Source organism: Pungitius pungitius, chromosome 16 (genome assembly GCF_949316345.1).
Source record: "Pungitius pungitius chromosome 16, fPunPun2.1, whole genome shotgun sequence".
Lineage (NCBI taxonomy): Eukaryota > Metazoa > Chordata > Actinopteri > Perciformes > Gasterosteidae > Pungitius > Pungitius pungitius.
This window is the reverse complement of record NC_084915.1, coordinates 2,046,957-2,119,045: the sequence shown is the minus strand read 5'-3', so window position 1 is coordinate 2,119,045 and position 72,089 is coordinate 2,046,957. Positions and strand designations below refer to the sequence as shown.

The following is a 72,089-nucleotide window of genomic DNA, read 5'->3' as shown; positions in this document are numbered from 1 at the left end:
TATTGAACTGTCCGTGTTATTTTTCTAGGTTAGATGTGTCAAACTCGCGACACGCTGGCGAACGGCTGCACCGTCCAGACCGTACCGGGCTGCAACGCCAGCTCCACACATACGGCAGCTGTGCCCAGCAGCCGTATGTGGCTGAAACGAGTGTGACACAGCTGCTCTAACGTGTACAGTTATTTAATAACCTCAGCAAGGAGAGTAAACTGAATCATTTTGTCCGTTAGATCAGCCGGACACACGTTTAAAAAAAGAAGAAAAAAAAAAAAAGTATGATCTCGTCGGGAGTCGATCTCACGACCATTGCATCGGGGGGCCAACACCTTACTCACTGAGCTATTCTTCCAGATGGATGTGAGAATTCGAAAAGTCACTGAAATAGGATTGGTCACTCTCCGCCAAAAATTGAGGTAATATTCACACTAAAAAAATTATAACTGCCTTCCTGTTTGTTTTAGAGAAAATTCCTCAGAGACTTTTTTAAGTCTCCCTTTAATACATTTGGTAAAAAATCAGCGGACTTGTCGGTCAAACAGGGTGCGGGCGGGGCTTCGTCAAAATCTTCCAGGGGGCGCAATGGAGGCAATTTTTCACTTTTGATCCAAAACTGCACATCAGGTCTGTAAAGGTCATCACGTAGAATACTCACAGAGGTTTTCAAGAGTTTTGGAGTGTGCCGAGGCTCAGAAGATGTGCTTGAACTTTCATGCGGAGATAGCGTCGTCACAGCCACAAAGTTGGTCCAAAACTCCCAATTCTCACTGTGAGCCATCGTCACAGTCTTACGTCTTATATTCCCAGATTTGAAGTTGATCAGATTAAAGGGCTAGGAAATGGACATGTAAATGTACAAACTTTGCATTGACCTAAGCCAATAGGTGGCGCTATACTTTTTCGAAAATCACTGCATGGCATTACTTAAAGGCCTACACAAGCATCATGAATATACATTTATAGCCAGAAATATCAATGTTCCTTGGAGTTATACCATTTTACATTTTGGAAAAAAATCTTCCAAAATTGTCCAAACTGCACGCAAGCTCACGCCCAGGTAGTTTTATGAAAACTCTTGATTTTAATAACTTTTGACCCCAAGGGGGTCAGGATCAACTGGCCCGATTTTGAAATCGATCGGATTTAAACTCTCGGAGGAGTTCGTTCGTTTGTAAAACCAAAATACGGTGGAAATTGCGAAAAAAAGGCCAAAATACAGTAAATCACCATAGCGCCCCCTAATGTTCGATTTTTTTTTAATTCTCAGGGGAAGTTCTACAACCCAATGTGAACATGTCCTAAAGATTTGGTGGCGACAGGCCTTTTACTTTTTAAGTTATTGGTCTTTCCTTTTTAGGCCACACCCCCGACAACTTGATTGGTCCATCAATTAAAAACTAAATGAGATATCAACAAGCTTTTGATAACTTTTGATGGCATTGAGCCAATGATCATTTTGGTGAAGATTTCGTCAAAATCGGACCAAGCGTCTGGGAGGAGTTCGCAAAAACGTGTTTTTCACAAAATTCAAAATGGCGGCCATAAAACGGTAGGCGCATTTGCATACCATGATTGACTTTTTTGTAGAGCACATCCAAGAGCACCTGTGTGCAAAATTTCAAGTCAATCCGTAAAAGTGGACAAAAATGTCCCCAGAGGCAGCACTTTAGGGGGCGCTAGAGAGCACTTTTTTTCATCGCCAAATTGCGCGACCCCAAGAATATATAAATTTTTCGCACTTCTGAAGCGCACGCAAAAATTCAAGAGTTTTTGAACATGGCAAAGGCCCCAAAAGTGCGATTGAAGTGGTGAAATAATAATAATAATAATAATAATAATAAGAAGAATTCTTGCAATTTCAATAGGGCTTTCGCCCGACTTTCAGTCGGCTCAGGCCCTAATAAGAAGAATTCTTGCAATTTCAATAGGGCTTTCGCCCGACTTTCAGTCGGCTCAGGCCCTAATTAAAGCTGCAAGCAGCGATGAACGGGCCTTCGCCTATTCTCGCACGTCGGGGTGGGGCGGCGGTCGGCCGGGCTCGCGGGTCAAAAAAGACTAAAGAGACTAAACAAATCATTCTCGGGGCTGCCATTCAAACCCGAATCTGCGGCCTCGCGAACGGAATCCACCGACGCCGGGCTGTTGCCCCGCTGCAAAAGACCTGCAGAGTAATCATTACGGGTCTCGGGCACGATGACCACGATAACAAAAAGATGCATTCCTGTAAAATAAAGGTAGAGTCTGAAGCGCAAGAATCACAGCAAACGCTCGTCTCGTTCTCCAGTTTGCGTCCGTATAATTGATTCAACACACGTACAGTTTACATCCAGTGCATTTTTCTTGTCCTGTATATCTTATAGACGCAGTCTCAATCAAGGTTAATTCACACCTTGGTTTAGTCGAGGTAGAAGGACGACAGCTAACCCCACCTCTTTTGCTCCATCAAGATATGTTAACTTTTTAACCAAACCCGCTGGATGACGAAGTGGCTGTCTTCCTGAAGAGAGCTTTGCTGAATGAAATAATTAATAATACATTGACTAAGATACACTCTTCCTCCAGGGCTTAATATATCGGTAAGTTCAGTTTGAATCAGTTAAGCCATGTAGAAACTTTGCATTGACCCAAGTCATTAAAATTAAAAAAGTTCCAAGCCATCCAGGCCTATATGTCGTCAAGACAATTGAGTAGTTGTCCAACAGAGTTATCCTTTTTTGTTTTAAGATAAAAACCATAGCTGTTATTACTGCCTAATATAGTTCCAATTGACCAACTACATGAGACATTTCCACACCATATTGACCGTGCAATCTCTTCTTCAAACTCCGTTTGAAAGAAGACCACTGGCTGAAAAACAAAAAATAAAAGAAATGGGACCGGACCAGCCACAAATTAACATCAGACAGCAGGTGAAAGACAAGGAAGCGTCGTACACTAGAGGCTTTTCGCGGACATGGTACACTAGGAAGCCGTGGCTAACCGGCTGTGGAGTAACTAACTCGCTGTTTTGCTTCCCTTGTTTGCTTTTTAAAACCGCAGCGACCGATCGAGTCTGGTGTGAAAACGGTGTTCAGGACATGAAACATTTCATCTCATCTGCTACTCCAAGCACTCACCATCTCATCTGCTCCTCCAAGCACTCAGCATCTTATCTGCTCCTCCAAGCACTCAGCATCTCCTCTGCTCCTCCAGGCACTCAGCATCTCCTCTGCTCCTCCAGAGATGCTGTTGTGTCCCTGGAGGAGCAGAGGAGATGCTGTTGTGTCTCTGGAGGAGCAGAGGAGATGCTGTTGTGTCCCTGGAGGTGCAGAGGAGATGCTGTTGTGTCCCTGGAGGAGCAGAGGAGATGCTGTTGTGTCTCTGGAGGAGTTTTATGTTTTTTTTGTGTGTCTGTCTTAGAGGTGGTTTGCTGTACGATTTATGTGAACACTGGAGACAATGTAAATAATTTTTATTGACTTGCTCACCATTACAATTGGTAATGCACAGTCTTCTTCATCTAGTGGTTACTCCATGTAATAACAGCGACTATTTGCCTCTTTGTGTATATTGAATATTGACGCAAATTACAGCAATTATAAGTTCACCTTGTATGACTTGGTTTCCTAATATGATGTGTATGACTTGGTATGACCTTGTCTTTGAAAGAACAATATTTGAAATCTACAAGGACATTCTAAATTCATAATAATTACATTAGATGCTATTTGTTTTTAAGTCGTTACTTTGGTGTTAATGTAATAAATAAACGGCAGAAATCTCCCTCAGCCCCCCCTACTTTTTCCATCACCAGCCGCCACTGCTTAACAGTAACCCGTAATATCACAAAACGTGTTTGCATCTCCACCCGTATGTTGCTTCCCAACGGAGCCACCAGCTCACTGTGATTACGCAATACAAAATGGCGGAGAGTGCGATCTTTGGGGACTATATTTTGCAGCATTGTTCAATAAACACAATTGAAGTCACATCAGGAGTCTAATTAATTAAGAAAGGGCGATGTACAAAGTGCAAAACATGAATAGCGGTTACTTTGAACAGAAATACATTACGTTAGAGCTGGCAAACGCCAGGTCACTCACGTCTCCCCCTCCAGCTCCACACATACGGCAGCTGTGCCCAGCAGCCGTATGTGGCTGAAACGAGTGTGACACAGCTGCTCTAAGTGTACAGTTATTTAAAAACCTCAGCAAGGAGAGTTACCTGAATCATTTTGTCCGTTAGATCAGCCGGACACGCGTTTAAAAAAAGAAGTAACAAAAAAAAAAGTATGATTTCGTCGGGACTCGATCTCACGACCATAGGATCGGGGGGCGGTCTCTTACCAGGAGAGCTAAACCCTCTGATGGCTTTGAGAATTCGAAAACTCACTGAAATAGGATTGGTCACTCTCCGCCAAAAATTCAGGTAATATTCACACTAAAAAAATTATAACTGCCTTCCTGTTTGTTTTAGAGAAAATTCCTCAGAGACTTTTTTAAGTCTCCCTTTAATACATTTGGTAAAAAATCAGCGGACTTGTCGGTCAAACAGGGTGCGGGCGGGGCTTCGTCAAAATCTTCCAGGGGGCGCAATGGAGGCAATTTTTCACTTTTGATCCAAAACTGCACATCAGGTCTGTAAAGGTCATCACGTAGGATACTCACAGAGGTTTTCAAGAGTTTTGGAGTGTGCCGAGGCTCAGAAGATGTGCTTGAACTTTCATGCGAATATGGCGACGTCACAGCCACAAAGTTGGTCCAAAACTCCCAATTCTCACTGTGAGCCATCGTCACAGTCTTACGTCTTATTTTCCCAGATTTGAAGTTGATCAGATTAAAGGGCTGGGAAATGGACATGTAAATGTACAAACTTTGCATTGACCTAAGCCAATAGGTGGCGCTATACTTTTTCGAAAATCACTGCATGGCATTACTTAAAGGCCTACACAAGCATCATGAATATACATTTATAGCCAGAAATATCAATGTTCCTTGGAGTTATACCATTTTACATTTTGGAAAAAAATCGTCCAAAATTGTCCAAACTGCACGCAAGCTCACGCCCAGGTGGTTTTATGAAAACTCTTGATTTTAATAACTTTTGACCCCAAGGCTGTCAGGAACCAGTTGCCAAATTTTGAAATGGATCGGATTTAAACTCTCGGAGGAGTTCGTTCGTTTGTAAATGCAAAAATTGAAGGAAATGGCCAAAAATACACAGAATCACCACAGCGCCCCCTAATGTTCAAATATTCTGGGAAAATTTGGGGATGTTCTAGGACTCATTGTGAACATGTCCTCAAAATTTGGTGAAAATGACGGTTAGAAAAAAAAAAAGTTATAGGCCTTTGAACTTTCAGGACACAAACCTACAAACTTCATTGGTCCATAACTTTATTGAAAAATGAGATATCAACATTCTTTCAATAACTTTTGATCGCATCGAGCCAACGATCATTTTGCCGAAGATTTCGTAAGAATCGGACCAAGCGTCTGGGAGGAGTTCGCAAAAACGTGTTTTTCACAAAATTCAAAATGGCGGCCATAAAACGGTAGGCGCATTTGCATACCATAATTTTTTTTGTGTACAGCACATCCAAGAGAACCTGTGTGAAAAGGTTCCAAGTCGATCGGTAAAAGTAAAAAAAAAAATTAACATTGCGGCCACTTTGGGGGGCGCTAGAGAGTTCTTTTTTCTCTCCTCTAATTGCGGGACCCGAATCATACGTCAATTTTGCGCACTTCTGATGCGCGTGCAAAAATTCAAGAGTTTTTGAACATGATGAAGTCCCCGAAAGTGCGTTCGAAGTGGCGAAATAATAATAATAATAATAATTAAAGCTGCAAGCAGCGATGAACGGGCCTTCGCCTCTCCTCGCACGTCGGGGTGGCAGCGGTCGGCCGGGCTCGCGGGTCAAAAAAGACTAAAGAGACTAAACGAATCACTCTCGGGGCTGCCATTCAAACCTGAATCTGCGGCCTCGCGAACGGAATCCACCGACGCCGGGCTGTTGCCCCGCTGCAAAAGACCTGCGGAGTAATCGTTACGGGTCTCGGGCACGATGACCACAATAAGTATCACAGCAACACTTGTCTCGTTCTCCAGTTTGCGTCTGTATAATTGATTCAACACATATACACATCCAGTGCATTTTTCTTGTCCTGTATATCTTAGATATCATAGATGCAGTCTCAATCAAGGTTAATTCCCAGAAATATCCACCTGTAATTACCTTAGCTGTTATTTCTGCCTACTATAGTTCCTATTGACCAACTACATAAGGGATATTTCCATACCATATTGACTATGATAAACGTATACAACTCTTATTCACATATGGACGTTGCACTTTAGAATGTGTATTGATTAACTCGGCATGTACCAAACCATATTGACAAGTAAAAAAAACAATATGACTAAACATGACTGAATAAATCACCGCCCAAAACATGTTAAAGATAAGTGGCATTATAAGTACAATTTAAGTGCTACCATTTGTTAGTGCTACGGTTTGCTAGTGTTTTGGTCAAGGTAGAGTCTAAAAAGGTGTGTCTTGAGTTTTCGACGGAAGATGGAGAGGCTCTCTGCGGTCCTGATGTCATCAGAGAGCTCATTCCACCATCTGGGAGCAGGACAGCAAAGAGTCGCCATCTCGTCGAGTGCTTTTCTCTCAGTGAGGGAGGAACAAGCAGCTTGCCAGATGCAGATCGGAGTGCGTGGGTTGGGATGCAGGGTTTCACCATGTCCCGGATGTAGACTGCTCCCGATCCATTCACAGCGTGGTCCGTCAGTACCAATGCTTTGAACTGCATGCGGGCAGCCACTCGTATCCAAAGAAGAGAGCGGAGAAGTGGTGTGGGAGTATTTTGGAAGGTTGAAGACCAGTCGAGCTGCTGCATTCTGGATGAGCTGCAGTGGTCGAATGGCGGCAGCAGGGAGACCTGCCAGCAGAGAGTTACAGTAGTATTTGGTGTATTATCAGAATACGATTAGGGCTGTCAACAGATTATAGACAATTAACTAGTTAATCACACATTTTGAAAAACATTTATCTTGATTACAATATTTTTTTCTCTTATATTAACTGTTTACAGTTTAGTAATTTGTTGTTTCAACTCCATAATGAGCTTGACGTGTGTATATTATTTCATTGGAATGAGGGGCATATGAATCATATCATTTAATGTTAGATTCATGCTCATTGTGAAGGAAATGAATATATAACATATTGAAAAGCATTGAAGACGCACATTACATTACGTGTCATTTAGCTGACGCTTTTAAACAACAAAGTAGTTAGTTAGCTGCTGCGAGCACGGTTCTACTCAGTGTGTAAATAAAGTGATTCAATCGGGCCAAGTTATTTAGGGCACACGGAAACGTAAACAAAGTGGCGTTAATAGCGTGAAGAGGTGTCTTTTGACGCTGTAAAGCTACCGTAGTTAGCTTAGCTAAAAGACGTATGCTGGGTGAGACTGGAGAACGCACAAGGAAAACGTAATCACTCACCGTCAAAGGCGTTTCCACTTCGTTGAGTACATGTGGACGTAAGCACCGGTGTGTAGTTAGCAAGCTGGCTGACTGGCTGCTCCATCCGGCAGCCGCTAGCTCCACTCGCTATCCCAGTTAGCTGTCCGTGCCGTCGAGCAGATATAACAAGCCCTTAAACAAAACGTACCTCACTGGCTGCACACATCCAAGAGGGAATGAGAACACTTTGCTTACATCCACATAGTAGTAATAGTTCCTGAAGTATAGGTGTGTAGTTAGCAGTTTAAAATACGGAGCGGTGATACTTTGCCTGTTCAACACAAAACCGGAACATGCGCAGACTACGTGCGCGGCTGTGCGCACGTAGTCTGCGCATGTCCGTCAACCAAGAATAGGGAATTCTGGGTGATGAAGTTCTTTAACTTAAAATTTCCCCGTAACATCTATTTACATCACCAAACGTGTTTGCATCTCCACCCGTATGTTGCAGAATACGTGTATTTAAATCCAGATGTAAATATATTGAACTGTCCGTGTTATTTGTCTAGGTTAGATATGTCAAACCCGCGACACGCTGCCAAACGGCTGCGCCGTGAGCCAGCTGTCCTGCATCAGCCTTACCTTCTTCTGTCAGCTGTATGCGCGGCCACGGAGCAGTTTCTGGCCTTAAACTGAAACGAGTTTGACATACCTGCTCTTAAGTGTACAAAGTCCATAACCTCAGCAAGGAGAGTAAACTGAATCATTTTGTTCGTTAGATCAGAAGACACGCGTTTAAAAAGAGGAGGAAAAAAAAAAAATTGATTTCGCCGGGACACGATCTCACGACCATAGGATCGGGGGGGCGGTTTCTTACCAGGAGAGCTAAACCTTCTGATGGGTTTGAGAATTCGAAAACTCACTGAAATAGGATCGGTCACTCTCCGCCAAAAATACAGGAAATATTCACACTAAAAAAATTATAACTGCCTTCCTGTTTGTTTTAGAGAAAATTCCTCAGAGACTTTTTTAAGTCTCCCTTTAATACATTTGGTAAAAAATCAGCGGACTTGTCGGTCAAACAGGGTGCGGGCGGGGCTTCGTCAAAATCTTCCAGGGGGCGCAATGGAGGCAATTTTTCACTTTTGATCCAAAACTGCACATCAGGTCTGTAAAGGTCATCACGTAGGATACTCACAGAGGTTTTCAAGAGTTTTGGAGTGTGCCGAGGCTCAGAAGATGTGCTTGAACTTTCATGCGAAGATGACGTCGTCACAGCAACAAAGTTGGTCCAAAACTCCCAATTCTCACTGTGAGCCATCGTCACAGTCTTACGTCTTATATTCCCAGATTTGAAGTTGATCAGATTAAAGGGCTAGGAAATGGACATGTAAATGTAGAAACTTTGCATTGACGTAAGCCAATAGGTGGCGCTATACTTTTTCGAAAATCACTGCATGGCATTACTTAAAGGCCTACACAAGCATCATGAATATACATTTATAGCCAGAAATATCAATGTTCCTTGGAGTTATACCATTTTACATATTTGAGGAAAATCGTCAAAAATCGTCCAAACTGCACGCAAGCTCACGGCCAGGTAGTTTTATGAAAACTCTTGATTTTAATAACTTTTGACCCCAAGGGGGTCAGGATCAACTGGCCCGATTTTGAAATCGATCGGAGTTAAACTCTCGGAGGAGTTCGTTCGTTTGTAAAACCAAAATACGGTGGAAATTGCGAAAAAAAGGCCAAAATACAGTAAATCACCATAGCGCCCCCTAATGTTCGATTTTTTTTTAATTCTCAGGGGAAGTTCTAGGACCCAATGTGAACATGTCCTAAAGATTTGGTGGCGACAGGCCTTTTACTTTTAAAGTTATTGGTCTTTCCTTTTTAGGCCACACCCCCGACAACTTGATTGGTCCATCAATTAAAAACTAAATGAGATATCAACAAGCTTTTGATAACTTTTGATGGCATTGAGCCAATGATCATTTTGGTGAAGATTTCGTCAAAATTGGACCAAGCGTCTGGGAGGAGTTCGCAAAAACGTGTTTTTCACAAAATTCAAAATGGCGGCCATAAAACGGTAGGCGCATTTGCATACCATGATTGACTTTTTTGTAGAGCACATCCAAGAGCACCTGTGTGCAAAATTTCAAGTCAATCCGTAAAAGTGGACAAAAATGTCCCCAGAGGCAGCACTTTAGGGGGCGCTAGAGAGCACTTTTTTTCATCGCCAAATTGCGCGACCCCAAGAATATATAAATTTTTCGCACTTCTGAAGCGCACGCAAAAATTCAAGAGTTTTTGAACATGGCAAAGGCCCCAAAAGTGCGATTGAAGTGGTGAAATAATAAGAATAATAAGAAGAATTCTTGCAATTTCAATAGGGCTTTCGCCCGACTTTCAGTCGGCTCAGGCCCTAATAATAAGAAGAATTCTTGCAATTTCAATAGGGCTTTCGCCCGACTTTCAGTCGGCTCAGGCCCTAATAATAAGAAGAATTCTTGCAATTTCAATAGGGCTTTCGCCCGACTTTCAGTCGGCTCAGGCCCTAATAATTAAAGCTGCAAGCAGCGATGAACGGGCCTTCGCCTCTCCTCGCACGTCGGGGTGGCAGCGGTCGGCCGGACTCACGGGTCAAAAAGAGACTAAAGAGACTAAATAAATCACTCTTGGAGCTGGCATTCAAACCTGAGTCTTTGGTCTCATGAACAGAATCCACCAAGACAAGGCTATTGCCGAGCTGCAAAAAGTTGACAAGTCACATCAGGAGTCTTAATAAATAGGTTGAGGCGATGTACAAAGTGCAAAACCGAAATAGAGGTGAAAAAAAAAGATCTTCCGCACCTGGAATCGAACCCGCATCTCCAGCGCCGGGGGCTGAGTGCTCTACAGATGTGCTATCTGCTCTGATACAATGTAATAATTCGAAACGTCCCTCAAATAGGATTGGTGACTCTCTTGCAAAATTACAGGGAATGTTCACACTAAAAAAAATTATAGCTGACTTCCTGTTTGTTTTAGAGCATAGTCGTCAGAGACTTTTGCTTCAGTGAGCAGAGCAGAGACAGTTTATGGAGATCGCAGAGTAAACGTGTTTGCATCTCCACCAGTATGTGGCAGAATACGAGTATTTAAACCATAGATGTAATTATATTAAAGTGTCTGTTAGCTGCCCCGCTACCACAAGCGCCCCACGTCAGCTGTTCGCATTAACTCAGCATGTACCGAACCATATTCTCATGTAAAAAAACTAAACATGACAAATTAAATCACTGCTCCTGCATACTGAACAAATATTACATCCTGGATTCATTAAATACATTTTAAGTCACATCAGGAGTCTTATTAAATAAGTTGTGGCGATGTACAAAGTGCAAAACCGAAATAGAGGTGAAAATAAAAAGATCTGCCGTGCTGGGAATCGAACCCACATCTCCAGCGCTGGGGGCCGAGCGCTCTGCAGATGAGCTATCTGCTCTGATACAATTTAGTTGTTTGAAACGTCCTTCAAATAGGATTGGTGACTCTCTTGCAATACTACAGGGAATATTCACACTAATATGGTTATAACTGACTTCCTGTTTGTTTTAGAGCATAGTCGTCAGAGACTTTATTTGAAGTCTCCCTTTAATACAATTGTTAAAAAAATCACCACAATTGTAGGTCAAACATGGTGCCGGCGCCGCTTCGTCGAAAACTTCCAGGGGGCGCAATGGAGGGATTTCTTAGCATTTCATCCAAAACTCTACATCAGGTCTGTAAAGGTCATCACCTAGGACACTCAATGAGCTTTCCAAGAGTTTTGGAGTTTGCCAAGGCTCAGAAGATGTGCTTGAACTTTCATGCGAAGATGACGTCGTCACAGCAACAAAGTTGGTCCAAAACTCCCAATTCTCACTGTGAGCCATCGTCACAGTCTTACGTATTATATTCCCAGATTTGAAGTTGATCAGATTAAAGGGCTAGGAAATGGACATGTAAATGTAGAAACTTTGCATTGACGTAAGCCAATAGGTGGCGCTATACTTTTTCGAAAATCACTGCATGGCATTACTTAAAGGCCTACACAAGCATCATGAATATACATTTCTAGCCAGAAATATCAATGTTCCTTGGAGTTATACCATTTTACATTTTTGAGAAAAATCGTCAAAAATCGTCCAAACTGCACGCAAGCTCACGGCCAGGTAGTTTTATGAAAACTCTTGATTTTAATAACTTTTGACCCCAAGGGGGTCAGGATCAACTTGCCCGATTTTGAAATCGATCGGATTTAAACTCTCGGAGGAGTTCGTTCGTTTGTAAAACCAAAATACGGTGGAAATTGCGAAAAAAAGGCCAAAATACAGTAAATCACCATAGCGCCCCCTAATGTTCGATTTTTTTTTAATTCTCAGGGGAAGTTCTAGGACCCAATGTGAACATGTCCTAAAGATTTGGTGGCGACAGGCCTTTTACTTTTTAAGTTATTGGTCTTTCCTTTTTAGGCCACACCCCCGACAAATTGATTGGTCCATCAATTAAAAACCCAATGAGATATCAACAAGCTTTTAATAACTTTTGATGGCATTGAGCCAATGATCATTTTGGTGAAGATTTCGTCAAAATCGGACCAAGCGTCTGGGAGGAGTTCGCAAAAACGTGTTTTTCACAAAATTCAAAATGGCGGCCATAAAACGGTAGGCGCATTTGCATACCATGATTGACTTTTTTGTAGAGCACATCCAAGAGCACCTGTGTGCAAAATTTCAAGTCAATCCGTAAAAGTGGACAAAAATGTCCCCAGAGGCAGCACTTTAGGGGGCGCTAGAGAGCACTTTTTTTCATCGCCAAATTGCGCGACCCCAAGAATATATAAATTTTTCGCACTTCTGAAGCGCACGCAAAAATTCAAGAGTTTTTGAACATGGCAAAGGCCCCAAAAGTGCGATTGAAGTGGTGAAATAATAAGAATAATAAGAAGAATTCTTGCAATTTCAATAGGGCTTTCGCCCGACTTTCAGTCGGCTCAGGCCCTAATTAAAGCTGCAAGCAGCGATGAACGGGCCTTCGCCTATTCTCGCGCGTCGGGGTGGGGCGGCGGTCGGCCGGGCTCGCGGGTCAAAAAAGACTAAAGAGACTAAACGAATCACTCTCGGGGCTGCCATTCAAACCTGAATCTGCGGCCTCGCGAACGGAATCCACCGACGCCGGGCTGTTGCCCCGCTGCAAAAGACCTGCAAAAAGTAAATGAAATGTAGCAGAGACAGTTGGTGGAGATCTCAGAGTAATTGTTATGGGTCTCGGACCTGCAAAACGTAAGACTTAAAAGACAGTGCAGGGTTCTAAATTGGTTTGAGATTACAACTTTCATGTTGTTTCCAAAAAATGCAAGGACACCGTAGGGAATTGAACCCCATCCCAGTAAACCAGGAGTACCATTACCAGTGCCTTTTGCTTTTTAGGTAACATGTAAGGTAAAGCAAACCTACATCTCAACAGCATTTTAGTGGCAGTATAGAATTTTACCATTAACCTTATACTATACCGTTACTAAATTATTAAACAAATGCATTAAATTAAAATTTAAAAAAAGGGGTCTAACCCATCAATACATGCCAGTGTTATTGCTGTTGAAACGCAGTAAAAGAACCTTGTTTTAAAACTATTTACACAAACATGCATAACATGATAAAAATTGCAAAGACAATGTTCATTTAATGAGACATACATGACAGACCAACATTTAAATATATTACAATTACATTTCATAGAAAGTGTTATTTATAGATTATAAGAGAAATAATTGAAATTATTATGTCTCTTATAATAACTAAACTTTAAAATGAGGTGAAGACCATGATATTAAGTAATAAATAAATAAATAAATAAATAAATAAATGGCATAGATTATGCCTTGACATTGTGGAAGGTTTTAGTTGTAAAAGAACACACAACCCCCTCGTGATCACTAAAATACATTGGCACGACTTCTGCTTCCACTTCAAACTGTGTAGTTCTAACATACACGTGGTCAATCAATGTCCCCTTCTCAGTCGTAGGTTGTGTGACAATCTGGATGTAGCCATTGTCGGTCATAAAATCGCAAATTGTAGACGACTTCCTAATGTCGTCATTAAAATCTCCCATGACAGTGATCGTGTTACTCCTTTCTTCCAGCCAAGAAAGTAATTTTTCCAAATGTTCTTTAAACAAAGACATGGCATACGACGGTGGCCTGTAAATTACTGCTAGCAGCATGTCGTAGGTGGCACAGTGAAACACTAAACATTCTATATTGACATTTGGTACTTGTAGAATGTTGTATGACAAGCTGTCTTCAGTATACATGGCAACACCCCCATGTTGTTGGGCTTGTAAATCAAGTAACACGGGGTGTCTGCTGTTGTACGATGTACTACGAGGACAGCTGTCAAATGTATAACCAATGATGTTGACTGACTCTTTTAAAGAGGTTTCAGTCAGCCATGTTTCGGTCACAGCAATACAGTTAAGCTGCAAATGCTGTGTGGACAGGAGCAAGTCTTTGACATGTGCTGGCAAACCTTGGACGTTCATTAAAAGCACTCTAAAATTGTGTGTGTACGATTTGTGTCCTGTGCTATATGCACATAAAAATGGTTGCATGCACTGAAGTGCTTCCTGCACATTGTTGTTGCAATAGATGGCGTCTTCTTTAAAGTCCTGAAGAATTAATCCTGACAAAGTTGTGATGCGACTTAATGCTACATATGCTTGTCCTGCAGCAAATATTTTTTTAAGCGACACTACAGCGTTAGCAACAGTAATTCCTTGTACTTTGTGTATCGTACAAGCCCAGGAAAGTTTAAGGGGAAATTGACGACGTAATCCACCTTTGTTTGTGACCCTATCTTCTTGGGGAAGAATAGGTGTTGAGGTTAAGAGGTGGCTTGAAGCACAGGCATGATTTCCCCTAGTCTGTGCGCCAACCTCTTTATCATCAAATTGAACGTACACAATTTTTGGAAAGTTATTTCCAGTGGAATTCACTATGTGTGTCACTGTGCCACAGACCCCATTCACAAGTCCATCCATCATGTCTACATTTTTGGTCAGCATGACGCGAGCGTTCTCACCTAAAACCAGTTGCTGAGCTAAAGTGGTGTTAAAGACTGTGGCATGATGTCCCCGTTTCAATTCAAGTTTTCCCGTTTTCTTGTTGCGTTCATAATCCTGAGCATCTATTTTGACATGATCTTCACATGTTTTAAGTAGCTGCTCAACATTATGAGTCTCAACTTGTGCATTTGTGGGAAAAATGTGCAAAGATGAACTCTCCTCACCAGTTTCACGTGTTCGAAGTAAACTGGTGTCACTTGGCAGCATGGGCGTTGATTTGGAACGTTTCCTCAATCTGTTTAACAATTCAGCAAATGCAGTGTCTTTCTGCCGCTGAATCACCGTCAACTCAATGATCTTGAAATTGGTAGACCACAGATCGTTTCCCAAATCATCCACATACAAAGCCTTACCTTTTACTGGAGGCAACTGGAAGAAATCTCCAACCGCAATCACACACACATTACCAAATGGGGAAAAGTTGCCGCTCTGTTTAATTTGTCGTAATCTACCATGTACGTATGCCAATAATCTATGGTCAACCATTGAAATTTCATCGATGACTAAAATTTGAAGGTTACTGTATTTGGCCCTCAAAGTATTTATCTTTTCCTCACCCAAAGGGGTGTAAGGCAGTGTGACATTTGTAGCAATGCTAAACGTGGTATGAATGGTTGAAGCATTCAAGTTGTATGCAGCAATGCCTGTTGGAGCAGTTAACAATACACACAGTTCATCAGGGTGACGACCCAGTGGGGAGAGTAACCTCGTTGCCTCGTATTGAAGTGCCTTGATCAAGTGGCTTTTTCCAGTTCCTGCACCACCGGTTATGAAAACATGAAAGGGGACTGGATTTTGACCACTTACCTTTTGCAAACACCACGTTCTTACTTGATAAAAGATGGACATTTGTGTATTGTTCAGACTACGAACTAATTTCAACCCCTCATTTCTGCTTAGAGTGTTTGTCTTTTGCAAATGTGCAACTTGTTGCTGACTAACTGCAAGATCAGGAATACTTTCTACGTGCTCTTCTACCGTGTCATTGGCTCTGCGCTCTTGTTCACTTTCTAGCCGCTCCAATTCTTGTTCTGGGCACAGTTCACACCACGCATCTTCCAGAACACCAACATCATCAATACACTGTTGTGCGGTATCCAATTCCTCCGAGTCAACTTCAAACAGTGCTCGGTTTTTGTCAACGATGGACTTCACGGACTGTCGTGATCCGTCGTTACAGGTAACATGACCATTTTCGTAAAATAGTTGAAATGTTTCACAGTTAGATGGTTTTAACTGGCTGTCAACACGATATGGCATGAATAACTGCAATATGCTTTGGAAAAATTTCTCTGGACATTTAGTCTTGGAAAAGCGAGCATAACGGACAACTGCAGGTTGAGACCTTGTTCTTTTAACAACAAAACCGAGATTATTCTTGAGTTGAATTCTATTGTTTGTACGTTCATTTTTTGACAAAACCCGATACTCCGATGCAAAAGATGCCAGACACACATCATTGAAAACGGCATCATTTGGTCTGTTCTTATAACGGTCTTCTAAGCCAATCATCCACATGTCTGCCGTTGAGAGATTTGTCTTGTCTGCCTTTTGTTTTAACACACTTAACGGCAGACTGATTTTGACAGTAGTGTCTCCTGTTGGCACAAACTGAACCTTTCGCGAACATTCCTTAAGGTGCATGCCCGTCAACCGATACACAGCCTCCTGAGCACAAACGTCTCGGTTGTGCAGGTAAACACTTCCTAACTTTTTTAATGCATCTTTAGCATCGACATTGCCATGCTTGGATGCCTCTCTGTGTGCATTTCGCAACAACAATCCCATCTCCTTCTCTGCCTTTGAGATGTATGAAATGATATACACAACGCAAGCATAGGCATTAACCACGTACTGAATGTCAAGGTTTGCATCCCAGCATTTTAACAAATTCCTGTTGTACTGATTGATCCACACTTCATCAATGTCTCTTTTTAAAACAACATGTGTATTTCTGGAAACACAGTTGTACGCAGCCTCAAACGTAGTCTGATTGATCCCCAATGCTTCAAACAACTCCGCTACACAACCAAAATTAGCCTCCTCATTTGACAGAGCCAACTTAATGGATGTCATCATTTTCCTCGCAAGTGCCCTCTTCTTCTCTTCTGCAGCTAAACGTTCTTTATGTCCACATCCACACGGTGTCAAAGGAGTTACGTTACACAGACAGGTTTGTTCACATTCCTCGGTTTTACGACATATAAAAGTGCGAGTGGATGCTGGCCTGGGAAAGTTAAATCGACAAATTGTGTGCTTTTTCTTACACGATTTTGAATGTCTTTTTGAATGTTGTTGCACAGATGTCACAATTGCCTTTAACGGCTCGTCTTGTGATGGCAATTCACAGGTGACATATTTATCAATGAATTGAACTACTTCATCATCTGTGTTTTTATCAAGTTTTGGTGCATTCTCAATCCAGAAAAGACAATGCACATGAGGTGACCCCCGCTGTTGAAATTCCACCCGATAAAAAAAGTCTATTATCTTGCCAATTGGCTGTGATGGAGACATGAGTACCTCCCGCAAAAAACAATGCCACCTATAGTCAAACATCCTTGCCGCAGTGACAGGATTGCGTCGCAGAAGTTCGCATCTCTCAGACCATTCTAAATCATCTAGTGTTTGTGTCCTACCTTCTTGTTTCAAAATACTAGTGAGAAGTGACTTCCAACGTAAATCTGCAGAAGAAAAAGAACAAAACCATGTAGGGACCCCAAGTTGACGCACACAAGCCATGAGGTCATGTTGAGCTCCCTGCCAAAAAGATGGGGTTCCTCGAATAGGCTTAAGGAAACGGAACCCATTATCAAACTGCAGCAAGTTTTTTAAAGTTTCCTGATCCTTCAGTAAATCAACATCAATTGATTTGGCGTTATGGCCTGCTTTTCCCTTACGCAATGCTATTGAGACACTGGATATGACTTGTTGCACCTCTGATACATACTGTGAATAGAAGATATATTCTACACTGTTACCAAAACGGTTATCTGCATTCAGAAGTCTAAGGTTCAAATATCGTGCTAATGTCAACTTTTGTTGCCTATAATCATGGAATGTATTGGATCCCTGTGGAAACAATACAGGAAAGCTCTTGGCTTCGTTGGAAATATCTGTTAATAATTTCACTGGAGTGCTACCTTCAGCTGGAGCCAGATTTAACGTACTGTCAAAATACTGATCCAATACTTCTTGACCAATATCGACAGGCATCAGACACGTGTCTTGAAACATGCAGTGCTGTTGTCGATCATGTAATAGCTCATCACTAACATCTGGAGCGGTTTGGTTATTTTCGGCATCATTATCTACATTTTTGTCTTCTTCTCTACAAAAATCATTTAGCCAATTTTCATTAAATTCTACATCTTTATAATATACATTAGTTTTTTTCAAAACCATCAGTGCTTTTTTAATGCGTAAGGGATCTACAAATTGATACTCATAGTGGCCTTTATAAGTGAGCTTACGCTTTAACTTAACACGCAAAAGAGATCCGTCCATTTCTGAACGTGGAAGCAAGTTAGTAGTCTCAACGATATTGGCTGGAACACACGTCACAGGTCCATGGACTCCATTTTGACCTCCTTTAGGTAAAGCCAACATTTTCATAAAAGGTATGTGCAAAGCAATCAAATGCTGTTCCAAGCTGTTTAAACAAGCCAGTTCTTCTGGAATGGGATGTACTTGCATATTGTTCAGTACACATTCAGGTGGCATTACTCCTCTCTTAATTTTAGAATGACATGTGTAACAGATCCATAGCTTTCCTCTACCCATATCCAGCCATTTGCATGGTACTACACAATCATCATCACATTCATGTAAATGATTACGTGAGATACATTTCTCAGCAATTAAAGCTATGTCCTCACGGTTACCATAGTCATTTTTCCAATGTGACACCTGATATTCGAAAAGCAGTCGATTGCAAACACAACATACAAACTCTGGTCCTTTTCTTACCTTTTCAGAAAACTGCTCCATGACAAAATCAAACAGTTTTGACTGTTCTTTCCTTTGTTGAAACCTTGTTTTATTACGTGCAATAACACGTTTTTTATGCAGAATATTTCCATATTTGTTTTTACTCCTTGCCTTCACTTTCTGCCTGTAAATGAGATTCGTCCAGTATTTATTTTTGCTAAATTCCTTTAACATTTCTTTGTGCAACTGGTTTTGTTGATATTTATTTTTGCTGAGCTTCTTAACGTTCTCTTTGTGTAACAGATTTTGTTGATATTTTTTTATGCTTTGTTTCTTTTTGTTTTCTTTGTGCAAGTGGTTTTGATGATATTTATTTTTACTGAGTTGCTTTACATTTTCTTTGTATAACAGATTGTCCTTATAATTGGCTTTACTCATTTGCTGGACTCTCAGTCTATGTGACAGGTTTTCCTGATATAGCTTTTTACTCGCTGTGTTAAGTTTCTGCCTACGGAAGGAACTTCCTAAATATAATGCCTTTAATTGGATGCCCTTCTTCCTTTTCAAATAGGTTGATAATTTAGTAGGACTACAGATGTTTGAAGAATCCTGGAATTTTACATTTGACCTTCTCCTCATGTACTGGGTTTCAGATGAGATATCCATTTTGCATAAATCAAAGCAACTTACTTCAGTAATATGTTTAACACAAAGTACTGGCTCATAGTGATTATTCTCATCATGTTTTAGGTAAATTGCCACTTCAGACGAAACTGGATTCACAGAATTGTATTTGAACCACTTTTTACCACTGTATATATATATATCCAGTCCAAAAGCATTTGCAGTTGCTTCAATTTCTATTTCTGTGGCATCATAACCAACATATTTCATGTGTGTCTCTTTAATATAATGGGATATTGAAGCATATCCCTTTTCTATTATTTTAATGTTATCAATCTGATCTTCCATATATTTTACAACTGCAAGCCTAATCTTTCGGTGACATTTTTGGGAACCACTGACTGCTTGAGCAATTGCTCTAAAGAAACTATTTTTATCCTTTACAATTGTACGAGTTTTGCACACAGCACCTAATGAACCACTCATGGTTGGTAGTTTAACATCCTGCTTTTCATAGGACAAGTTATACAAATTGCATACTGATTTTGCTACGTCTGAGGTCAAGGGATGAAATTCCCAACATACGGCAGGTACATCATTGAAAATTACACTATCTATGTCCTTGGCTGGAAATGTACTATGTAGTTCTGTGATATCATCTTCAACAGATTCATCACTCAACATTACAAAATCAATGTCTGTTGCTGGCAATGAACTATCCGGCTGCTCGGAGATATCTGCAACAGGTTCAAGCACACAACTTGTATCAAAACGGAGATTCTCCAAAGTATTCATTTTTCTCTTACTCTGTCGACGAGAATAGTCAGTGGAGCAAGGTGTGTCCTCTTTGCAATAACAATAACAACTCAGCATGCCAGGCTGTTGAACACAAACCACAGACTCATAATGGTTCCCATTGCAGTTTTCCAAATACAGTCCCTCAGTGGTTAACTGTTTGCTTGTGCAACTATATTCAAGCCAGCGATTAGTGTGATATGTGAAAATACTTATTCCCAAAAAATCTGCTGTTGCCTGAATCTCAATTTCAGTTGCCCAACTGCCAACATAAGACATCCGTGACAAAATGAGATATTCTGTGATTGAATTATACTCACTTCTCAAATGACACGTATATGCTTCAGCATTACTTTTTATGTGTTTAACCACAGCAAGGCGAACTTTTCTGTGATACCTCTGTGTACCACTCACAGCTTGACTGATGGCTCTAAAGAAGCAGTTTCCATCACCAACTATTTTGTCATTCAAACATGGAGCCCCCAACGCACCAACGTTTGTAGATACCGAATCATCTTTCTCTGACACGATATCTAACTGTTTGCAGAGAATTTGTGAAACCTCATTACAAAGTGGACGAAACTGCAACTGTTTACTGATGACATCACTGACAAATACGATGTCTGGCTCAACCTCAGTAACACTGGTTTTTATTACCGGTGATGTACAAGTTCCCTTTGCCACCTTACACATTGCACCTGTCTGACTGGCAGAGCTGCCAAGTGTTGCATTGGTTTTTACCTTTTTTGAGTTGGTGTTTCCCTTGGACACCTTACGCTTTGTACCTCTGCGTCTGTTAGAGCAGCCAGGTGTTGGTTGAATACTCTTCTGATGTAAACTAGAACCCAACGTTGTCTCAGTTACAACAGGGTCGTTCTGACCAAAGGACAAGCGGCCGCTATCAACTAGGTCATTCTGAGTGACACAAACACCAGCAATCTCAAATGGCTTTTGGGATGTGTTTAATGCTTCCGCAAATCTGCATATGTGACTAAACAGGCCTTCAAAGTCACTAAAATACACAACAACACTTTGTCCTCCAGCATCTACCATTCCAAGTGCATTGCGTGCATGAGAGTCAACCACGGCATAACGTCCTTGTTGACAAATTATTGCACATGTACTGCCACGTAATGTCATAAGGCACGTGTTATATTGTGTGAGAATCTTTTGTAACCCCTTTCTTAAAGTGACGTGTACACCTAGCTCAATAAGCTCTCCCTCAACCAAATCAACATCTCCAGTAACATAGTCACCATATGAAAAGTCATACCTGCGTCCATTAATCACAGAGTCTTTGGGAAGATCTGGTACACATAGCAGTTGGGACCCACCACTGATGGCGTTGGTGGCACGCAGAGAAGAATACAACTCATCGCCTGAAACTACAACCTCATCCAGATCGCTGGACTGCCATGAAAACACACAGTGAGTTGAGTGTTTTGCTATGCTCACCAAACCGACGGCCATGCACTGAAGTCCGCCATATTCAAACTGACTGTCTCCTTGATGAAACGATCCCTGGACAGATGTTGTAGGACATTCAACACTGACAGGACGGCTGTCCTCAGGGTGAACTGCAACTTCCATGTCGCTGTCTGAAAGCCCTTCTACACATTCCACATTATGCTCCTTCACAGAAATGCTACTGATGGCGTACCACTTTGCGCCAAATGACTCCTTCAGATTTCTGATGTGAAGCATCAGGTCATGAAGACTGCTGTTGAAGACAGCCACAGGTGTGCCAACACTAGATGCCAACCCAGATGCATCACGTGACCCACAATCAACAAACACCAAGTGTTTGTCGTGATGAATAATGGCAGAAACCTCACCATACATGTTCAACAGACACATGCCATCCCTCAACAAGTGTTCTTGTAGCACTTCATGCAACTCAGGCTCTTCAGCAGAGTCATTGAAATGTCTTTGCTGCGGTTTACCAATCCTTACCTTAAATTTTCTGCCAAAGACACTATGCTGTTGAATCAAGGTGCACTTCCCTTTAACGTCACTACTTTTACCTGCTTCAGCTACAAACATGTTTAACTTGCCACCTTCTGTACAGATGTCATCAATATCTGATGCTTTCCAGGTACACACAGGAGCCAGGACATGCTTTATTACAGCGGCAACACTGCATGCAGTTGATACATTTCCATCATCATGCAGTGTGTCTTCTCTACGAGTCCCTGCAACAACGGGTGGGGGCATTTTCTCTGAACATGTGCACGACTCACCTTCACGACTTACCGCACCACTGATGGTTTTGGCATCGTAGCACTTCCCTCGGGTGGATTTGGCAGATCGTTCTCGATCACACTTACCGGCGATGAATCTTTGGTTGTGTCGCTTACGAGACAATTTCTTCATCTATAATTAGGGGCAAGAGAAGCGGTAACAATTAGATGGTCATTAATTTTTGACACAATTGGTCAGAATTGAAAGAATCAACCACGACAATTAAGTAGAATGGAATGCACCAGAAAAATGTCTAAAAACAATATAAAATTAAGATACCTTCAGCTTGATAGACCCTTCCTCATCACCAGTAGAAGACGACCCTTCAGACTCCCCCCCACTCGGCAAAACCTGGATGTCAAAACGTCTTTATTTTTTCAATATATATTATATATATATATATATATATATATATAAAAATAAACAGAACCATCTACTGGACTGAAAGTAATTGATTTGTACTACAGGCCAGCAAATAACGTTTCCCCTCACCCCTATGAAAAAAAACAAAAAAAACAATGTGCAACAACCTCGTTTGGGACAGCTTCCTGCTGAACACCAGTAGATGACGACTCCTTCGAACCTTCTCCACCTGGTGTTTCTGGGACCTATAAAAAGAAAAACACCCCACAATTTAGAAGGAATTCCACATTAAAATGAAATTGGAATAAGGTAGATTTCCAAAAAGGACCACCAACCTTCTTTGTTACAGCCTCCAAAACCCTCATATGGGAGTATTGAGCAGCGACCTCCGCAAAGGTTGGTGACGTTTGCACCTACAAAAAGAAGGGCATTAACTAGACAAATAAAAACAAGCATGTTTCTATATATGGTTTCACAAGTGAGTCACACTACAAATGTGTGGTTGCTGCCCATCAGTTACATAGACACTGTATTTATTAGCAGGGGAAAATTGGTTGGAAATATCTATATTCTTCAACACAAGAAGAAGCGGACTAAAATACTAAAAATCCCTCATTTGCAATTCAATATAATTTAGTAAAACATAAAAACCATGACTGCACATCGAATACCACCTAGATTATATAGAGGTCAGTTGTAGTTATTAAACAGGAGTGTATATTTTCTCCCTTCCCCATTTCCCACACAACGGACTAACCTTGACGGAGGCAGCTTCTTTTGGAACACCAGTAGAAGACGACCCTGCCGTCTCTTCTGCACCTGGTGCTGCCTGGACCTTAAAAACACCAACAATATTAGAAGGAACTGCAATTTATAAACATGATTGGAACAAGCTAATTTCACACAAAGTTGACAAACCTCTTTTTTGACAGGTACCGAAACTCTGGTAGGCTGAGGTCTGGCCATCACCTCTGTTGAAGTTGGTGACGTGTCCACCTAGAAGAGGAGCGATAATTACAAACAAATACAAGCACGTTCTTAGTATGTTGTCTGGAAACCCCCAAATGCTGCAACAAAACAACCTCTGCATTCTTAAACGATTCGTGTTATGAATAAATACATCATTTTTTAAATACCTCTGTTATGTGTGGAGGGACTGGAGTGCATTCCTTAGGGCTAGGAACATTCAATGGAGTAGTGTCATCCATCTTCACCAACGGCACCAAGCTAGACCTGGCAGGGGTTAGCGGGACGGAGCAATCCTTCACCTCATCCTGAAAAATGTAGACATTGAAAGAAGAATGTCAAAAATGAATCTATTAAAAGCCAACTCTACTAGTATAATAACATTGTGTGGTACTTAGAAAAAAAAAAATATATATATATATAACCAACCTGATTATGAAGGATCCTCCTCCTTGGTTGACCGGGTGGTCTCCTCTGTAATAAGAAACAAGTTTTATTTTACAAGCACATAGTCTTTGACTGTGACTTCAGTGCTGTGAAAAACGTCAAGCTAACAAGTCGTGTGTGCAAACTATTACATTCTTTAATGACAAGTTACCATATAAGATTCTCAACAAAGACAATTAGAATGGATACCTTTTTGATTTGTGGAGAAGCTGGTGTGCAGATCTTCGGGCTAGGAAGATGCGATGGAGAAATCTTATTCATTTCTGCCAACCTTGCCCTACTAAACTTGAGAGGATTTAGCAGGACAGAGCACTCCTTCAGCACTTCCTGGTAAATGGAAATGTAGAAACAACGGTAACAAATCCCTTTTCTCAAAGGCAAACCATACTGGCATACTTCATCATTATATGCTGCTTTGACTTAAACAAGAACAAACAACCAACCTGATGGTGAAGCAGCCTTCTTTTGGGGGCATCGCATGTTAGATGGAATTGGCCGGGTTGTTGCCTCTGTAATAACAAACAGAATAGTTTTAATCCCACACAAGTACATTTCCTTTAACCTACACTTTGATGAGGTGTTTTGGAAATATTGGTTCTTTAAAGTGAACCATTACCTTCCTGCCCCTTCCAACAATTGACCACTCAAGATCTGGTTGACGTGGTATTTTTGGAGTGCATGTGGGGACTGATGGTCTTTGAGAAACCAGTGGCTTCACTGCTGAAGATGAAGGTAGCAGTGATGGCTTGGGAGAAACCAGTGGCTTCGCTGCTGGAGTTGAAGGTAGCAGTGATGGCTTGGGAGAAACCAGTGGCTTCGCTGCTGGAGTTGAAGGCAGCAGTGATGGCTTGGGAGAAACCAGTGGCTTCGCTGCTGGAGTTGAAGGCAGCAGTGATGGCTTGGGAGAAACCAGTGGCTTCGCTGCTGGAGTTGAAGGCAGCAGTGATGGCTTGGGAGAAACCAGTGGCTTCGCTGCTGGAGTTGAAGGCAGCAGTGATGGCTTGGGAGAAACCAGTGGCTTCGCTGCTGGAGTTGAAGGCAGCAGTGATGGCTTGGGAGAAACCAGTGGCTTCACTGCTGGAGTTGAAGGTAGCAGTGATGGCTTGGGAGAAACCAGTGGCTTCGCTGCTGGAGTTGAAGGCAGCAGTGATGGCTTGGGAGAAACCAGTGGCTTCGCTGCTGGAGTTGAAGGTAGCAGTGATGGCTTGGGAGAAACCAGTGGCTTCGCTGCTGGAGTTGAAGGCAGCAGTGATGGCTTGGGAGAAACCAGTGGCTTCGCTGCTGGAGTTGAAGGTAGCAGTGATGGCTTGGGAGAAACCAGTGGCTTCACTGCTGGAGTTGAAGGTAGCAGTGATGGCTTGGGCTCTGGAGTGATTGCGGTTCGGCGTGTGCTGGGAGAACGCTGTGGCTTTGGTGCTGGAGTGACAACCGGCACTGATGGTCGGAAAGAAACCTGTGGCTCAGGCGGGGGGTGAAGTTTCTAATAATGACAAGAGTAATACATTGTTTTAGATACATAGACAAACATTAAGCAAAATAAAATTGATTCATAATTAAGTGGCATCAGAGCATTGTTGAAAAGGCCTACTTGATAGGAGTGATGCGCCAGCCACTTCACCAGGATCTTCATCCCACCATCATCACTCAGGTGCACCTGTAATAAATAATAACAAGCGAATATACAAAACATGAATGTAGATTCAACATCAAATACATAACAGTATGTAGAACTTTTCCATGTGCAATATCAAAACAGCATGTACTTACGCCGTCTCTGACCCAAAGTTTACGGTCTTGGAGTGGAAAGTACTCTGCAATGGAACAGTACTTCACACCTGAGAAATAGAGAAAAGGAAATTAAAGGTTACTTGAACTGTAAATTATGTATCTGCCTAAAAAGCAATAACCATACATCCATTACAGTGTATGTAATCTACAGTCTTTAATAAACTTACTCATCCGTGCAGTGACATCACGGAATTCCTGTCGCAACAGGTCCTGGTCTTTCACCTCACAGTTGAGGCGTGGGGGAAAGTCCAGGACAAACACCTACATGAACAAAGACGTACGTAATATTATGAATTACATTCAGTCATGACTAATTATAGCAGCTCATACCAAAAGATTTATAATTACAAAAGACAAAAAAACACGTACATTAGGAAAGCGTTTGGTCACACTGGTCATGAGCTTGGCAAAATCAGCTCCTGCTTCACTGACGGAACGACTGGCTGTCAAATTGTTGCTTGGAGCCAGGACACAAAGTGCATCAGGTTGGTGAGTGAGAACAGTGTTCTCAATCTCCAGCTTCAGGTCAGCTGCGCTCCCCCCAGGGATGGAGAGGAAGCCAAAGGTGAGGATGCCGTCCGGCATAGTCACAAATCCATCTGCAATTGCACGCAGGTGGGAGCATCCGAGAACAAGCACCAACTGGAACAACAAAAGGGAGTGAATGAAAACCACACATTCATTTAGATTAAATAGTTTGTCCATTTCTTGTAAAATTAAACTACCTTCTTGTCTGGAAACTTGGGTGGAATGACCAATTTACGTTGTCTTCCAGTGAGGGAAGACTTTGGCCATGGGCGCACAAAGTGACGCCGACCTGTGCCACAGCCTATGTAAGAAAAAGAAAAAAAAGTGAAACCTAATGTAATTTATGTAATAGGAGTGCTGTTTTAAGAACAAATATTATATGATAATATTATATGATAACAGGACAATAGCTATTCCCACCTTGCTGGAGTTGAGAACCGTAGCTCCGCTCTGCCATGCGAAACTTGGCAGCCTCAGAACGGAAGAAGGACTTTCCGCGCGGCATCTGAAAGTATTTGGGTGCCAATATTTAATATTTAAATGACAAGATACACTCAGGTCTACAAGTCGGGCAGTAGTGGATGGTGAACGTTGGTAAAAGCGACCGATCTACTGACCCGATTTAAACTGTTACGTGATAGCAGTGTTTCCCCCACCTTTATAACAAAAACGCCATTCTCCCACACACAGCAGTTCCGCGCCGACATGCGCGCGAAAATATGTCCGTGAATGCTCACATTAGCTAACAGAGCTAAAGCGTTAACTACCAACTCCGATACTTTGTGCTCTGTCCTGCAAATAACCGACACTCGTTTAGTTTGTGAACGAAGTAGTTATGCTAAACTGTGTTGGTTCCCCTCAGAATTACTGACGGCAAGGAAGAATGTAGCTTCGGCAAACTTAAGTTAGCTTAGCGTTAGCTCGCGTTAGCTCGCGTTAGCTCGCGTTAGCTCGGAAGCGCAAAATGGACGAGCCTCAAGAATGATTATAATATTAAACTTACCGTTAGTCTGAAGAGTTTTCAGGCGATTGGTGGAATCAAGAGTATCTCTCAGTGTGTGGTAGTGTAAGTATTTGTGTGGATTAAGCAGGGTACAATTTTTTAAAAAGTACAGAGCTCAGGGTGTGGTTCCTTGAAAATCAGACGAAATTCAAAGAGGAAGAGCGACCGTTGGAGAGTCGTATATATACACACCATAGTGACATCCGGTAGAAGTTGTCAAAATAAGAGTCGTTAGTGTTTAAGAATACGGACCGTAAAAGGAATTGCACAAATAAGGTGCTTAACCTCACGGCAAGAACCGTTGTTATTTAAAGCTAATGACCGCACATATTACATGTTCTTCATTTACTTGTACCACTGACTTAATTTGTCCTTTATTTCTCACATTTTTAAATTAATTAAATCACGATTAAACCTGCGTTTTACTTTTCAAAACAAATTTGTCTAAATTAACGAGTATTCACTTCGGACAGCATGTATACTGAAATACATGTTGTTGTTCTATTGTATTTTGGAACACCAAACTAACACGTGTAGAACGTGTTTACAAGCGACTCTTCCTACTGTCCTCGTGCACTTTTCTCTAAACTCTCCATCACTTGACAACTGCCTTTGAAGTAAGAATCTCCTGACGTTTTGCCACGACGTTTCAAAACCACAACGGTACACAGGGCGGTCCTCTGCAGGATAGATGTTGACAGAAGTAGCCTAGCAGCTTAGCTTAGCCTAGCAGATACCAACATGTTACGGGCACTATCAGTACTAACGCGGTCCGTTTGTCACTCACCCCCCTTCTGGTTGACACGCTGAGTAATTCCTCTGCACAGGTCCCCGCTGTATGTCTTGTCTCTGTTCGTTTTACTTCCAATGAAAAAAGCTCTCTCCATCTTAAACTTGCGTGTCGCTCTCTCCCTTCTAAATGACTGCTGGCACGCAGCCGTGTGGACTCGCGTCTGGACACAACGCCCACCACCGGAAGTTGCGTTAACTGTATTAAAAGGTTCTGAACAGTATTGATCTAGATCAAGTTAATAAGTAATCGTAGATGGCAATAATCTCTTTGATTAAGGCAATCATTCAGACAGCCCAACGTTTTTTACTTACCTTGTAATATGCGCAAGCTAGTTGCGTTCATTAGAAAGTATCCGATGGCCAAACAAAACCTTTCACGTCATTTCCACCAGCCTCTAGCCCACTTGTAGAAATAAATGCTTCCAGAATAATATCTCATGTTACCGTTCTACATGGTAAAACTTAAACTGTGTATGCAGCTGTCATAATCCAGTTAGCAGCCGGACTGACAGCTAGCTGTCTGCCTACGGTGGCCGGAGTGAGAGGCTCACTCGCTTTTTTTTTTTTTCTTCATTTTCGTCGGCGGTGCTGTTTTTAAAAATAGAAAGAATTAATTAAGTTTCTATGTAACTTTCACGCTTGAACACAAATTAAGTTTATATGTATTAATTAATTGTAATAATAAAATAATGCATTTTTGAGATTTGCATTTTTGAACTTCAGGAGCTATATTATAGCCCAATCAGCTTGGGTGTGATGGGAGGGGCTTTGCGGTGAAGTCGAAATGCAGCTAACCGTCAGCAGGATTTGAAAGAGGACGAGTGGCGCTATTTTTATTCATCACATCCAGCTATACATTCGTAAGTATCCATGAGTATATTGATTTAATGCTTATATTGTAATGAATGACACCGTTGTTCAGAGCTTTATTGTGCACTACGTATAGCTATACATTTGTAAGTATCCATGAGTATTTTTGATTTAATGCTAATGTTGTAATGAATGACACTATTGTTCAGAGCTATATTGTGCACTACCTATTTTGTAGTTTAGAAGTATCGTTCATTTTATGTATTTTCCAGAGATTGAGAGAAATGTCTTCTTTGAAATTAATTGTTAGGTAAAGTAGTTAATCCTGAAATTGTAGTACCTCTGTTATACATTGGAATCTGTGGAAATTAATGTTGAAAATGTGGTATGTAGTGTTTGGCCTGTTGAGTTATTTTATCTTTTATGTGTTTTACGTGTTTTGTTGATCATTAGAGAATGCAAAGTCCAACAAAATTCCCCCAAATCAACGATGAGGAGGTGGAGAAAGTGAGGCAGGCGTGCCAAATTCAAACTGTAAGTACATGTGTTGATATTTATTTGAGTGGCATATTATCTATTTCTTTGTGTTTGTATAACATTATAGAGCTATTGATGGGTAATAATACTTCATTGGCGTCATGGTTGAAGTTGTGCATTAAACACACATTTGTAAACATATTTTTCTTGCAAGAAATCCTACAATACAGAACACAGATATTGTAATTTATAATAATCATTTTGATATGATATAATATGCACCATAGAACCAAGTTGGTATTAAAAAATGACCAATATGTACATTTGTTTGTTTTTAATTTCAGTATGCGTGCCTTGATCAGGCGGTAACTCGCCAGGACCTGTATGTGCAATCTTTAGATTGCAATCTAAAGGTCATGCAGGTCCTGGTGAGGCAGGTTAGGAGGCGGCGAGCGGCTGAAAAGCAGGTGGAGGCCATGAAGCAGGAATTGATGGACCTTAGAAAAGAGGTAGCAGCCACAAAGGCTAGATTAATGGTGGTGGAGCAGGAACGCAGTGGTAATGGTGATGGTAAGTGTGACAATCTGCAATGAATGAACTCAAAAGCAGTTCTTACATCTTACACTACATAATATTTCCTTTAGCTGATGCTTTTATCCAAAGTGACTTACAAGTACTAGGATTAAGAGAAAAACATGCCATATTATTTGTTACATCTCAAACTATCAAAACTCCAAGACAGGTTAACCATGTGATATTATTATCACATTAATGAAAATTCATGAACTGAATATTAAATATTTTGATTGGCTGTGTGAATTGTAAGATTGTAAATGTATTTTTTGTTGATGACATTATGAAAGAATAGATATTTTCCCTATTTAATCTCTGCAGATGCTTTGACGGACAGCGAGATGGCTGAGGCAGATCCTGAAACAGAGGATATCTTTAAAGAAGATTTTTAATTTTTTTTATTGTTAATTTCAATGTTCCTATTCTTACTGTTGCTGCTGTTTGTTGTTGTGTAATTAAATTTGTAATATGTATGGACAGCATGCAGTTGTGTATTGTATATTGGGGGTACATATATCAACAATATGTGTTAAAAGAGAACTTTTAAAGATGAAGAAAAGAGGAACAGAGAGAGCTCTGTATGTTATACTATGGACATTATTTATTTAAAATGTTAGCAACACTGTAGCTGTCTTAATTGCCTAGGCTGCATCCTTGTAGCCTCCAGCCTTCACCAACCCTTGCAGTAGCCCTGGGACAACCGCGTAGGCTGAACCGAGCGGTCTCTGAAATGTGGGGGGACTTCCTGCTTGCGTCATCAGCTTTACCTGGGCTGCTGTGGTTGCCTAGCAACCTGCTGCACTTAACAGTAAAAGCTTTAAAACCCCAAAAAACATAGGGAGGATAATCTTCTCCTTATATCACTTAGATTAGTGATACGCTTCTCCATGGCATTATATATTGGTAAATTCAAATTAAATCAGTTAAGCCATGTACTTTCAGCTAAAAGTAATATTGCAATCTTAAGGCAGAGGAGATAATGTCAATAATCACATCAGCAAACAAAAGTATTTACTTGTATGCAAGGACTTCTTATTTTTTATTGCATGGGATACAAGCTATTTCAACTGTAACAGAATATGTCCAAGCTATAGAAGCTAAATGTCCCCAGACATTGTTCTCCTTCAGATGGATGCTGCCTTCTCCTGGCTCCCTAAGACACAACAAAATGTAAAGTTAGTTAATAATTACACAACAAGAACAATTTATTAGTTAGGAGGACTAATGGCCACTACAGGAAGAGATCACCAGGTGATAGTGTCGTATGGATTACTGTGAGCCACAAATATTGTGGTTCGAATCCCCACTGCCCCGCGTGCCATGTTGAAGAGCGGTCATGTCGGTCACAGTGGGACATTTGACCAACTTGATTAATTATTTTTATGCCCATTCTGCTGATATGCAGGATGAATAAGCACAGCTGTCTCAAAGCTGTGGTTTCCATTAAGTGCACCTGAATCAAAGCAGTTTTGATCACACCAAAACAATTGTAACTGACTTCCTGTTTGTTTTAGAGTAAAGTCCTCAGAGACTTTAGCTTCAGTGAGTACGTGTATTTAAACCATAGCTGCCCCGCTACCACAAGCGCCCCCCGTCAGCTGTTCGCACGGACATTGCACTTTAGAATGTATATTCATTATCTCAGCATGTACCGAACCATATTCTCATGTAAAACAAGGCTATTGCCGAGCTGCAAAAGGCCTGCAAAAAGTTGACAAGTCACATCAGGAGTCTTAATAAATAGGTTGAGGCGATGTACAAAGTGCAAAACCGAAATAGAGGTGAAAAAAAAAGATCTTCCGCACCTGGAATCGAACCCACATCTCCAGCGCCAGGGGCCGAGTGCTCTGCAGATGAGCTATCTGCTCTGATACAATTTTGTACTTCGAAACGTTCCTCAAATAGGATTGGTGACTCTCCTTCAAATCTACAGGGAATATTCACACTAATAGAGTTATAACTGACTTCCTGTTTGTTTTAGAGCATAGTCCTCAGAGACTCTTTTAAGTCTCTCTGTAATACATTTTCTCAAAAACCACCGTACTTGTAAGTCAAACAGAGTGCCGGCGCCGCTTCGTCGAAAACTTCCAGGGGGCGCAATGGAGGCAATTATTAACTTTTGAACCAAAACTCCACATCAAGTCTGTAAAGACCATCACTAAGGACACTCACAGAGGTTTTCAAGAGTTTTGAAATTTTCCAAGGCTCAGAAGATGTGCGTGAACTTTCATGCGAGGATGGTGTCGTCACGGCAACAAAGTTTGTCCAAAACTCCCAATATTCACGGTGACCTATCATCACAGTACTAAGGTTTATATTCCCAGATTTGAGGGGGATCAGATTAAAGGGCTAGGAAATGGACATCTGACTGTAGAAATTTTGCATTGACCTAGGCCAATAGGTGGCGCTATAGATTTTTGAAAATCCTTTCATGGCAATACTTATAGGCCTACACAAGCATCATGAATTAAAATTTCTAGCCAGAAATATCAATTTTCTCTGGAGTTATACCATTTTACATTTTTGAGAAAAATCGTCAAAAATCGTCCAAACTGCACGCAAGCTCACGGCCAGGTAGTTTTATGAAAACTCTTGATTTTAATAACTTTTGACCCCAAGGGGGTCAGGATCAACTTGCCCGATTTTGAAATCGATCGGAGTTAAACTCTCGGAGGAGTTCGTTCGTTTGTAAAACCAAAATACGGTGGAAATTGCGAAAAAAAGGCCAAAATACAGTAAATCACCATAGCGCCCCCTAATGTTCGATTTTTTTTTAATTCTCAGGGGAAGTTCTAGGACCCAATGTGAACATGTCCTAAAGATTTGGTGGCGATAGGCCTTTTACTTTTAAAGTTATTAGTCTTTCCTTTTTAGGCCACACCCCCTACAACTTGATTGGTCCATCAATTAAAAACGCAATGAGATATCAACAAGCTTTTGATAACTTTTGATGGCATTGAGCCAATGATCATTTTGGTGAAGATTTCGTCAAAATCGGACCAAGCGTCTGGGAGGAGTTCGCAAAAACGTGTTTTTCACAAAATTCAAAATGGCGGCCATAAAACGGTAGGCGCATTTGCATACCATGATTGACTTTTTTGTAGAGCACATCCAAGAGCACCTGTGTGCAAAATTTCAAGTCAATCCGTAAAAGTGGACAAAAATGTCCCCAGAGGCAGCACTTTAGGGGGCGCTAGAGAGCACTTTTTTTCATCGCCAAATTGCGCGACCCCAAGAATATATAAATTTTTCGCACTTCTGAAGCGCACGCAAAAATTCAAGAGTTTTTGAACATGGCAAAGGCCCCAAAAGTGCGATTGAAGTGGTGAAATAATAAGAATTAAAGCTGCAAGCAGCGATGAACGGGCCTTCGCCTATTCTCGCACGTCGGGGTGGGGCGGCGGTCGGCCGGGCTCGCGGGTCAAAAAAGACTAAAGAGACTAAACAAATCACTCTCGGGGCTGCCATTCAAACCCGAATCTGCGGCCTCGCGAACGGAATCCACCGACGCCGGGCTGTTGCCCCGCTGCAAAAGACCTGCGGAGTAATTGTTACGGGTCTCGGGCACGATGACCACAATAAGTATCACAGCAACACTTGTCTCGTTCTCCAGTTTGCGTCTGTATAATTGATTCAACACATATACACATCCAGTGCATTTTTCTTGTCCTGTATATCTTAGATATCATAGATGCAGTCTCATTTAAGGTTAATTCCCAGAAATATCCACCTGTAATTACCTTAGCTGTTATTACGGCCTACTATAGTTCCCATTGACCAACTACATAAGGGATATTTCCACACCATGTTGACTATGATAAACGTATACAACTCTTTTTCACATATGGACATTGCAATTTAGAATGTATATTCATTAACTCAGCATGTACCAAACCATATTGTCATGTAAAAAAACCAAAACATGACCAAACATGACTAAATAAATCACTGCCCTTGCATACTGAACAAATATTGCATTCTGGATTCATTTTAAGTCACATGAGGAGTCTTGTGCATGCCAAGAATCAAACCCTGGTTTACTGCGCCAGGGGCCAACGCTCTGCAGATGACCTATATGGTCCAATACAATTTCACAATCGAAACGTCACTCAAATAGGATTGGTGCCTCTCTTGCAAAAATACAGCGAATTTTAATACTTAAATGACAGCTAAAGGAGAAAATAAAACGCAGTAGGTCACATAAGTTCTGTCGGATGTTCAAGTTGCCCAGAAGGATGAGCGGAGAGCTGTCATCTGGAAGTTGTAACTCTTCCATTCGTTGTAGAAGTAAATAACTTCTTCTCTGGAAGGATAATTTTCCGCTGTGGTCCAGTCAACTTTGCCATGATTGTGACGCCAACCTGTGCCGTGTGCTGGAAGAAAAAAAGAAGGCCAAATTATTACATCGATATGTAATGGAATGCTGTTGTAAGAACACAGGAAGAAGGCTTTTACATTACATGTCATTTAGCTGACGCTTTTATCCAAAGCGACGTACAATAAGTGCATTTCCACATAGAGATACAAACTCAGAAGAACAAGTAACAAGAAAGTACATTTTTCATTAACTAAGCAGTTTCAAAACATGTTAAAGATAAGTGGCATTATAAGTACAATTTAAGTGCTACCATTTGTTAGTGCTACGGTTTGCTAGTGTTTTAGTCAAGGTAGAGTCTAAAAAGGTGTGTCTTGAGTTTTCGACGGAAGATGGAGAGGCTCTCTGCAGTCCTGATGTCATCAGAGAGCTCGTTCCACCATCTGGGAGCCAGGACAGCAAAGAGTCGCGATCTCGTCGAGTGCTTTTCTCTCAGTGAGGGAGGAACAAGCAGCGTGGCAGATGCAGATCGGAGTGTGTGGGTTGGGATGTAGGGTTTAACCATGTCCCGGATGTAGACTGGTCCCGATCCATTCACAGCGTGGTACGTCAGTACCAATGCTTTGAACTGGATGCGGGGAGCCACTAGTAACCAATGAAGAGAACGGAGAAGCGGTGTGGTGTGGGAGTATTTCAGAAGGTTGAAGACCAGTCGAGCTGCTGCATTCTGGATGAGCTGCAGTGGTCGTATGGCGGTAGCAGGGAGACCCGCCAGCAGAGAGTTACAGTAGTCGAGGCGAGAGATGACAAGAGCCTGAATCTGTACCTGCGCCGCCTTCTGAGTGAGAAGGGGTCGTATTCTCCTGATGTTAACGGTGTTCGCCAAAGTTAACAGTCAGGTCCTGAGTGGGCGAGTTTTTTCCAGGGAAGAGAAGTAGTTCAGTCTTGTCGGGGTTGATCTTCAGGTGATGGGCGGACATCCACTGGGAGATGTCAGTCAGACATGCAGAGATCCGTGCCGCCACCTGAGTGTCCGAGTCGGGGAAGGAGAGAATTAGTTGGGTGTCTGTGTTTTACAATTATGCAGACAGAACAAAATATACATAAAGAAATGCTTTCCCACCTCGCTGGAGTTGAAAGCCACGTGTCCAATGTGCCATTCCCATTGATGGTGGCATGACTTTGCACGTGGCATCTGAAAGTATTTGAGCACCAACATGTATTATCAGAATACGATTAGGGCTGTCAACAGATTATAGACAATTAACTAGTTAATCACACATTTTGTAAAACATTTATCTTGATAACAATATTTTTTTCTCTTATATTAACTGTTTACAGTTTAGTAATTTGTTGTTTCAACTCCATAATGAGCTTGACGTGTGTATATTATTTCATTGGAATGAGGGGCATATTAATCATATCATTTAATGTTAGATTCATGCTCATTGTGAAGGAAATAAATATATAACATTGAAAAGCATTGAAGACGCACATTACATTACGTGTCATTTAGCTGACGCTTTTAAACAACAAAGTAGTTAGTTAGCTGCTGCGAGTAGTAGTGTGTAAATAAAGTGATTCAATCGGGCCAAGTTATTTAGGGCACACGGAAACGTAAACAAAGTGGCGCTAATAGCGTGAAGAGGGGTCTTTTATTCCCGTGAAGCTACCGTAGTTAGCTTTACAGGAACAAAATACGTATGCTAGTTGATGTTCTTCAAGCATAGCATAGGCTGCCCTGGGCTGTGCTAAATAGTGCACAGCAGCCACAGCCGGCAGTAAACTCAAATTAGTGTGACAAATCTGCTCTAAAGTGTAGTTATTTAAGTCAATAACCTCAGCAAATAGAGTAATCTGAACCACTTTGTTCGTTAGATCAGCCGGAGACGCGGAAAAAAAGAGATGTTTGTGACGGGACGTCCCTTAAGCAGCTAATAGCACCGAATTAGTGTTAGCATGTTTACAGTATCCCCGCTATTTAAGTGGGTAAGACTGAAGAACGCACAAGGAAAAAGTCATCACTCACCTACCAAAGCGTTTCCACTTGGTTTAGTCCGTTTGGATTTAAGCATAGGTGTGTAGCTAGCAGTTTAAAATATAAAATACGGACTTGATACGAGCTGCAGCTGTTCAACGCCGGGGCTTCAATGGCGACCTCTCGCGATAACAGCATTAACTCACGCGACACTACGAGCCGCCCTCTACTCTGCGCATGTCCGTCAACAAAGACTGCTGGGTAATTGAGTTCTTTAACGTAACAGTTCCCCGTAACATCTAGTAAAATCCCAAAACGTGTTTGCATCTCCACCCGTATGTTGCAGAATACGTCTATTTAAATCCAGATGTAAATATATTGAACTGTCCGTGTTATTTGTCCAGGTTAGATGTGTCGTTACTCGCAAACAGCTGGCCGGTCCGCCAGCTGAGTGCCTCAGTCTGCTGTTTCATTCTGTTCATGTGCCACGGAGCAGCTTCTGTCCTTAAACTGAAACGATTTTCACAAACCTGCTCTTAAGTGTAGTTATTTAAGTCAAACACATCAGCAAGGAGCGTAAACTGAATCATTTTGTTCGTTAGATCAGACGACACGCGTTTAAAAAGAGGAGGAAAAAAAAATAATTTCGTCGGGAGTCGATCCCACGACCATAGCATCGGGGGGCCAACACCTTACTCACTGAGCTATTCTTTCAGATGGATTTGAGAATTCGAAAACTCAATCAAATAGGATTGGTCACTCTCCGCCAAAAATACAGGTAATATTCACACTAAAAAAATTATAACTGCCTTCCTGTTTGTTTTAGAGAAAATTCCTCAGAGACTTTTTTAAGTCTCCCTTTAATACATTTGGTAAAAAATCAGAGGACTTGTCGGTCAAACAGGGTGCGGGCGGGGCTTCGTCAAAATCTTCCAGGGGGCGCAATGGAGGCAATTTTTCACTTTTGATCCAAAACTGCACATCAGGTCTGTAAAGGTCATCACGTAGAATACTCACAGAGGTTTTCAAGAGTTTTGGAGTGTGCCGAGGCTCAGAAGATGTGCTTGAACTTTCATGCGGAGATAGCGTCGTCACAGCAACAAAGTTGGTCCAAAACTCCCAATTCTCACTGTGAGCCATCGTCACAGTCTTACGTCTTATATTCCCAGATTTGAAGTTGATCAGATTAAAGGGCTAGGAAATGGACATGTAAATGTACAAACTTTGCATTGACCTAAGCCAATAGGTGGCGCTATACTTTTTCGAAAATCACTGCATGGCATTACTTAAAGGCCTACACAAGCATCATGAATATACATTTATAGCCAGAAATATCAATGTTCCTTGGAGTTATACCATTTTACATTTTTGAGAAAAATCGTCAAAAATCGTCCAAACTGCACGCAAGCTCACGGCCAGGTAGTTTTATGAAAACTCTTGATTTTAATAACTTTTGACCCCAAGGGGGTCAGGATCAACTGGCCCGATTTTGAAATCGATCGGATTTAAACTCTCGGAGGAGTTCGTTCGTTTGTAAAACCAAAATACGGTGGAAATTGCGAAAAAAAGGCCAAAATACAGTAAATCACCATAGCGCCCCCTAATGTTCGATTTTTTTTTAATTCTCAGGGGAAGTTCTACAACCCAATGTGAACATGTCCTAAAGATTTGGTGGCGACAGGCCTTTTACTTTTTAAGTTATTGGTCTTTCCTTTTTAGGCCACACCCCCGACAAATTGATTGGTCCATCAATTAAAAACCCAATGAGATATCAACAAGCTTTTAATAACTTTTGATGGCATTGAGCCACTGATCATTTTGGTGAAGATTTCGTCAAAATCGGACCAAGCGTCTGGGAGGAGTTCGCAAAAACGTGTTTTTCACAAAATTCAAAATGGCGGCCATAAAACGGTAGGCGCATTTGCATACCATGATTGACTTTTTTGTAGAGCACATCCAAGAGCACCTGTGTGCAAAATTTCAAGTCAATCCGTAAAAGTGGACAAAAATGTCCCCAGAGGCAGCACTTTAGGGGGCGCTAGAGAGCACTTTTTTTCATCGCCAAATTGCGCGACCCCAAGAATATATAAATTTTTCGCACTTCTGAAGCGCACGCAAAAATTCAAGAGTTTTTGAACATGGCAAAGGCCCCAAAAGTGCGATTGAAGTGGTGAAATAATAAGAATAATAAGAAGAATTCTTGCAATTTCAATAGGGCTTTCGCCCGACTTTCAGTCGGCTCAGGCCCTAATTAAAGCTGCAAGCAGCGATGAACGGGCCTTCGCCCCCTTGCACGTCGGGGTGGGGCGGCGGTCGGCCGGGCGTGCGGGTCAAAAAGAGACTAAGGAGACAAAATAAATCACTCTCGGGGCCGGCATTCAAACCTGACTCTGTGGTCTCATGAACGGAATCCACCAAGACAAGGCTACTGCCGAGCTGCAAAAGGCCTGCAAAAAGTTGACAAGTCACATCAGGAGTCTTAATAAATAGGTTGAGGCGATGTACAAAGTGCAAAACCGAAATAGAGGTGAAAAAAAATGATCTTCCGCACCTGGAATCGAACCCGCATCTCCAGCGCCGGGGGCCGAGTGCTCTACAGATGTGCTATCTGCTCTGATACAATGTAGTAATTCGAAACGTCCCTCAAATAGGATTGGTGACTCTCTTGCAAAATTACAGGGAATGTTCACACTAAAAAAAATTATAGCTGACTTCCTGTTTGTTTTAGAGCATAGTCGTCAGAGACTTTTGCTTCAGTGAGCAGAGCAGAGACAGTTTATGGAGATCGCAGAGTAAACGTGTTTGCATCTCCACCAGTATGTGGCAGAATACGAGTATTTAAACCATAGATGTAATTATATTAAAGTGTCTGTTAGCTGCCCCGCTACCACAAGCGCCCCACGTCAGCTGTTCGCATTAACTCAGCATGTACCGAACCATATTCTCATGTAAAAAAACTAAACATGACAAATTAAATCACTGCTCCTGCATACTGAACAAATATTACATCCTGGATTCATTAAATACCTTTTAAGTCACATCAGGAGTCTTATTAAATAAGTTGTGGCGATGTACAAAGTGCAAAACCGAAATAGAGGTGAAAATAAAAAGATCTGCCGTGCTGGGAATCGAACCCACATCTCCAGCGCTGAGGGCCGAGCGCTCTGCAGATGAGCTATCTGCTCTGATACAATTTAGTGGTTTGAAACGTCCTTCAAATAGGATTGGTGACTCTCTTGCAATACTACAGGGAATATTCACACTAATATGGTTATAACTGACTTCCTGTTTGTTTTAGAGCATATTCGTCAGAGACTTTATTTGAAGTCTCCCTTTAATACAATTGTTAAAAAAATCACCACAATTGTAGGTCAAACATGGTGCCGGCGCCGCTTCGTCGAAAACTTCCAGGGGGCGCAATGGAGGGAATTTTTAACTTTTGATCCAAAACTCTACATTGGGTCTGTAAAGGTCATCACCTAGGACACTCAGTGAGCTTTCAAAGAGTTTTGGAGTTTGCCAAGGCTCAGAAGATGTGCTCGAACTTTCATGCGAGGATGGTGTCATCACGGCAACAAAGTTTGTCCAAAACTCACAATATTCACAGTGACATACCATCACAGTCTTAAGGCTTATATTCCCAGATTTGAAGTGGATCAGCATAAAGGGCTAGGAAATGGACATCTGACTGTAGAAATGTTGCATTGACATAGGCCAATAGGTGGCGCTATACTTTTTCGAAAATCCTTTCAAGGCAATACTTATAGGCCTACACAAGCATCATGAATTAAAATTTCTAGCCAGAAATATCAATGTTCCTCGGAGTTATACCATTTTACATATTTGAGGAAAATCGTCAAAAATCGTCCAAACTGCACGCAAGCTCACGGCCAGGTAGTTTTATGAAAACTCTTGATTTTAATAACTTTTGACCCCAAGGGGGTCAGGATCAACTTGCCCGATTTTGAAATCGATCGGATTTAAACTCTTGGAGGAGTTCGTTCGTTTGTAAAACCAAAATACGTTGGAAATTGCGAAAAAAAGGCCAAAATACAGTAAATCACCATAGCGCCCCCTAATGTTCGATTTTTTTAAAATTCTCAGGGGAAGTCCTAGGACCCAATGTGAACATGTCCTAAAGATTTGGTGGCAACAGGCCTTTTACTTTTAAAGTTATTGGTCTTTCCTTTTCAGGCCACACCCCCTACAACTTGATTGGTCCATCAATTAAAAACGCAATGAGATATCAACAAGCTTTTAATAACTTTTGATGGCATTGAGCCAATGATCATTTTGCTGAAGATTTCGTGAAAATCAGACCAAGCGTCTGGGAGGAGTTCGCAAAAACGTGTTTTTCACAAAATTCAAAATGGCGGACATAAAACGGTAGGCGCATTTGCATACCATGATTGACTTTTTTGAAGAGCCCATCCAAGAGCACCTGTGTGCAAAATTTCAAGTCAATCCGTAAAAGTGGACAAAAATGTCCCCAGAGGCAGCACTTTAGGGGGCGCTAGAGAGCACTTTTTTTCATCCCCAAATTGCGCGACCCCAAGAATATATAAATTTTTCGCACTTCTGAAGCGCATGCAAAAATTCAAGAGTTTTTGAACATGGCAAAGGCCCCAAAAGTGCGATTGAAGTGGTGAAATAATAAGAATAATAAGAAGAATTCTTGCAATTTCAATAGGGCTTTCGCCCGACTTTCAGTCGGCTCAGGCCCTAATTAAAGCTGCAAGCAGCGATGAACGGGCCTTCGCCTCTCCTCGCACGTCGGGGTGGCAGCGGTCGGCCGGACTCACGGGTCAAAAAGAGACTAAAGAGACTAAATAAATCACTCTTGGAGCTGGCATTCAAACCTGAGTCTTTGGTCTCATGAACAGAATCCACCAAGACAAGGCTATTGCCGAGCTGCAAAAAGTTGACAAGTCACATCAGGAGTCTTAATAAATAGGTTGAGGCGATGTACAAAGTGCAAAACCGAAATAGAGGTGAAAAAAAAAGATCTTCCGCACCTGGAATCGAACCCGCATCTCCAGCGCCGGGGGCTGAGTGCTCTACAGATGTGCTATCTGCTCTGATACAATGTAATAATTCGAAACGTCCCTCAAATAGGATTGGTGACTCTCTTGCAAAATTACAGGGAATGTTCACACTAAAAAAAATTATAGCTGACTTCCTGTTTGTTTTAGAGCATAGTCGTCAGAGACTTTTGCTTCAGTGAGCAGAGCAGAGACAGTTTATGGAGATCGCAGAGTAAACGTGTTTGCATCTCCACCAGTATGTGGCAGAATACGAGTATTTAAACCATAGATGTAATTATATTAAAGTGTCTGTTAGCTGCCCCGCTACCACAAGCGCCCCACGTCAGCTGTTCGCATTAACTCAGCATGTACCGAACCATATTCTCATGTAAAAAAACTAAACATGACAAATTAAATCACTGCTCCTGCATACTGAACAAATATTACATCCTGGATTCATTAAATACATTTTAAGTCACATCAGGAGTCTTATTAAATAAGTTGTGGCGATGTACAAAGTGCAAAACCGAAATAGAGGTGAAAATAAAAAGATCTGCCGTGCTGGGAATCGAACCCACATCTCCAGCGCTGGGGGCCGAGCGCTCTGCAGATGAGCTATCTGCTCTGATACAATTTAGTTGTTTGAAACGTCCTTCAAATAGGATTGGTGACTCTCTTGCAATACTACAGGGAATATTCACACTAATATGGTTATAACTGACTTCCTGTTTGTTTTAGAGCATAGTCGTCAGAGACTTTATTTGAAGTCTCCCTTTAATACAATTGTTAAAAAAATCACCACAATTGTAGGTCAAACATGGTGCCGGCGCCGCTTCGTCGAAAACTTCCAGGGGGCGCAATGGAGGGATTTCTTAGCATTTCATCCAAAACTCTACATCAGGTCTGTAAAGGTCATCACCTAGGACACTCAATGAGCTTTCCAAGAGTTTTGGAGTTTGCCAAGGCTCAGAAGATGTGCTTGAACTTTCATGCGAAGATGACGTCGTCACAGCAACAAAGTTGGTCCAAAACTCCCAATTCTCACTGTGAGCCATCGTCACAGTCTTACGTATTATATTCCCAGATTTGAAGTTGATCAGATTAAAGGGCTAGGAAATGGACATGTAAATGTAGAAACTTTGCATTGACGTAAGCCAATAGGTGGCGCTATACTTTTTCGAAAATCACTGCATGGCATTACTTAAAGGCCTACACAAGCATCATGAATATACATTTCTAGCCAGAAATATCAATGTTCCTTGGAGTTATACCATTTTACATTTTTGAGAAAAATCGTCAAAAATCGTCCAAACTGCACGCAAGCTCACGGCCAGGTAGTTTTATGAAAACTCTTGATTTTAATAACTTTTGACCCCAAGGGGGTCAGGATCAACTTGCCCGATTTTGAAATCGATCGGATTTAAACTCTCGGAGGAGTTCGTTCGTTTGTAAAACCAAAATACGGTGGAAATTGCGAAAAAAAGGCCAAAATACAGTAAATCACCATAGCGCCCCCTAATGTTCGATTTTTTTTTAATTCTCAGGGGAAGTTCTAGGACCCAATGTGAACATGTCCTAAAGATTTGGTGGCGACAGGCCTTTTACTTTTTAAGTTATTGGTCTTTCCTTTTTAGGCCACACCCCCGACAAATTGATTGGTCCATCAATTAAAAACCCAATGAGATATCAACAAGCTTTTAATAACTTTTGATGGCATTGAGCCAATGATCATTTTGGTGAAGATTTCGTCAAAATCGGACCAAGCGTCTGGGAGGAGTTCGCAAAAACGTGTTTTTCACAAAATTCAAAATGGCGGCCATAAAACGGTAGGCGCATTTGCATACCATGATTGACTTTTTTGTAGAGCACATCCAAGAGCACCTGTGTGCAAAATTTCAAGTCAATCCGTAAAAGTGGACAAAAATGTCCCCAGAGGCAGCACTTTAGGGGGCGCTAGAGAGCACTTTTTTTCATCGCCAAATTGCGCGACCCCAAGAATATATAAATTTTTCGCACTTCTGAAGCGCACGCAAAAATTCAAGAGTTTTTGAACATGGCAAAGGCCCCAAAAGTGCGATTGAAGTGGTGAAATAATAAGAATAATAAGAAGAATTCTTGCAATTTCAATAGGGCTTTCGCCCGACTTTCAGTCGGCTCAGGCCCTAATAATAATTAAAGCTGCAAGCAGCGATGAACGGGCCTTCGCCTATTCTCGCACGTCGGGGTGGGGCGGCGGTCGGCCGGGCTCGCGGGTCAAAAAAGACTAAAGAGACTAAACAAATCATTCTCGGGGCTGCCATTCAAACCCGAATCTGCGGCCTCGCGAACGGAATCCACCGACGCCGGGCTGTTGCCCCGCTGCAAAAGACCTGCGGAGTAATTGTTACGGGTCTCGGGCACGATGACCACAATAAGTATCACAGCAACACTTGTCTCGTTCTCCAGTTTGCGTCTGTATAATTGATTCAACACATATACACATCCAGTGCATTTTTCTTGTCCTGTATATCTTAGATATCATAAATGCAGTCTCATTTAAGGTTAATTCACAGAAATATCCACCTGTAATTACCTTAGCTGTTATTACGGCCTACTATAGTTCCCATTGACCAACTACATAAGGGATATTTCCACACCATGTTGACTATGATAAACGTATACAACTCTTATTCACATATGGACATTGCACTTTAGAATGTATATTCATTAACTCAGCATGTACCAAACCATATTGTCATGTAAAAAAACCAAAACATGACCAAACATGACTGAATAAATCACTGCCCTTGCATACTGAACAAATATTGCATTCTGGATTCATTTTAAGTCACATGAGGAGTCTTGTGCATGCCAAGAATCAAACCCTGGTTTACTGCGCCAGGGGCCAACGCTCTGCAGATGACCTATATGGTCCAATACAATTTCACATTCGAAACGTCACTCAAATCGGATTGGTGCCTCTCTTGCAAAAATACAGCGAATTTTAATACTTAAATGACAGCTAAAGGAGAAAATAAAACGCAGTAGGTCACATAAGTTCTGTCGGATGTTCAAGTTGCCCAGAAGGATGAGCGGCGAGCTGTCATCTGGAAGTTGTAACTCTTCCATTCGTTGTAGAAGTAAATAACTTCTTCTCTGGAAGGATAATTTTCCGCTGTGGTCCAGTCAACTTTGCCATGATTGTGACGCCAACCTGTGCCGTGTGCTGGAAGAAAAAAAGAAGGCCAAATTATTACATCGATATGTAATGGAATGCTGTTGTAAGAACACAGGAAGAAGGCTTTTACATTACATGTCATTTAGCTGACGCTTTTATCCAAAGCGACGTACAATAAGTGCATTTCCACATAGAGATACAAACTCAGAAGAACAAGTAACAAGAAAGTACATTTTTCATTAACTAAGCAGTTTCAAAACATGTTAAAGATAAGTGGCATTATAAGTACAATTTAAGTGCTACCATTTGTTAGTGCTACGGTTTGCTAGTGTTTTAGTCAAGGTAGAGTCTAAAAAGGTGTGTCTTGAGTTTTCGACGGAAGATGGAGAGGCTCTCTGCAGTCCTGATGTCATCAGAGAGCTCGTTCCACCATCTGGGAGCCAGGACAGCAAAGAGTCGCGATCTCGTCGAGTGCTTTTCTCTCAGTGAGGGAGGAACAAGCAGCGTGGCAGATGCAGATCGGAGTGTGTGGGTTGGGATGTAGGGTTTAACCATGTCCCGGATGTAGACTGGTCCCGATCCATTCACAGCGTGGTACGTCAGTACCAATGCTTTGAACTGGATGCGGGGAGCCACTAGTAACCAATGAAGAGAACGGAGAAGCGGTGTGGTGTGGGAGTATTTCAGAAGGTTGAAGACCAGTCGAGCTGCTGCATTCTGGATGAGCTGCAGTGGTCGTATGGCGGTAGCAGGGAGACCCGCCAGCAGAGAGTTACAGTAGTCGAGGCGAGAGATGACAAGAGCCTGAATCTGTACCTGCGCCGCCTTCTGAGTGAGAAGGGGTCGTATTCTCCTGATGTTAACGGTGTTCGCCAAAGTTAACAGTCAGGTCCTGAGTGGGCGAGTTTTTTCCAGGGAAGAGAAGTAGTTCAGTCTTGTCGGGGTTGATCTTCAGGTGATGGGCGGACATCCACTGGGAGATGTCAGTCAGACATGCAGAGATCCGTGCCGCCACCTGAGTGTCCGAGTCGGGGAAGGAGAGAATTAGTTGGGTGTCTGTGTTTTACAATTATGCAGACAGAACAAAATATACATAAAGAAATGCTTTCCCACCTCGCTGGAGTTGAAAGCCACGTGTCCAATGTGCCATTCCCATTGATGGTGGCATGACTTTGCACGTGGCATCTGAAAGTATTTGAGCACCAACATGTATTATCAGAATACGATTAGGGCTGTCAACAGATTATAGACAATTAACTAGTTAATCACACATTTTGTAAAACATTTATCTTGATAACAATATTTTTTTCTCTTATATTAACTGTTTACAGTTTAGTAATTTGTTGTTTCAACTCCATAATGAGCTTGACGTGTGTATATTATTTCATTGGAATGAGGGGCATATTAATCATATCATTTAATGTTAGATTCATGCTCATTGTGAAGGAAATAAATATATAACATTGAAAAGCATTGAAGACGCACATTACATTACGTGTCATTTAGCTGACGCTTTTAAACAACAAAGTAGTTAGTTAGCTGCTGCGAGTAGTAGTGTGTAAATAAAGTGATTCAATCGGGCCAAGTTATTTAGGGCACACGGAAACGTAAACAAAGTGGCGCTAATAGCGTGAAGAGGGGTCTTTTATTCCCGTGAAGCTACCGTAGTTAGCTTTACAGGAACAAAATACGTATGCTAGTTGATGTTCTTCAAGCATAGCATAGGCTGCCCTGGGCTGTGCTAAATAGTGCACAGCAGCCACAGGCGGCAGTAAACTCAAATTAGTGTGACAAATCTGCTCTAAAGTGTAGTTATTTAAGTCAATAACCTCAGCAAATAGAGTAATCTGAACCACTTTGTTCGTTAGATCAGCCGGAGACGCGGAAAAAAAGAGATGTTTGTGACGGGACGTCCCTTAAGCAGCTAATAGCACCGAATTAGTGTTAGCATGTTTACAGTATCCCCGCTATTTAAGTGGGTAAGACTGAAGAACGCACAAGGAAAAAGTCATCACTCACCTACCAAAGCGTTTCCACTTGGTTTAGTCCGTTTGGATTTAAGCATAGGTGTGTAGCTAGCAGTTTAAAATATAAAATACGGACTTGATACGAGCTGCAGCTGTTCAACGCCGGGGCTTCAATGGCGACCTCTCGCGATAACAGCATTAACTCACGCGACACTACGAGCCGCCCTCTACTCTGCGCATGTCCGTCAACAAAGACTGCTGGGTAATTGAGTTCTTTAACGTAACAGTTCCCCGTAACATCTAGTAAAATCCCAAAACGTGTTTGCATCTCCACCCGTATGTGGCAGAATACGTGTATTTAAATTCAGATGTAAATATATTGAACTGTCCGTGTTATTTTTCTAGGTTAGATGTGTCAAACTCGCGACACGCTGGCGAACGGCTGCACCGTCCAGACCGTACCGGGCTGCAACGCCAGCTCCACACATACGGCAGCTGTGCCCAGCAGCCGTATGTGGCTGAAACGAGTGTGACACAGCTGCTCTAACGTGTACAGTTATTTAATAACCTCAGCAAGGAGAGTAAACTGAATCATTTTGTCCGTTAGATCAGCCGGACACACGTTTAAAAAAAGAAGAAAAAAAAAAAAAGTATGATTTCGTCGGGAGTCGATCTCACGACCATTGCATCGGGGGGCCAACACCTTACTCACTGAGCTATTCTTCCAGATGGATGTGAGAATTCGAAAAGTCACTGAAATAGGATTGGTCACTCTCCGCCAAAAATTGAGGTAATATTCACACTAAAAAAATTATAACTGCCTTCCTGTTTGTTTTAGAGAAAATTCCTCAGAGACTTTTTTAAGTCTCCCTTTAATACATTTGGTAAAAAATCAGCGGACTTGTCGGTCAAACAGGGTGCGGGCGGGGCTTCGTCAAAATCTTCCAGGGGGCGCAATGGAGGCAATTTTTCACTTTTGATCCAAAACTGCACATCAGGTCTGTAAAGGTCATCACGTAGGATACTCACAGAGGTTTTCAAGAGTTTTGGAGTGTGCCGAGGCTCAGAAGATGTGCTTGAACTTTCATGCAAAGATGACGTCGTCACAGCAACAAAGTTGGTCCAAAACTCCCAATTCTCACTGTGAGCCATCGTCACCGTCTTACGTCTTATATTCCCAGATTTGAAGTTGATCACATTAAAGGGCTAGGAAATGGACATGTAAATGTAGAAACTTTGCATTGACCTAAGCCAATAGGTGGCGCTATACTTTTTCGAAAATCACTGCATGGCATTACTTAAAGGCCTACACAAGCATCATGAATATACATTTATAGCCAGAAATATCAATGTTCCTTGGAGTTATACCATTTTACATTTTTGAGAAAAATCGTCAAAAATCGTCCAAACTGCACGCAAGCTCACGGCCAGGTAGTTTTATGAAAACTCTTGATTTTAATAACTTTTGACCCCAAGGGGGTCAGGATCAACTTGCCCGATTTTGAAATCGATCGGATTTAAACTCTCGGAGGAGTTCGTTCGTTTGTAAAACCAAAATACGGTGGAAATTGCGAAAAAAAGGCCAAAATACAGTAAATCACCATAGCGCCCCCTAATGTTCGATTTTTTTTTAATTCTCAGGGGAAGTTCTAGGACCCAATGTGAACATGTCCTAAAGATTTGGTGGCGACAGGCCTTTTACTTTTTAAGTTATTGGTCTTTCCTTTTTAGGCCACACCCCCGACAAATTGATTGGTCCATCAATTAAAAACCCAATGAGATATCAACAAGCTTTTAATAACTTTTGATGGCATTGAGCCAATGATCATTTTGGTGAAGATTTCGTCAAAATCGGACCAAGCGTCTGGGAGGAGTTCGCAAAAATGTGTTTTTCACAAAATTCAAAATGGCGGACATAAAACGGTAGGCGCATTTGCATACCATGATTGACTTTTTTGTAGAGCACATCCAAGAGCACCTGTGTGCAAAATTTCAAGTCAATCCGTAAAAGTGGACAAAAATGTCCCCAGAGGCAGCACTTTAGGGGGCGCTAGAGAGCACTTTTTTTCATCGCCAAATTGCGCGACCCCAAGAATATATAAATTTTTCGCACTTCTGAAGCGCACGCAAAAATTCAAGAGTTTTTGAACATGGCAAAGGCCCCAAAAGTGCGATTGAAGTGGTGAAATAATAAGAATAATTAAAGCTGCAAGCAGCGATGAACGGGCCTTCGCCTATTCTCGCACGTCGGGGTGGGGCGGCGGTCGGCCGGGCTCGCGGGTCAAAAAAGACTAAAGAGACTAAACAAATCACTCTCGGGGCTGCCATTCAAACCTGAATCTGCGGCCTCGCGAACGGAATCCACCGACGCCGGGCTGTTGCCCCGCTGCAAAAGACCTGCGGAGTAATTGTTACGGGTCTCGGGCACGATGACCACAATAAGTATCACAGCAACACTTGTCTCGTTCTCCAGTTTGCGTCTGTATAATTGATTCAACACATATACACATCCAGTGCATTTTTCTTGTCCTGTATATCTTAGATATCATAGATGCAGTCTCAATCAAGGTTAATTCCCAGAAATATCCACCTGTAATTACCTTAGCTGTTATTTCTGCCTACTATAGTTCCTATTGACCAACTACATAAGGGATATTTCCACACCATGTTGACTATGATAAACGTATACAACTCTTATTCACATATGGACGTTGCACTTTAGAATGTGTATTGATTAACTCGGCATGTACCAAACCATATTGACAAGTAAAAAAAACAAAATATGACTAAACATGACTGAATAAATCACCGCCCAAAACATGTTAAAGATAAGTGGCATTATAAGTACAATTTAAGTGCTACCATTTGTTAGTGCTACGGTTTGCTAGTGTTTTAGTCAAGGTAGAGTCTAAAAAGGTGTGTCTTGAGTTTTCGACGGAAGATGTAGAGGCTCTCTGCGGTCCTGATGTCATCAGAGAGCTCATTCCACCATCTGGGAGCAGGACAGCAAAGAGTCGCCATCTCGTCGAGTGCTTTTCTCTCAGTGAGGGAGGAACAAGCAGCTTGCCAGATGCAGATCGGAGTGCGTGGGTTGGGATGCAGGGTTTCACCATGTCCCGGATGTAGACTGGTCCCGATCCATTCACAGCGTGGTCCGTCAGTACCAATGCTTTGAACTGCATGCGGGCAGCCACTCGTATCCAAAGAAGAGAGCGGAGAAGTGGTGTGGGAGTATTTTGGAAGGTTGAAGACCAGTCGAGCTGCTGCATTCTGGATGAGCTGCAGTGGTCGAATGGCGGCAGCAGGGAGACCTGCCAGCAGAGAGTTACAGTAGTATTTGGTGTATTATCAGAATACGATTAGGGCTGTCAACAGATTATAGACAATTAACTAGTTAATCACACATTTTGAAAAACATTTATCTTGATTACAATATTTTTTTCTCTTATATTAACTGTTTACAGTTTAGTAATTTGTTGTTTCAACTCCATAATGAGCTTGACGTGTGTATATTATTTCATTGGAATGAGGGGCATATGAATCATATCATTTAATGTTAGATTCATGCTCATTGTGAAGGAAATGAATATATAACATATTGAAAAGCATTGAAGACGCACATTACATTACGTGTCATTTAGCTGACGCTTTTAAACAACAAAGTAGTTAGTTAGCTGCTGCGAGCACGGTTCTACTCAGTGTGTAAATAAAGTGATTCAATCGGGCCAAGTTATTTAGGGCACACGGAAACGTAAACAAAGTGGCGTTAATAGCGTGAAGAGGTGTCTTTTGACGCTGTAAAGCTACCGTAGTTAGCTTAGCTAAAAGACGTATGCTGGGTAAGACTGGAGAACGCACAAGGAAAACGTAATCACTCACCGTCAAAGGCGTTTCCACTTCGTTGAGTACATGTGCACGTAAGCCTCGGTGTGTAGTTAGCAAGCTGGCTGACTGGCTGGCCCGTCCGGCAATCGCTAGCTCCTCTCTCTAGCCCAGTTAGCTGTCCGTGCCGTCGAGCAGATATAACTAGACCTTAAACAAAACGTACCTCACTGGCTGCACACATCCAAGAGGGAATGAGAACACTTTACTTCAGGAACTATTACTACTGTGAAAGCTACCTTAAAATGATGATCCCGTTGCTGAGTTTTACCGTAAATTAGGACTTCACACACATGGTGGATCTGTGACATGTGTACGCGTAAAACATGTCCCCCCCGAAACTAACCACGTAAAATTAGTTCCTACCCAAAAAACGAAACAAATATGTCTGTGCACAAACCACACAACAAATAAACAAGTTCATGAAGATATGATACAAACGACACGAATTACATTCACCTCACCAAGGAAAGTAAACTAAATCCCTTTGTTCGTTAGTTCAGCTGAACACGCAGTTAAAAAGAAGAAGAAAAAAAACACTATGGCTCTAACGGGAAGCGAACCCGGATCAAAATATTGAAAGTCCTGTGTCTAACCAACGGAGCTACGTGTCGAGCCGTGATTACGAAATCGAAAAGTGACCTAAAAAAAGAAGATTCACACACATTGCGTCAGGTCAGGGAGGTCGATCTGTGGAGACAATATTTTGAAGCATTGTTCAATAAACACAATTTAAGTCACATCAGGAGTCTAATTAATTATGTTGGGGCGATGTACAAAGTGCAAGAACTGAATAAAGACCAGTCCGCCACCCGACTGCAAACGCCAGCTCACTGACGTCTCCCAGCAGCTCCACATACGGCAGCTGTGCCAGCCGTATGTGGCTGAAACGAGTGTGACACAGCTGCTCTAACGTGTACAGTTATTTAACCTCAGCAAGGAGAGTTACCTGAATCATTTTGTCCGTTAGATCAGCCGGACACGCGTTTAAAAAAAGAAGTAACAAAAAAAAAAGTATGATTTCGTCGGGACTCGATCTCACGACCATAGGATCGGGGGGCGGTCTCTTACCAGGAGAGCTAAACCCTCTGATGGCTTTGAGAATTCGAAAACTCACTCAAATAGGATTGGTCACTCTCCGCCAAAAATTCAGGTAATATTCACACTAAAAAAATTATAACTGCCTTCCTGTTTGTTTTAGAGAAAATTCCTCAGAGACTTTTTTAAGTCTCCCTTTAATACATTTGGTAAAAAATCAGCGGACTTGTCGGTCAAACAGGGTGCGGGCGGCGCTTCGTCAAATTCTTCCAGGGGGCGCAATGGAGGCAATTTTTCACTTTTGATCCAAAACTGCACATCAGGTCTGTAAAGGTCATCACGTAGAATACTCACAGAGGTTTTCAAGAGTTTTGGAGTGTGCCGAGGCTCAGAAGATGTGCTTGAACTTTCATGCGGAGATAGCGTCGTCACAGCCACAAAGTTGGTCCAAAACTCCCAATTCTCACTGTGAGCCATCGTCACAGTCTTACGTCTTATATTCCCAGATTTGAAGTTGATCAGATTAAAGGGCTAGGAAATGGACATGTAAATGTACAAACTTTGCATTGACCTAAGCCAATAGGTGGCGCTATACTTTTTCGAAAATCACTGCATGGCATTACTTAAAGGCCTACACAAGCATCATGAATATACATTTATAGCCAGAAATATCAATGTTCCTTGGAGTTATACCATTTTACATTTTGGAAAAAAATCTTCCAAAATTGTCCAAACTGCACGCAAGCTCACGCCCAGGTAGTTTTATGAAAACTCTTGATTTTAATAACTTTTGACCCCAAGGGGGTCAGGATCAACTGGCCCGATTTTGAAATCGATCGGATTTAAACTCTCGGAGGAGTTCGTTCGTTTGTAAAACCAAAATACGGTGGAAATTGCGAAAAAAAGGCCAAAATACAGTAAATCACCATAGCGCCCCCTAATGTTCGATTTTTTTTTAATTCTCAGGGGAAGTTCTACAACCCAATGTGAACATGTCCTAAAGATTTGGTGGCGACAGGCCTTTTACTTTTTAAGTTATTGGTCTTTCCTTTTTAGGCCACACCCCCGACAACTTGATTGGTCCATCAATTAAAAACTAAATGAGATATCAACAAGCTTTTGATAACTTTTGATGGCATTGAGCCAATGATCATTTTGGTGAAGATTTCGTCAAAATCGGACCAAGCGTCTGGGAGGAGTTCGCAAAAACGTGTTTTTCACAAAATTCAAAATGGCGGCCATAAAACGGTAGGCGCATTTGCATACCATGATTGACTTTTTTGTAGAGCACATCCAAGAGCACCTGTGTGCAAAATTTCAAGTCAATCCGTAAAAGTGGACAAAAATGTCCCCAGAGGCAGCACTTTAGGGGGCGCTAGAGAGCACTTTTTTTCATCGCCAAATTGCGCGACCCCAAGAATATATAAATTTTTCGCACTTCTGAAGCGCACGCAAAAATTCAAGAGTTTTTGAACATGGCAAAGGCCCCAAAAGTGCGATTGAAGTGGTGAAATAATAAGAATAATAATAATAATAATAAGAAGAATTCTTGCAATTTCAATAGGGCTTTCGCCCGACTTTCAGTCGGCTCAGGCCCTAATTAAAGCTGCAAGCAGCGATGAACGGGCCTTCGCCTATTCTCGCGCGTCGGGGTGGGGCGGCGGTCGGCCGGGCTCGCGGGTCAAAAAAGACTAAAGAGACTAAACGAATCACTCTCGGGGCTGCCATTCAAACCTGAATCTGCGGCCTCGCGAACGGAATCCACCGACGCCGGGCTGTTGCCCCGCTGCAAAAGACCTGCGGAGTAATTGTTACGGGTCTCGGGCACGATGACCACAATAAGTATCACAGCAACACTTGTCTCGTTCTCCAGTTTGCGTCTGTATAATTGATTCAACACATATACACATCCAGTGCATTTTTCTTGTCCTGTATATCTTAGATATCATAGATGCAGTCTCAATCAAGGTTAATTCCCAGAAATATCCACCTGTAATTACCTTAGCTGTTATTTCTGCCTACTATAGTTCCTATTGACCAACTACATAAGGGATATTTCCATACCATATTGACTATGATAAACGTATACAACTCTTATTCACATATGGACGTTGCACTTTAGAATGTGTATTGATTAACTCGGCATGTACCAAACCATATTGACAAGTAAAAAAAACAAAATATGACTAAACATGACTGAATAAATCACCGCCCAAAACATGTTAAAGATAAGTGGCATTATAAGTACAATTTAAGTGCTACCATTTGTTAGTGCTACGGTTTGCTAGTGTTTTGGTCAAGGTAGAGTCTAAAAAGGTGTGTCTTGAGTTTTCGACGGAAGATGGAGAGGCTCTCTGCGGTCCTGATGTCATCAGAGAGCTCATTCCACCATCTGGGAGCAGGACAGCAAAGAGTCGCCATCTCGTCGAGTGCTTTTCTCTCAGTGAGGGAGGAACAAGCAGCTTGCCAGATGCAGATCGGAGTGCGTGGGTTGGGATGCAGGGTTTCACCATGTCCCGGATGTAGACTGGTCCCGATCCATTCACAGCGTGGTCCGTCAGTACCAATGCTTTGAACTGGATGCGGGCAGCCACTGGTAACCAATGAAGTGAAGGGAGAAGCGGTGTGGTGTGGGAGTATTTCAGAAGGTTGAAGACCAGTCGAGCTGCTGCATTCTGGATGAGCTGCAGTGGTCGAATGGCGGCAGCAGGGAGACCTGCCAGCAGAGAGTTACAGTAGTATTTGGTGTATTATCAGAATACGATTAGGGCTGTCAACAGATTATAGACAATTAACTAGTTAATCACACATTTTGAAAAACATTTATCTTGATTACAATATTTTTTTCTCTTATATTAACTGTTTACAGTTTAGTAATTTGTTGTTTCAACTCCATAATGAGCTTGACGTGTGTATATTATTTCATTGGAATGAGGGGCATATTAATCATATCATTTAATGTTAGATTCATGCTCATTGTGAAGGAAATGAATATATAACATATTGAAAAGCATTGAAGACGCACATTACATTACGTGTCATTTAGCTGACGCTTTTAAACAACAAAGTAGTTAGTTAGCTGCTGCGAGTAGTAGTGTGTAAATAAAGTGATTCAATCGGGCCAAGTTATTTAGGGCACACGGAAACGTAAACAAAGTGGCGCTAATAGCGTGAAGAGGGGTCTTTTATTCCCGTGAAGCTACCGTAGTTAGCTTTACAGGAACAAAATACGTATGCTAGTTGATGTTCTTCAAGCATAGCATAGGCTGCCCTGGGCTGTGCTAAATAGTGCACAGCAGCCACAGCCGGCAGTAAACTCAAATTAGTGTGACAAATCTGCTCTAAAGTGTAGTTATTTAAGTCAATAACCTCAGCAAATAGAGTAATCTGAACCACTTTGTTCGTTAGATCAGCCGGAGACGCGGAAAAAAAGAGATGTTTGTGACGGGACGTCCCTTAAGCAGCTGTTAGCATGTTTACAGTATCCCCGCTATTTAAGTGGGTAAGACTGAAGAACGCACAAGGAAAAAGTCATCACTCACCTACCAAAGCGTTTCCACTTGGTTTAGTCCGTTTGGATTTAAGCATAGGTGTGTAGTTAGCAAGCTGGCTGACTGGCTGCTCCATCCGGCAGCCGCTAGCTTCTCTCGCTACCCCAGTTAGCTCTCCGTGCCGTCGAACAGATATAACAAGCCCTTAAACAAAACGTACCTAAATGGCTGCACACATCCAAGAGGGAATGAGAACACTTTACTTCAGGAACTATTACTACTGTGAAAGCTACCTTAAAATGATGATCCCGTTGCTGAGTTTTACCGTAAATTAGGACTTCACACACATGGTGGATCTGTGACATGTGTCCGCGTAAAACATGTCCCCCCCGAAACTAACCACGTAAAATTAGTTCCTACCCAAAAAACGAAACAAATATGTCTGTGCACAAACCACACAACAAATAAACAAGTTCATGAAGATATGATACAAACGACACGAATTACATTCACCTCACCAAGGAAAGTAAACTAAATCCCTTTGTTCGTTAGTTCAGCTGAACACGCAGTTAAAAAGAAGAAGAAAAAAAACACTATGGCTCTAACGGGAAGCGAACCCGGATCAAAATATTGAAAGTCCTGTGTCTAACCAACGGAGCTACGTGTCGAGCCGTGATTACGAAATCGAAAAGTGACCTAAAAAAAGAAGATTCACACACATTGCGTCAGGGCAGGGAGGTCGATCTGTGGAGACAATATTTTGAAGCATTGTTCAATAAACACAATTTAAGTCACATCAGGAGTCTAATTAATTATGTTGGGGCGATGTACAAAGTGCAAGAACTGAATAAAGACCAGTCCGCCACCCGACTGCAAACGCCAGCTCACTGACGTCTCCCAGCAGCTCCACATACGGCAGCTGTGCCAGCCGTATGTGGCTGAAACGAGTGTGACACAGCTGCTCTAACGTGTACAGTTATTTAACCTCAGCAAGGAGAGTTACCTGAATCATTTTGTCCGTTAGATCAGCCGGACACGCGTTTAAAAAAAGAAGTAACAAAAAAAAAAGTATGATTTCGTCGGGACTCGATCTCACGACCATAGGATCGGGGGGCGGTCTCTTACCAGGAGAGCTAAACCCTCTGATGGCTTTGAGAATTCGAAAACTCACTCAAATAGGATTGGTCACTCTCCGCCAAAAATTCAGGTAATAGTCACACTAAAAAAATTATAACTGCCTTCCTGTTTGTTTTAGAGAAAATTCCTCAGAGACTTTTTTAAGTCTCCCTTTAATACATTTGGTAAAAAATCAGCGGACTTGTCGGTCAAACAGGGTGCGGGCGGGGCTTCGTCAAAATCTTCCAGGGGGCGCAATGGAGGCAATTTTTCACTTTTGATCCAAAACTGCACATCAGGTCTGTAAAGGTCATCACGTAGGATACTCACAGAGGTTTTCAAGAGTTTTGGAGTGTGCCGAGGCTCAGAAGATGTGCTTGAACTTTCATGCGAATATGGCGACGTCACAGCCACAAAGTTGGTCCAAAACTCCCAATTCTCACTGTGAGCCATCGTCACAGTCTTACGTCTTATATTCCCAGATTTGAAGTTGATCAGATTAAAGGGCTGGGAAATGGACATGTAAATGTACAAACTTTGCATTGACCTAAGCCAATAGGTGGCGCTATACTTTTTCGAAAATCACTGCATGGCATTACTTAAAGGCTTACACAAGCATCATGAATATACATTTATAGCCAGAAATATCAATGTTCCTTGGAGTTATACCATTTTACATTTTGGAAAAAAATCGTCCAAAATTGTCCAAACTGCACGCAAGCTCACGCCCAGGTGGTTTTATGAAAACTCTTGATTTTAATAACTTTTGACCCCAAGGCTGTCAGGAACCAGTTGCCAGATTTTTAAATGGATCGGATTTAAACTCTCGGAGGAGTTCGTTCGTTTGTAAATGCAAAAATTGAAGGAAATGGCCAAAAATACACAGAATCACTACAGCGCCCCCTAATGTTCAAATATTCTGGGAAAATTTGGGGATGTTCTAGGACTCATTGTGAACATGTCCTCAAAATTTGGTGAAAATGGGGGTTGGAAAAAAAAAAGTTATAGGACTTTGAACTTTCAGGACACAAACCTACAAACTTCATTGGTCCATAACTTTATTGAAAAATGAGATATCAACATTCTTTCAATAACTTTTGATCGCGTCGAGCCAACGATCATTTTGCCGAAGATTTCGTAAGAATCGGATCAAGCGTCTGGGAGGAGTTCGCAAAAACGTGTTTTTCACAAAATTCAAAATGGCGGCCATAAAACGGTAGGCGCATTTGCATACCATAATTTTTTTTGTGTACAGCACATCCAAGAGCACCTGTGTGAAAAGGTTCCAGGTCGATCGGTAAAAGTAAAAAAATCAATTAACATTGCGGCCACTTTGGGGGGCGCTAGAGAGTTCTTTTTTTTCTCCTCTAATTGCGGGACCCCAATCATACGTCAATTTTGCGCACTTCTGATGCGCGTGCAAAAATTCAAGAGTTTTTGAACATGATGAAGTCCCCAAAAGTGCGTTCGAAGTGGCGAAATAATAATAATAATAATTCTTGCAATTTCAATAGGGCTTTCGCCCGACTTTCAGTCGGCTCAGGCCCTAATAAGAAGAATTCTTGCAATTTCAATAGGGCTTTCGCCCGACTTTCAGTCGGCTCAGGCCCTAATTAAAGCTGCAAGCAGCGATGAACGGGCCTTCGCCCCCTTGCACGTCGGGGTGGGGCGGCGGTCGGCCGGGCGCGCGGGTCAAAAAGAGACTAAGGAGACAAAATAAATCACTCTCGGGGCCGGCATTCAAACCTGACTCTGTGGTCTCATGAACGGAATCCACCAAGACAAGGCTACTGCCGAGCTGCAAAAGGCCTGCAAAAAGTTGACAAGTCACATCAGGAGTCTTAATAAATAGGTTGAGGCGATGTACAAAGTGCAAAACCGAAATAGAGGTGAAAAAAAATGATCTTCCGCACCTGGAATCGAACCCGCATCTCCAGCGCCGGGGGCCGAGTGCTCTACAGATGTGCTATCTGCTCTGATACAATGTAGTAATTCGAAACGTCCCTCAAATAGGATTGGTGACTCTCTTGCAAAATTACAGGGAATGTTCACACTAAAAAAAATTATAGCTGACTTCCTGTTTGTTTTAGAGCATAGTCGTCAGAGACTTTTGCTTCAGTGAGCAGAGCAGAGACAGTTTATGGAGATCGCAGAGTAAACGTGTTTGCATCTCCACCAGTATGTGGCAGAATACGAGTATTTAAACCATAGATGTAATTATATTAAAGTGTCTGTTAGCTGCCCCGCTACCACAAGCGCCCCACGTCAGCTGTTCGCATTAACTCAGCATGTACCGAACCATATTCTCATGTAAAAAAACTAAACATGACAAATTAAATCACTGCTCCTGCATACTGAACAAATATTACATCCTGGATTCATTAAATACATTTTAAGTCACATCAGGAGTCTTATTAAATAAGTTGTGGCGATGTACAAAGTGCAAAACCGAAATAGAGGTGAAAATAAAAAGATCTGCCGTGCTGGGAATCGAACCCGCATCTCCAGCGCCGGGGGCCGAGTGCTCTACAGATGAGCTATCTGCTCTGATCGGTTTTATACTTCGAAACGTCCCTCAAATAGGATTGGTGACTCTCTTTCAAATCTACAGGGAATATTCACACTAATAGAGTTATAACTGAGTTCCTGTTTGTTTTAGAGCATAGTCCTCAGAGACTCTTTTAAGTCTCTCTGTAATACATTTTCTCAAAAACCACCGTACTTGTAAGTCAAACAGAGTGCCGGCGCCGCTTCGTCGAAAACTTCCAGGGGGCGCAATGGAGGCAATTATTAACTTTTGATCCAAAACTCCACATCAAGTCTGTAAAGACCATCACTAAGGACACTCACAGAGGTTTTCAAGAGTTTTGAAATTTTCCAAGGCTCAGAAGATGTGCGTGAACTTTCATGCGAAGATGGTGTCGTCACGGCAACAAAGTTGGTCCAAAACTCCCAATTCTCACTGTGAGCCATCGTCACAGTCTTACGTCTTATATTCCCATATTTGAAGTTGATCAGATTAAAGGGCTAGGAAATGGACATCTGACTGTAGAAATTTCGCATTGACCTAGGCCAATAGGTGGCGCTATACTTTTTCGAAAATCTTTTCATGGCAATACTTATAGGCCTACACAAGCATCATGAATTAAAATTTCTAGCCAGAAATATCAATGTTCCTTGGAGTTATACCATTTTACATATTTGAGGAAAATCGTCAAAAATCGTCCAAACTGCACGCAAGCTCACGCCCAGGTAGTTTTATGAAAACTCTTGATTTTAATAACTTTTGACCCCAAGGGGGTCAGGATCAACTGGCCCGATTTTGAAATCGATCGGATTTAAACTCTCGGAGGAGTTCGTTCGTTTGTAAAACCAAAATACGGTGGAAATTGCGAAAAAAAGGCCAAAATACAGTAAATCACCATAGCGCCCCCTAATGTTCGATTTTTTTTTAATTGTCAGGGCAAGTTCTAGGACCCAATGTGAACATGTCCTAAAGATTTGGTGGCGACAGGCCTTTTACTTTTAAAGTTATTGGTCTTTCCTTTTTAGGCCACACCCACGACAACTTGATTAGTCCATCAATTAAAAACTAAATGAGATATCAACAAGCTTTTAATAACTTTTGATGGCATTGAGCCAATGATCATTTTGGTGAAGATTTCGTCAAAATCGGACCAAGCGTCTGGGAGGAGTTCGCAAAAACGTGTTTTTCACAAAATTCAAAATGGCGGCCATAAAACGGTAGGCGCATTTGCATACCATGATTGACTTTTTTGTAGAGCACATCCAAGAGCACCTGTGTGCAAAATTTCAAGTCAATCCGTAAAAGTGGACAAAAATGTCCCCAGAGGCAGCACTTTAGGGGGCGCTAGAGAGCACTTTTTTTCATCGCCAAATTGCGCGACCCCAAGAATATATAAATTTTTCGCACTTCTGAAGCGCACGCAAAAATTCAAGAGTTTTTGAACATGGCAAAGGCCCCAAAAGTGCGATTGAAGTGGTGAAATAATAAGAATAATTAAAGCTGCAAGCAGCGATGAACGGGCCTTCGCCTATTCTCGCACGTCGGGGTGGGGCGGCGGTCGGCCGGGCTCGCGGGTCAAAAAAGACTAAAGAGACTAAACAAATCATTCTCGGGGCTGCCATTCAAACCCGAATCTTTGGCCTCGCGAACGGAATCCACCGACGCCGGGCTGTTGCCGAGCTGCAAAAGACCTGCAGAGTAATTGTTACGGGTCTCGGGCACGATGACCACGATAACGAAAAGATGCATTCCTGTAAAATAAAGGTAGAGTCTGAAGCGCAAGAATCACAGCAAACGCTCGTCTCGTTCTCCAGTTTGCGTCCGTATAATTGATTCAACACACGTACAGTTTACATCCAGTGCATTTTTCTTGTCCCGTATATCTTATAGATGCAGTCTCAATCAAGGTTAATTCACAGAAATGTCCACCTGTGATTCCCTTAGCTGTTATTACTGCCTAATACAGTTCCAATTGACCAACTACATAAGGGACACTTCCACACCATATCGACTATGATAAACGTATACAACTCTTATTCACATATGGACGTTGCACTTTAGAATGTGTATTGATTAACTCGGCATGTAGCAAACCATATTGACAAGTAAAAAAAACAAAATATGACTAAACATGACTGAATAAATCACCGCCCAAAACATGTTAAAGATAAGTGGCATTATAAGTACAATTTAAGTGCTACCATTTGTTAGTGCTACGGTTTGCTAGTGTTTTAGTCGAGGTAGAGTCTAAAAAGGTGTGTCTTGAGTTTTCGACGGAAGATGTAGAGGCTCTCTGCGGTCCTGATGTCATCAGAGAGCTCATTCCACCATCTGGGAGCAGGACAGCAAAGAGTCGCCATCTCGTCGAGTGCTTTTCTCTCAGTGAGGGAGGAACAAGCAGCTTGGCAGATGCAGAGCTGAGTGCGCGGGTTGGGATGCAGGGTTTCACCATGTCCCGGATGTAGACTGGTCCCGATCCATTCACAGCGTGGTACGTCAGTACCAATGCTTTGAACTGGATGCGGGGAGCCACTGGTAACCAATGAAGTGAAGGGAGAAGCGGTGTGGTGTGGGAGTATTTCAGAAGGTTGAAGACCAGTCGAGCTGCTGCATTCTGGATGAGCTGCAGTGGTCGAATGGCGGTAGCAGGGAGACCTGCCAGCAGAGAGTTACAGTAGTCGAGGCGAGAGATGACAAGAGCCTGAATCAGTACCTGCGCCGCCTTCTGAGTGAGAAGGGGTCGTATTCTCCTGATGTTAACGGTGTTCGCCAAAGTTAACGGTCAGGTCCTGAGTGGGCGAGTTTTTTCCAGGGAAGAAAAGTAGTTCAGTCTTGTCGGGGTTGATCTTCAGGTGATGGGCGGACATCCACTGGGAGATGTCAGTCAGACATGCAGAGATCCGTGCCGCCACCTGAGTGTCCGAGTCGGGGAAGGAGAGAATTAGTTGGGTGTCTGTGTTTTACAATTATGCAGACAGAACAAAGTATACATAAAGAAATGCTTTCCCACCTCGCTGGAGTTGAAAGCCCCGTGTCCAATGTGCCATTCCCATTGCATGTGTACAGACTGTAAAGCCCTCTGAGGCAAATGTGTAATTTGCGATTTTGGCCTATACAAAATAAAATGAATGGAATTGATGGTGGCATGACTTTGCACGGGCCATCTGAAAATATTTGAGCACCAACGTGTATTATCAGAATACGATTATGGCTGTCAACAGATTATAGACAATTGACTAGTTAATCACACGTTTTGAAAACATTTATCTTGATTACAATATTTTTTTCTCTTATATTAACTGTTTACAGTTTAGTAATTTGTTGTTTCAACTCCATAATGAGCTTGACGTGTGTATATTATTTCTTTGGAATGAGGGGCATATTAATCATATCATTTAATGTTAGATTCATGCTCATTGTGAAGGCAATAAATATATAACATATTGAAAAGCATTGAAGACGCACAATACATTACGTGTCATTTAGCTGCGCCCGGCTGCACGCTGCGGGCAGATTATAGACAATGAAGTTAAACAACAAAGAGGTTAGTTAGCTGCTGTGAGCACGGTTCTACTCATAGTGTGTAAATAAAGTGATTCAATCGGGCCAAGTTATTTAGGGCACACGGAAACGTAAACAAAGTGGCGTTAATAGCGTGAAGAGGTGTCTTTTGACGCTGTAAAGCTACCGTAGTTAGCTTAGCTAAAAGACGTATGCTGGGTAAGACTGGAGAACGCACAAGGAAAACGTAATCACTCACCGTCAAAGGCGTTTCCACTTCGTTGAGTACATGTGGACGTAAGCACCGGTGTGTAGTTAGCAAGCTGGCTGACTGGCTGCTCCATCCGGCAGCCGCTAGCTCCACTCGCTATCCCAGTTAGCTGTCCGTGCCGTCGAGCAGATATAACAAGCCCTTAAACAAAACGTACCTCACTGGCTGCACACATCCAAGAGGGAATGAGAACACTTTGCTTACATCCACATAGTAGTAATAGTTCCTGAAGTATAGGTGTGTAGTTAGCAGTTTAAAATACGGAGCGGTGATACTGTGCCTGTTCAACACAAAACCGGAATCCAGTGGCGTACATGCGCAGACTACGTGCGCACAGCCGCGCACGTAGTCTGCGCATGTCCGTCAACCAAGAATAGGGAATTCTGGGTGATGGAGTTCTTTAACTTAACAGTTCCATTTCCGCCCTCCTACTCTGCGCATGTCCGTCAACAAAGACTGCTGGGTATGTGGCAGAATACGTGTATTTAAATTCAGATGTAAATATATTGAACTGTCCGTGTTACTTTTCTAGGTTAGATGTGTCAAACTCGCGACACGCCGGCGAACGGCTGCCCCGTCCAGACCGTACCACCACCGGGCTGCAAACGCCAGATCAATGACGTCTCCCTCCAGCTCCACACATACGGCAGCTGTGCCCAGCAGCCGTATGTGGCTGAAACGAGTGTGACACAGCTGCTCTAACGTGTACAGTTATTTAATAACCTCAGCAAGGAGAGTTAACTGAATCATTTTGTCCGTTAGATCAGCCGGACACACGTTTAAAAAAAGAAGAAACAAAAAAAAAAGTACGATTTCGTCGGGACTCGATCTCACGACCATAGGATCGGGGGACGGTTTCTTACCAGGAGAGCTAAACCCTCTGATGGCTTTGAGAATTCGAAAACTCACTAAAATAGGATTGGTCACTCTCCGCCAAAAATACAGGGAATATTCACACTAAAAAAATTATAACTGCCTTCCTGTTTGTTTTAGAGAAAATTCCTCAGAGACTTTTTTGAGTCTCCCTTTAATACATTTGGTAAAAAATCAGCGGACTTGTCGGTCAAACAGGTTGCGGGCGGGGCTTCGTCAAAATCTTCCAGGGGGCGCAATGGAGGCAATTTTTCACTTTTGATCCAAAACTGCACATCAGGTCTGTAAAGGTCATCACGTAGAATACTCACAGAGGTTTTCAAGAGTTTTGGAGTGTGCCGAGGCTCAGAAGATGTGCTTGAACTTTCATGCGGAGATAGCGTCGTCACAGCAACAAAGTTGGTCCAAAACTCCCAATTCTCACTGTGAGCCATCGTCACAGTCTTACGTCTTATATTCCCAGATTTGAAGTTGATCAGATTAAAGGGCTAGGAAATGGACATGTAAATGTACAAACTTTGCATTGACCTAAGCCAATAGGTGGCGCTATACTTTTTCGAAAATCACTGCATGGCATTACTTAAAGGCCTACACAAGCATCATGAATATACATTTCTAGCCAGAAATATCAATGTTCCTTGGAGTTATACCATTTTACATTTTTGAGAAAAATCGTCAAAAATCGTCCAAACTGCACGCAAGCTCACGGCCAGGTAGTTTTATGAAAACTCTTGATTTTAATAACTTTTGACCCCAAGGGGGTCAGGATCAACTTGCCCGATTTTGAAATCGATCGGATTTAAACTCTCGGAGGAGTTCGTTCGTTTGTAAAACCAAAATACGGTGGAAATTGCGAAAAAAAGGCCAAAATACAGTAAATCACCATAGCGCCCCCTAATGTTCGATTTTTTTTTAATTCTCAGGGGAAGTTCTAGGACCCAATGTGAACATGTCCTAAAGATTTGGTGGCGACAGGCCTTTTACTTTTAAAGTTATTGGTCTTTCCTTTTTAGGCCACACCCACGACAACTTGATTAGTCCATCAATTAAAAACTAAATGAGATATCAACAAGCTTTTAATAACTTTTGATGGCATCGAGCCAATGATCATTTTGGTGAAGATTTCGTGAAAATCGGACCAAGCGTCTGGGAGGAGTTCGCCAAAACGTGTTTTTCACAAAATTCAAAATGGCGGCCATAAAACGGTAGGCGCATTTGCATACCATGATTGACTTTTTTGTAGAGCCCATCCAAGAGCACCTGTGTGCAAAATTTCAAGTCAATCCGTAAAAGTGGACAAAAATGTCCCCAGAGGCAGCACTTTAGGGGGCGCTAGAGAGCACTTCTTTTCATCGCCAAATTGCGCGACCCCAAGAATATATAAATTTTTCGCACTTCTGAAGCGCATGCAAAAATTCAAGAGTTTTTGAACATGGCAAAGGCCCCAAAAGTGCGATTGAAGTGGTGAAATAATAAGAATAATAATAAGAAGAATTCTTGCAATTTCAATAGGGCTTTCGCCCGACTTTCAGTCGGCTCAGGCCCTAATAAGAAGAATTCTTGCAATTTCAATAGGGCTTTCGCCCGACTTTCAGTCGGCTCAGGCCCTAATTAAAGCTGCAAGCAGCGATGAACGGGCCTTCGCCTCTCCTCGCACGTCGGGGTGGCAGCGGTCGGCCGGACTCGCGGGTCAAAAAGAGACTAAAGAGACTAAATAAATCACTCTCGGAGCTGGCATTCAAACCTGAGTCTTTGGTCTCATGAACAGAATCCACCAAGACAAGGCTACTGCCGAGCTGCAAAAGGCCTGCAAAAAGTTGACAAGTCACATCAGGAGTCTTAATAAATAGGTTGAGGCGATGTACAAAGTGCAAAACCGAAATAGAGGTGAAAAAAAATGATCTTCCGCACCTGGAATCGAACCCGCATCGCCAGCGCCGGGGGCCGAGTGCTCTACAGATGTGCTATCTGCTCTGATACAATGTAGTAATTCGAAACGTCCCTCAAATAGGATTGGTGACTCTCTTGCAAAATTACAGGGAATGTTCACACTAAAAAAAATTATAGCTGACTTCCTGTTTGTTTTAGAGCATAGTCGTCAGAGACTTTTGCTTCAGTGACCAGAGCAGAGACAGTTTATGGAGATCGCAGAGTAAACGTGTTTGCATCTCCACCAGTATGTGGCAGAATACGAGTATTTAAACCATAGATGTAATTATATTAAAGTGTCTGTAAGCTGCCCCGCTACCACAAGCGCCCCACGTCAGCTGTTCGCATTAACTCAGCATGTACCGAACCATATTCTCATGTAAAAAAACTAAACATGACAAATTAAATCACTGCTCCTGCATACTGAACAAATATTACATCCTGGATTCATTAAATACATTTTAAGTCACATCAGGAGTCTTATTAAATAAGTTGTGGCGATGTACAAAGTGCAAAACCGAAATAGAGGTGAAAATAAAAAGATCTGCCGTGCTGGGAATCGAACCAACATCTCCAGCGCTGGGGGCCGAGCGCTCTGCAGATGAGCTATCTGCTCTGATACAATTTAGTGGTTTGAAACGTCCTTCAAATAGGATTGGTGACTCTCTTGCAATACTACAGGGAATATTCACACTAATATGGTTATAACTGACTTCCTGTTTGTTTTAGAGCATAGTCGTCAGAGACTTTATTTGAAGTCTCCCTTTAATACAATTGTTAAAAAAATCACCACAATTGTAGGTCAAACATGGTGCCGGCGCCGCTTCGTCGAAAACTTCCAGGGGGCGCAATGGAGGGATTTCTTAGCATTTGATCCAAAACTCTACATCAGGTCTGTAAAGGTCATCACCTAGGACACTCAATGAGCTTTCCAAGAGTTTTGGAGTTTGCCAAGGCTCAGAAGATGTGCTTGAACTTTCATGCGAAGATGACGTCGTCACAGCAACAAAGTTGGTCCAAAACTCCCAATTCTCACTGTGAGCCATCGTCACAGTCTTACGTCTTATATTCCCATATTTGAAGTTGATCAGATTAAAGGGCTAGGAAATGGACATGTAAATGTAGAAACTTTGCATTGACGTAAGCCAATAGGTGGCGCTATACTTTTTCGAAAATCACTGCATGGCATTACTTAAAGGCCTACACAAGCATCATGAATATACATTTATAGCCAGAAATATCAATGTTCCTTGGAGTTATACCATTTTACATATTTGAGGAAAATCGTCAAAAATCGTCCAAACTGCACGCAAGCTCACGCCCCGGTAGTTTTATGAAAACTCTTGATTTTAATAACTTTTGACCCCAAGGGGGTCAGGATCAACTGGCCCGATTTTGAAATCGATCGGATTTAAACTCTCGGAGGAGTTCGTTCGTTTGTAAAACCAAAATACGGTGGAAATTGCGAAAAAAAGGCCAAAATACAGTAAATCACCATAGCGCCCCCTAATGTTCGATTTTTTTTTAATTCTCAGGGGAAGTTCTACAACCCAATGTGAACATGTCCTAAAGATTTGGTGGCGACAGGCCTTTTACTTTTTAAGTTATTGGTCTTTCCTTTTTAGGCCACACCCCCGACAAATTGATTGGTCCATCAATTAAAAACCCAATGAGATATCAACAAGCTTTTAATAACTTTTGATGGCATTGATCCACTGATCATTTTGGTGAAGATTTCGTCAAAATCGGACCAAGCGTCTGGGAGGAGTTCGCAAAAACGTGTTTTTAACAAAATTCAAAATGGCGGCCATAAAACGGTAGGCGCATTTGCATACCATGATTGACTTTTTTGTAGAGCACATCCAAGAGCACCTGTGTGCAAAATTTCAAGTCAATCCGTAAAAGTGGACAAAAATGTCCCCAGAGGCAGCACTTTAGGGGGCGCTAGAGAGGACTTTTTTTCATCGCCAAATTGCGCGACCCCAAGAATATATAAATTTTTCGCACTTCTGAAGCGCACGCAAAAATTCAAGAGTTTTTGAACATGGCAAAGGCCCCAAAAGTGCGATTGAAGTGGTGAAATAATAAGAATAATTAAAGCTGCAAGCAGCGATGAACGGGCCTTCGCCTATTCTCGCACGTCGGGGTGGGGCGGCGGTCGGCCGGGCTCGCGGGTCAAAAAAGACTAAAGAGACTAAACAAATCATTCTCGGGGCTGCCATTCAAACCCGAATCTGCGGCCTCGCGAACGGAATCCACCGACGCCGGGCTGTTGCCCCGCTGCAAAAGACCTGCAGAGTAATCATTACGGGTCTCGGGCACGATGACCACGATAACAAAAAGATGCATTCCTGTAAAATAAAGGTAGAGTCTGAAGCGCAAGAATCACAGCAACCGCTCGTCTCGTTCTCCAGTTTGCGTCCGTATAATTGATTCAACACACGTACAGTTTACATCCAGTGCATTTTTCTTGTCCTGTATATCTTATAGACGCAGTCTCAATCAAGGTTAATTCACACCTTGGTTTAGTCGAGGTAGAAGGACGACAGCTAACCCCACCTCTTTTGCTCCATCAAGATATGTTAACTTTTTAACCAAACCCGCTGGATGACGAAGTGGCTGTCTTCCTGAAGGGAGCTTTGCTGAATGAAATAATTAATAATACATTGACTAAGATACACTCTTCCTCCAGGGCTTAATATATCGGTAAGTTCAGTTTGAATCAGTTAAGCCATGTAGAAACTTTGCATTGACCCAAGTCATTAAAATTAAAAAAGTTCCAAGCCATCCAGGCCTATATGTCGTCAAGACAATTGAGTAGTTGTCCAACAGAGTTATCCTTTTTTGTTTTAAGATAAAAACCATAGCTGTTATTACTGCCTAATATAGTTCCAATTGACCAACTACATGAGACATTTCCACACCATATTGACCGTGCAATCTCTTCTTCAAACTCCGTTTGAAAGAAGACCACTGGCTGAAAAACAAAAAATAAAAGAAATGGGACCGGACCAGCCACAAATTAACATCAGACAGCAGGTGAAAGACAAGGAAGCGTCGTACACTAGAGGCTTTTCGCGGACATGGTACACTAGGAAGCCGTGGCTAACCGGCTGTGGAGTAACTAACTCGCTGTTTTGCTTCCCTTGTTTGCTTTTTAAAACCGCAGCGACCGATCGAGTCTGGTGTGAAAACGGTGTTCAGGACATGAAACATTTCATCTCATCTGCTACTCCAAGCACTCACCATCTCATCTGCTCCTCCAAGCACTCAGCATCTTATCTGCTCCTCCAAGCACTCAGCATCTCCTCTGCTCCTCCAGGCACTCAGCATCTCCTCTGCTCCTCCAGAGATGCTGTTGTGTCCCTGGAGGAGCAGAGGAGATGCTGTTGTGTCTCTGGAGGAGCAGAGGAGATGCTGTTGTGTCCCTGGAGGTGCAGAGGAGATGCTGTTGTGTCCCTGGAGGAGCAGAGGAGATGCTGTTGTGTCTCTGGAGGAGTTTTATGTTTTTTTTGTGTGTCTGTCTTAGAGGTGGTTTGCTGTACGATTTATGTGAACACTGGAGACAATGTAAATAATTTTTATTGACTTGCTCACCATTACAATTGGTAATGCACAGTCTTCTTCATCTAGTGGTTACTCCATGTAATAACAGCGACTATTTGCCTCTTTGTGTATATTGAATATTGACGCAAATTACAGCAATTATAAGTTCACCTTGTATGACTTGGTTTCCTAATATGATGTGTATGACTTGGTATGACCTTGTCTTTGAAAGAACAATATTTGAAATCTACAAGGACATTCTAAATTCATAATAATTACATTAGATGCTATTTGTTTTTAAGTCGTTACTTTGGTGTTAATGTAATAAATAAACGGCAGAAATCTCCCTCAGCCCCCCCTACTTTTTCCATCACCAGCCGCCACTGCTTAACAGTAACCCGTAATATCACAAAACGTGTTTGCATCTCCACCCGTATGTTGCTTCCCAACGGAGCCACCAGCTCACTGTGATTACGCAATACAAAATGGCGGAGAGTGCGATCTTTGGGGACTATATTTTGCAGCATTGTTCAATAAACACAATTGAAGTCACATCAGGAGTCTAATTAATTAAGAAAGGGCGATGTACAAAGTGCAAAACATGAATAGCGGTTACTTTGAACAGAAATACATTACGTTAGAGCTGGCAAACGCCAGGTCACTCACGTCTCCCCCTCCAGCTCCACACATACGGCAGCTGTGCCCAGCAGCCGTATGTGGCTGAAACGAGTGTGACACAGCTGCTCTAAGTGTACAGTTATTTAAAAACCTCAGCAAGGAGAGTTACCTGAATCATTTTGTCCGTTAGATCAGCCGGACACGCGTTTAAAAAAAGAAGTAACAAAAAAAAAAGTATGATTTCGTCAGGACTCGATCTCACGACCATAGGATCGGGGGGCGGTCTCTTACCAGGAGAGCTAAACCCTCTGATGGCTTTGAGAATTCGAAAACTCACTGAAATAGGATTGGTCACTCTCCGCCAAAAATTCAGGTAATATTCACACTAAAAAAATTATAACTGCCTTCCTGTTTGTTTTAGAGAAAATTCCTCAGAGACTTTTTTAAGTCTCCCTTTAATACATTTGGTAAAAAATCAGCGGACTTGTCGGTCAAACAGGGTGCGGGCGGGGCTTCGTCAAAATCTTCCAGGGGGCGCAATGGAGGCAATTTTTCACTTTTGATCCAAAACTGCACATCAGGTCTGTAAAGGTCATCACGTAGGATACTCACAGAGGTTTTCAAGAGTTTTGGAGTGTGCCGAGGCTCAGAAGATGTGCTTGAACTTTCATGCGAATATGGCGACGTCACAGCCACAAAGTTGGTCCAAAACTCCCAATTCTCACTGTGAGCCATCGTCACAGTCTTACGTCTTATTTTCCCAGATTTGAAGTTGATCAGATTAAAGGGCTGGGAAATGGACATGTAAATGTACAAACTTTGCATTGACCTAAGCCAATAGGTGGCGCTATACTTTTTCGAAAATCACTGCATGGCATTACTTAAAGGCCTACACAAGCATCATGAATATACATTTATAGCCAGAAATATCAATGTTCCTTGGAGTTATACCATTTTACATTTTGGAAAAAAATCGTCCAAAATTGTCCAAACTGCACGCAAGCTCACGCCCAGGTGGTTTTATGAAAACTCTTGATTTTAATAACTTTTGACCCCAAGGCTGTCAGGAACCAGTTGCCAAATTTTGAAATGGATCGGATTTAAACTCTCGGAGGAGTTCGTTCGTTTGTAAATGCAAAAATTGAAGGAAATGGCCAAAAATACACAGAATCACCACAGCGCCCCCTAATGTTCAAATATTCTGGGAAAATTTGGGGATGTTCTAGGACTCATTGTGAACATGTCCTCAAAATTTGGTGAAAATGACGGTTAGAAAAAAAAAAAGTTATAGGCCTTTGAACTTTCAGGACACAAACCTACAAACTTCATTGGTCCATAACTTTATTGAAAAATGAGATATCAACATTCTTTCAATAACTTTTGATCGCATCGAGCCAACGATCATTTTGCCGAAGATTTCGTAAGAATCGGACCAAGCGTCTGGGAGGAGTTCGCAAAAACGTGTTTTTCACAAAATTCAAAATGGCGGCCATAAAACGGTAGGCGCATTTGCATACCATAATTTTTTTTGTGTACAGCACATCCAAGAGAACCTGTGTGAAAAGGTTCCAAGTCGATCGGTAAAAGTAAAAAAAAAAATTAACATTGCGGCCACTTTGGGGGGCGCTAGAGAGTTCTTTTTTCTCTCCTCTAATTGCGGGACCCGAATCATACGTCAATTTTGCGCACTTCTGATGCGCGTGCAAAAATTCAAGAGTTTTTGAACATGATGAAGTCCCCGAAAGTGCGTTCGAAGTGGCGAAATAATAATAATAATAATAATAATAATAATTCTTGCAATTTCAATAGGGCTTTCGCCCGACTTTCAGTCGGCTCAGGCCCTAATTAAAGCTGCAAGCAGCGATGAACGGGCCTTCGCCCCCTTGCACGTCGGGGTGGGGCGGCGGTCGGCCGGGCGCGCGGGTCAAAAAGAGACTAAGGAGACAAAATAAATCACTCTCGGGGCCGGCATTCAAACCTGACTCTGTGGTCTCATGAACGGAATCCACCAAGACAAGGCTACTGCCGAGCTGCAAAAGGCCTGCAAAAAGTTGACAAGTCACATCAGGAGTCTTAATAAATAGGTTGAGGCGATGTACAAAGTGCAAAACCGAAATAGAGGTGAAAAAAAATGATCTTCCGCACCTGGAATCGAACCCGCATCTCCAGCGCCGGGGGCCGAGTGCTCTACAGATGTGCTATCTGCTCTGATACAATGTAGTAATTCGAAACGTCCCTCAAATAGGATTGGTGACTCTCTTGCAAAATTACAGGGAATGTTCACACTAAAAAAAATTATAGCTGACTTCCTGTTTGTTTTAGAGCATAGTCGTCAGAGACTTTTGCTTCAGTGAGCAGAGCAGAGACAGTTTATGGAGATCGCAGAGTAAACGTGTTTGCATCTCCACCAGTATGTGGCAGAATACGAGTATTTAAACCATAGATGTAATTATATTAAAGTGTCTGTTAGCTGCCCCGCTACCACAAGCGCCCCACGTCAGCTGTTCGCATTAACTCAGCATGTACCGAACCATATTCTCATGTAAAAAAACTAAACATGACAAATTAAATCACTGCTCCTGCATACTGAACAAATATTACATCCTGGATTCATTAAATACATTTTAAGTCACATCAGGAGTCTTATTAAATAAGTTGTGGCGATGTACAAAGTGCAAAACCGAAATAGAGGTGAAAATAAAAAGATCTGCCGTGCTGGGAATCGAACCCGCATCTCCAGCGCCGGGGGCCGAGTGCTCTACAGATGTGCTATCTGCTCTGATACATTGTAGTAATTCGAAACATCCCTCAAATAGGATTGGTGACTCTCTTGCAAAATTACAGGGAATATTCACACTAATAGAGTTATAACTGACTTCCTGTTTGTTTTTCAGCATAGTCGTCAGAGACTCTATTTG

The 72,089-nt window shown here is 42.1% G+C and overlaps 2 protein-coding genes across 2 annotated transcripts; both read right to left on the bottom strand.

Annotated features, from left to right (window-relative positions):
• Nucleotides 1-13,350: 13,350 nt before the first annotated feature.
• On the bottom strand, nucleotides 13,351-23,368 carry LOC119206796 (uncharacterized). The gene is made up of 5 exons (XM_062558191.1): nucleotides 23,312-23,368; nucleotides 22,890-22,967; nucleotides 22,722-22,799; nucleotides 22,471-22,542; nucleotides 13,351-22,323 (listed from the first exon to the last, which is right to left on the bottom strand). Exons 2-5 carry the CDS (start codon nucleotides 22,917-22,919, stop codon nucleotides 13,351-13,353), a joined length of 9,153 nt encoding a protein of 3,050 aa, XP_062414175.1. The 5' UTR covers nucleotides 22,920-22,967; nucleotides 23,312-23,368.
• Nucleotides 23,369-23,818: 450 nt separating this feature from the next.
• On the bottom strand, nucleotides 23,819-29,600 carry LOC119201418 (uncharacterized). Its single transcript, XM_062558190.1, has 10 exons — nucleotides 28,074-29,600; nucleotides 26,704-26,788; nucleotides 26,481-26,584; nucleotides 26,125-26,397; nucleotides 25,923-26,016; nucleotides 25,735-25,802; nucleotides 25,556-25,621; nucleotides 25,284-25,447; nucleotides 23,950-23,994; nucleotides 23,819-23,828 (listed from the first exon to the last, which is right to left on the bottom strand). Exons 2-10 carry the CDS (start codon nucleotides 26,786-26,788, stop codon nucleotides 23,819-23,821), a joined length of 909 nt encoding a protein of 302 aa, XP_062414174.1. The 5' UTR covers nucleotides 28,074-29,600.
• Nucleotides 29,601-72,089: the final 42,489 nt, after the last annotated feature.

What these genes read in the sequence shown, in the direction of transcription:
- LOC119206796 (XM_062558191.1), bottom strand. Translation starts at nt 22,919, where the DNA reads ATGAGGGTTTTGGAGGCTGTAACAAAGAAG. An exon ending in TGGAGGCTGTAACAAAGAAG is followed by an intron (nt 22,800 to 22,889) that starts GTTGGTGGTCCT and finishes TTCTTTTTATAG; the next exon opens with GTCCCAGAAACACCAGGTGG. An exon ending in AGGAAGCTGTCCCAAACGAG is followed by an intron (nt 22,543 to 22,721) that starts GTTGTTGCACAT and finishes TTTGACATCCAG; the next exon opens with GTTTTGCCGAGTGGGGGGGA.
- LOC119201418 (XM_062558190.1), bottom strand. Translation starts at nt 26,788, where the DNA reads ATGCCGCGCGGAAAGTCCTTCTTCCGTTCTGAGGCTGCCAAGTTTCGC. An exon ending in TGACCAAACGCTTTCCTAAT is followed by an intron (nt 26,017 to 26,124) that starts GTACGTGTTTTT and finishes TTGTTCATGTAG; the next exon opens with GTGTTTGTCCTGGACTTTCC. An exon ending in TGATGTCACTGCACGGATGA is followed by an intron (nt 25,803 to 25,922) that starts GTAAGTTTATTA and finishes TCTATTTCTCAG; the next exon opens with GTGTGAAGTACTGTTCCATT.